Source organism: Pongo abelii, chromosome Y, assembly GCF_028885655.2.
Source record: "Pongo abelii isolate AG06213 chromosome Y, NHGRI_mPonAbe1-v2.0_pri, whole genome shotgun sequence".
NCBI classification, from domain to species: domain Eukaryota; kingdom Metazoa; phylum Chordata; class Mammalia; order Primates; family Hominidae; genus Pongo; species Pongo abelii.
In genome coordinates this window covers 15492716-15553663 of record NC_072009.2, presented here as the reverse complement: position 1 = coordinate 15553663, position 60948 = coordinate 15492716, and the positions used below count along the sequence as shown (strand labels likewise).

Below are 60948 nucleotides of genomic sequence, written 5' to 3'. Positions count from 1 at the left end.
ATGACAAATTTTTGATCCATAGCTTTTATTACACTTTCCATCTCACCAGGTGAATTTCAGATCCATGGTGAAGAAATACTTGCAGATCAAAGAAGTGATTACAGTGAGGCAAACACTCCATTTAATGGTTTGCTTCCTAGAGAATTCCTCTTAAGTTTTCTTAAAGTTCCTGGTAGTATTGTCTGATGATAGGCCTCTTAACCTAATCAAATCCTCCATTTCCTAGGTCCCTTTATATTGGACCCCTGGTGTTCCAATCTAAAAATTGCATGTTCAGTTTCTTTGTCAGTTTGGAGTCTTGCTCTCACCAGGGCAGAGTGCATTGGTGAGATGATGGCTCACTGCAGCCTCAAATTCCTGAGCACTTCTTCTGTTTTTCAGTCTCCTGAATTGCTGTGACTAGTGCAATTCTTCTGTTTCAGTCTCCTGAACTGCTGTGACTAGTGGCATGCACCACCACACCTATCCAATTGTATGCTTTTTTTGGTCTATAGTTTTGTAGAGACAGCATCTCACTACATTGTCATAGCTGACATTAAAGCCCTGGCTCAAGTAGTCCGTCTGCCTCAGCCTTCCACACTGGCTCCAGCGCGAGCCACTTTGCCTGGCCATACAGTTGCTGTGACTTTGGTAATGCTTACATGCAAGGCAGTCTTACTGGTTATGTGAGGATACTAAGAAGTACAAGAGCATTGCTCAGAAAAGCGGTCACTGGGCTTAAATACTATTTGAAATGGAAAGTAAGTCGTCAACGGTAGACACGGAAGAGTCCAAGATTTTTCAGTTAAGAGGATATCACAGCAACGCAGAGTTGTGAAACCCAAGGGGGCTGTATATTTATCATTAAGATTGTACAGGGAAGTTTACACCTTAACACAAGATCCTTAGTGCAGGATTTGAAATTATTTGAGGAGAGAATTTAGAGCTAAGCAACATGAAGTGAGCAGTAGGATAGAATAGAAGGAATACTCTTGAGAAAGAGAAGAGTAAGATTTTGGACTGAGCAGAAAAAAGGAAGACACAAAAGTCACAGTTCTCAGCCAAGAAGTTTAAGCAGAACAAATTAAAATTCTGACTCAAGCCTGCATCATAATATGGAGGAAATGGAAACCTTCCATTTTCAGTTTTACATTTCCTATTAGAGGACTGGTGAAGTTAGGTAATAATTGAGTTCACAATACACAGGCTAGCACATTTCCACTAAAAGATTAGCCAGTGAACACACTGGTGAAAGACTGACCTCCAAGAAATAGCACGGAGAACCTTTAACAGATGTTGTGTGTGTGTGTGTGTGTGTGTGTGTGTGTGTAAATTACATGGTCACTCACCTGGGATGATGTTTCCCTCTGTGTGTGTGTTGTGGGGTCACACACCTGGGATGATTGTGTGTGTGTGTGTGTGTGTGTGTTGGGGGTTCTCACACACCTGGGATGATGTTTCTGTGTGTGTGTGTGTGTGTTCTGCAGTCACACACATGAGGTGACATTTGTATGTGTGTGTCTCTGTTGTGAAGGGGTGATGTTTTGTATGTGTGTGTGTCGTGGGATCTCACGCACCTGGGACTGTGTTGCTGTGTGTGTGTGTGTGTGTGTGTGTGTGTGTGTGTGTGTTTTGGAAGGGTGATCCTTTGTGTGTATGTGTTGTGGGGTCTCACACCTGGGATGTTGCTGTGTGTGTGTGCTGTGGGGTCACACACCTGGGATGATGTTTCCATGTGTGTGTTTGTGTGTTGTGGGGTCACACACCTGACATGATGTTTCTGCATGCGTGTGTGTGTGTGTTGTGGGGTCACACCCCTGAGATGATGTTTCAGCGCGCGTGTGTGTGTGTGTGTGTGTGTGTGTGTGTGTTGTGGGGAGTGTTGTGTGTGTGGGTTTCAGGGTCTGCACACGTGTGTGATGCTATCTGGAAGTTCTGTTTTGTCCTCCGGTTCCTGGCCTTGTCCCCATCCCCATCGCAGACCAAGGGGGGCTGCGCTGCCACCCACCCTGCATTTTCCGGTCAACCGCAGCAGCAGAACTCCCAGAGGAGGCTGCCGGGCCCTGAGACTTTCTGGGCCGCCTTCTGTACTCCATACTTTCCTCTATGAAAATTTTGCTGTACAAGTCAGTGTCTTGATCCAATTGCTGTGTTGTTGTGATTTATACTTTCCATAATTCTCTCTGGTCAGGATTTTCAGATTTATGACCCGCATACGCTCTGCTGTCATGCATTCCAGAGAAGGCCGTCTGTGTCTGGCCTGCCTGCTGTCTGCTGGGAGTGCGCTGCTCTCTTGCACTGCTCTTCCCTGACCAGGGCCTGGGGTGCACCCCTGACATGGCATCCCCTCCTGCCTGGCTCCGCCTTTCTTGGGGGCGGCAAAATCTCACTCACAGCCCTGTATTCCTCCCTCACCTCCTCCCGAGGCAATGGATTGAGAGCTGTTACTGACGGACAGGGTGGGGGGCTGGGGGTGAAGCCTGCAGATCCCTCCTGCATGAAGACCCCATGGAAGTGGACAGCAGAGGGGTCCTATAGGCTCTGGTGGGGATGAAGCCCGCGTTTTAGAAGGAAAAGCCATGGGCAGCGTCTGATGGGCATCCGGGCACCGCCCTGGCTGTAGCAGCAGGTGGCCTGTGCTGGCCAGTCCTCTCCTCAGCTAGCCTGCAGGTGGCCAGGATGCTCTGAGCTTGGGCAGCCCCTACCCTCCCTCAGACCATGTTCCCTGGGGCCCACATGCAGAAACAAGAGCACACTGTGGAGGGGGGTCTGAGTCTTTATTCACAGGCCCCAGGGGATGGAGGCAGCAAGGACAGAGACGACGGGGATGGGATGGTGCTCCAGGATGGCCTCTCCACCCCCAGGATTGTCAGGGAGCCCCTACAAGACTGTGGGGGCTGGAGGATGTGGAGTCCCACGAGTGGTGGAGGGTCTCTGCCTCGAGGGGCCTCTCTGGCCTCTCTACTTCCAGCGCCCACCCACTTTTCCCTTGGCCCAGGAACCAACCTTCTTGCTGCTGCAAATGGGAAGCAAGTGGTCCTTGAGGTTCAGGGCCTCTGGCCGTGTCCCTCCTGCTCCCCCACACTGGGAGGACTGTCAGCCCGACGCCAGGGTGCTCTCAGGGCACACCCCCGGCTTCAGTCCAGGTAGTGCACACTCACCTGTGCCTGGCAGACAGAGGTCATTAGTGTGGTTAGGGGGCTGGCACGTGAGCCTGGGACACCCTCCCTCTGTCCTCCCTTCCTTGCCTGAGGTACCACTGCAGACAGAGCCCCGAGCTGGGAAAGACGATCTTTGCAGATAATGATAATCCTCCCAGGCCTCAAAAGAGCTCATGCCCCTCCAGGCGGTGGCCTCCGAGGTCTGGCAGTCCCAGGAGCCTGCCCCATTTGTCTGAGCCCTTCACATGGCCGTGAGTGAGGCAGAGCTGGGTGCCGGTGAGCCATGGAGGCAGGCAGGGGACAGGAGTGCACCAGCCTGCCAGGCGGGCCCCTTACAGACAGGCTGTTCAGCAGGACACATGGCTGGCAAAGGCTGTGCCTTCTCACGTGTTCCTGAGCACCCTCAGCACATGGACACAGGCAGGCGCCTGCCCACCATGTCAACTGCCTGCCATCAGAGGGACCTGCAAGGATCCCTGATGACACAACAGGGAAGCTCTGAGGTCACGTGCACCATGGAAGACACTGCCCTGGGTGCTGCAAGGAAGCCAGGGCCACAGGAGGAGGGAGAGGGATCCCAGAAAACATCAAAACCCCAAGTAGCCCCAAACACTGCAATCCTTGGGGAAATGGAACTGGCTGCACCGCTGGGCTCGGTGACAGGACCCCCAGAGTGGCATCACTGGAAGCACCTGGGTGCAGCCCCATGCAGGTGATCGAGTAGCTATGCCAAGGGATGCCACAGCCTGCAGGGACACGATTTTATGGAAGAGGCATCATCATCATCCTGAGGAGTCCATGATTTTGGCCAGTGTAACAGAGGGGCTGGTGATGAAGCCCTGGCTGCTTAATTTCCTGTCCTAGGTCCCTTGGAGGGTGGGACGCTCGAGGGATGACCCGGGGCCCAGGTTGGCCACACCAAAGGCCGCCGTTGCAGCCCCATCTGGAGGTTCCCTGGCTACCTTCTCCCTGCAGCCATTGCCAGACTCAGGGTGAGGGCATGATGGGCGAGTCCCACTGGGCACCCTCCTCCTGGCTTTGCTATCCCCTAGGGCTCCTCTGGGTGCAGGAGAGGAAGGAGGCTCCGGGTCCCTGGCCACAGGCCTGCACATGCTGTCCCAAGTGACCTGGCCAAATTAGTCTCAATTCTGTCCTACTGAGGCCAGCCACCACCAGCCGTTGTTAGGGATTGGCTACAGCAGCTGGTCCGGAGGGCCCCTGTGTGCAGCACGGAGCAAGGACGGCAGGGCTACTCACTGGTTCTGGGCCTGGTAGATGCCGCTCCTGAGCGTGGTGATCTGTGAAAAACACGAATGAGTCACTGTGGTGAGCCGAGGGCCAGGCCTGCGTGTGTTGGGCAAAGGCCCATCTCCACCGCAGGGTGGGTGGAGCTGCTGGGACACCACTAGGGCTCCTTGGCTCCCTTACTGCCTCCTGGCTCTTTGTGCAGGGGGACACTATCCTTTGGCCCTCTGGCTCGTGCCTGGACTTACTCTCACCGGCCTGTACCGGACTGGGCTGCCACACATGGAAGCCTGGACCTGGCCACTTACCGTTAGCCTGTGGCAGGATGTGGGGCCGGGGCCTTGGAGCATGGATGGGGAGAGGGTGCAGGTGAGGCCTGTGGACACCTCCTTACGAACTCTGGCTCCCTTCAGCCTTGTCTTTGGGGCAGAGGAAATGGTGAGGCTTTGTTAAATAAGCCCCAAAGGTAAGGCCAGGCGCCTGGTGTCCTCCTCCCGCCATGGACAAACAGGGACTTTGGTAGCCTGGGTAGCAGTCGCCAGGTCCTGCAGGGCTACACCCTGGCGCTGAGTCTGGCAACACCTACCCCTCACCTCAGTTTGTCTTCACTGAGGTGGTTGATCTTGAGCGGCTTGCATCTCTCAGTGAGAATCTTCAGTTTGCGGGCTGTCTGCTTCTCGCCTTTCTTCTGGTCAGCCTGTAGGGGACAGGCCCAAAGAGAGGGCTTGCATCTCTCAGTGAGAATCTTCTTCATTTCGAAGGCTGTCCGCTTCTTGTCCCTCTTCTGGTCAGCCTGTAGGGTGCAGGCCCAAAGAGAGGGGCCCAGTCTCTGGAGGTCACTGGGTGCAGCCCACACTGAAGGCTGCCACCATGCTCCTAGCAGCGGTATGCACCTTTGCCAGATAGCTGCTCTAGTTGGCTCCCATGGAAGACAGAGCCTTACTCTTCTTCAGATCGTCCTCTGCCCTCCTCGTGGTGTCCTCCTCCTCCCTTCTGGCCTTTTCCTCCAGTGGACACCCTGTCCCCAAGATGCTCAGGGATGGAGGGAGTGCTGTGCTTCCTGGGCAGTTTTTAGGGACCCATCCTGGGCTTAGAACTGTCTGGAAGGAAGCTCCAGGTCTTGGCCAGGACTCGTTCTCTTGCACGGGTTTCTGCAGGGTGTGGAGGCCTTAGTCACTGGCTCTGATCAGCTGCCAATGACAATGGGAAACCCAGGAGAAGGAAGGTCGCAGCACCCTGCATTTCTCTGGGCCTGGGTCTCGTTTGCTGATGAGGCACGGGTGGGGACGGTGCACTCCTCACCGCCAGTCTGCTCTGGCGTTCGCTCTCCTACTCTGCACGAGTCCTCTGCTGCTCTGCTCTCTCTGCACGGTGCTTCTGGTGTGGCCAGAAAAGGGGGTCTGCTGGGCCTTCTCCCCAACTGCTCCCATGGTTCCCCCCAGTCCCTGCTGCAACCTGAACTGCCCCACTGACAATTCTCTCCTTGAGAGCGATCAGCTTCTCTTCCTCCTTCTTCTGAGCCTCAAAGTGTCCATCAATGAGGGCCTGGAGCTCCATTAGGTCTTTGTTCTGACACTTCTTCTGGATGTCCTGTGGGCAGGGGCAGTGGGCATCAGCCCCACCCCTCTCTCCAACCTCTGCCCTGCCTGGCCTGCCTTGCAGCAAGAGGCCCCTTCCTTTGCTCCAGCAGAGAAGCCCTGTCTCCCTCGGCCACCATGAAAATGGCAAGTGGCAAGGAATGCTTTGCCTTCTTCACATTGCCATGGCTGCTATCCTCATAGGGGCCAAGGGTGACCTGATTTCAGAGCCACACGGCCGGGATGGTGCCCAGCCACAAGGTCCTCAGCATCACTGGGGTGGACTGGCTCAGACTTGGCTCTGTCATCAACCTCAGAGATTCCCTGAATGGACCTGTCAGAGAAAAGACTGCTGAGTGACAGAAATTCGTTGGATAAATAGATGGGAATGTGAACAGATGAACTCACGGATGGGTGGATGAATGATACAGGATGGACACAGATGAGTGAGTGGATGGATGGATGGATGATTGGAGAAATGGGGGATGGACAGGTGGATGGATAGGTGAATGGATACAACAGTGGGTGGATAGTTGGGTGAGTTTATGCATGGGTGATTGGGTGTGTGGATGGATCCATGAATGAGTGAGTGGATACGTGGCTGGTTGGGTGGATGGAAGTAAGGGTCCATGGATGGATGAATGGGTGGATGAGTGGGTGGGTGGGTGATTGCATAGGTGAGTGGATAACGGATGGATGAATGAGTTGAAGGGCGAATGGGTTGGTGGATGGGTCAGTGGATGGATGGATGGAGAGATCAATGGTTAGGGGGTTGCATGGGTGGGCAAGTTGGTAGGTGGATGGACGGATGAATGAGGGATAGATGGTTGGGTGGATGGATGGGTGGATGGGTGAGTGTATTGATGGGTAGGTGAATGGGAAGGTGCTTATGTGGGTGGGTGGATGGATGGATAGAAGGATAGATGGAGGAGAAGGGTAGAGAGATGTTTCTTTTTAGAGGGGTTTCTTCTGGTCCAGGAATAGGTTACGGTAGAATTGCCCAGACCCAGGGGTCCCTAGCTCTGAGTACTTGGGAGGAAGTGACCTCCTGAGGCCTGGCCTGGAGCCCAAAACCTGGGTGGTGGGGAAATTGTGGCCATGTTGACCAGAGTCCTATAAACTTACATGGAAGTCTCCTTTCTCCTTTTCTGGGATCTTAGGAGCTGTGAGTCTCAAGAGCAGACAGAGAGGCCGATGAGCAGAGACACGGGAAGCCAACCCAGAGGGTCAGCCTGGTGCCTTTCTCTGCCTGGCTCCTCCTGACCCTGGTGCCCTCCTGCTCTGGCCTCCAACTGAGGATGCCCTGCCTAACGGCAGGTTTGCCCCAGCTTTATGCTTCTGAGGTTTGTAGCCCACCATCCTGAGAGTGGCTTGAGCCTCGTCAAGAAGGCCTCACCTTCCAGCGCCCCTGTCTGCCTTTCAGCTTCTTTCCATTGCAAGTGTCGCTGCACCACAGATACCAGGGAGGGTACCTCTGTTTCCTTCTCAAACAGAAAAACAAAGGCAGCCAGGTCGTGTGAGAAGCCACGGTGCGGTGGCCTCCCTGGGCAAGAATGGCTGCTGCGAGCCTGGGCATTTCCCCAGCCCCTCTTTTTCTCCAGCCCCTCCTTTTCCCCAGCCCCTCTTTCATCTTCCTCTCTGGGGTCCAAAGGAAAGAGGAGTCGAGGCTGGGAAGGAAGCAATCTGAAGGGGAAATGAGGCCCCCTCTCCGGTTCAGTGTGCGATCCCCTCCTCTAACCAATATACTGCAGTTGCAGTAAAGAGTTAAAACAACACTTTTTTTTTTTTTCAACAATATCAATCAAAAACTGGAGCAGTAAAAGGTTTCCTAGGCTCAGAAGCAGCAGAAGGTGGCTCTAAGGGAAGGAAGGCCACATGATGCCACACAAATGAAAAACTTCTGTACGTGAAAAAAAAGAACAATATGTAGGCCAAAAAAAAAAAAAGACTCAAAATATATTTTCAGCAAATACAGAGAAGACTTATAACCTTAGGCAAGCTGATGACTAAGAAAACACAGAGACACCTCTACCATGAGGCAAATGAGCATCGGCCATAGCTACCAGTTCTCAGAGAAGAGACCACCCATCCACAAACAGAGGGAATCGTTGGCCCCGAGTGACTACTGGGGCTCAAAGCCAAACAACCACGAGGTGCCCTTTCTCATCCATCCGAGGCTGCGACATCAAAGCACATTTCTGTCCTTGGGTGAGGAGGGTGTGGGACACAGACCTGCTCACATCCCACGGTAGAAGACAGTGTTGGCCAGGCCTTGTGGGAAGCAATTTGGCAGTGGATGTCACAGACTTAAGATCATTCATCGTCTTTCACGCTGTAATTCCAGTTCTGGGAAATAACCCTAAAGATGGAAAATGCTTTCCAACCGGCGTTATTTATGATAGTAAAATATTGGGGAAAGCCTGCAATAGGGGAATGGTTAGGAAAATTATGGTTTGTCCATTGGTGGAATATCATGTGGCTATTCAAAGTATTTAAGAAGACAGTGTGAAAACTTGGAAAAATACTTATGAATAGTGCTAAATTTTTTAAAAAGCAGAATTCAAGGCTGTATAGACAGTATGATGTTTGAAAAACAGCGCCAAGTTGAAATCTTTTTTTCCCAGCCCTATGTATGGAAAAAAGGAAGAGATAAGGCTTTTTAGTTCCTTCTGCTCTTTTCCACAGTCGGGCTGGCTGGGTGGGAGAATTATAGGTGACTTTTCTTTTCTCCTTTGACTTTTATATATTTCCAAATGTTCCTTCATGAGGTGTTTTATTTTCTTAATGAATAAACAAACGTTTTCTCTAAAAGGAGAAAATATCTCGTGATCTGGCATTACTTTTCTTAAAATCACTGACAAATAAAACGCAAAGGATGGAAATAGGCCGGCTATACCCTTTAGATGCGCTCACTCTTCTTCTGAGACTCTGCAGTGCTCCCCAAGTGGGAGCCAACAGTGAGTGTGTGCTAAGATGCTCTAAGATTGCTCCTCGTGCAGAGAAAAACGACGGCAAAAGCACTCAAGAGATGAATCATATAGTGAGTGCTGTGGCTTCTGAGTACTGATCAAAAGCAGAAAATTCGCAAGAGCTGCATTAAAAAAACAAATCTACGAAGTGCTGACAAGCAGCTACGCTGAGGACGAGAGCCTCCAAATTTGCCCAAAAGGGGAACAGGGGCCCCTGCACAGCCAAAGCTATTTTAGACACGGTCAAGGTGTCATTCTGCAGTGAGTTTCTGGGGTGAGTCCCCCACCTTTCTCCCACTTCCTGACTCACTTTCCTGTCGATTTTCACATCTAGGGCTCTGGGAGTCCTCAAAGTATAGTGGGGCATGGTGCAGTCCACCGAAGGCCGTGGGGTGTTGTGGTGGCCCGACTCCCTGCACCCCGCCTTCCTTCCTCGACTCTCTCCCACCCCCGTCTCCTCCCTTCTTTGTCTGTAGCCTCCTCCTGCAGGAAGCCCTCCTTGTTTGCACCGCATCACCTTGGGCAAAATCACACCCTTCTGGGACTCCCAAGCCCATCTTCCAGGTGAGCCTCATCCCTCCCACCTTGCAGTCTGAGCATCCCTCCGAGCATCTCTCTGAGTGCAGGCTCCAGGCAGCGGGCCCTGGCCTGCTCCCCTACCTCCACCACGGAACACACTCAGCACCAGGTCTGCCAGGACCCCACACTCACTTGGGCCTTGGCCTCTCCTTTGGTCAGCACACCATCAGCGTGGGGAGAGGGAGAGAGAAAGCTCGCGTGAGACTCGGAGGCCGGGGGCCTTGGGATCCCCCTGCTGAAGGCGGCCCTCCTTTTCAGCTGGGTGTACCCCCACCCCCCAGAAATAAGACAGCCCAGTTTCTGCTCTAGGCCTCCAAAAGCCCCTTTGAAGGGCTTTGAAGGGGAAGAGCACAGGGCCTGGAGCCGGGAGGGAGGGTGAGGAAGAGGAAGGGAAGAAATAGGAGCTAGACAGGCAGAGTCTTTGAAGGCTGGGAAGGGAGGAGTGGGAGGAAAGAGGATAGGGGCTTGGAAAGAAGATGGGGAAGGAAGAGGCTCGGGAGAAAGGGGAGAGGGGGCGCACCTGCCGGGGCTCTGGCGCTGCCGGGTGGTCCTGCCACTTCCCCCTCTGCTGTGTGGCAGAAGCTCAGAGCCTTGGCATCTGCGAGGCCCTGACAGCCCGAACCCGGTGGCACCATGTGGAGCAGCAAGGCCTGGCCTTCCGAGGCCCAGGCGTCAGGGGAAGAGAAAGATGCCCTCGGCCCTCCGAGTCTGAACCAACGCCCTCCTCTGCAGTTGGCTGATGCCAGCAGGCCTGGGCCCGGGGGTGGGGGTAGGGATCCTGCCTTGCCAGTGCCCAGCCCGGGGCCCGGTGGCCCTCGAGTGTCCAGGCTGGCAGATCCCTCGGTTGCCTGGGAGCCCCCTGCACATCACAGAGAGCCTGCCAGCACTCTTGGTTTTGCCGGGGGCCCTGAGGTCCCCCGTTCCAGATACCTTGGTGGGTGCGTGTGCATGGGGAGTGAGCACTGGGATATCCTGAGCGCCAAAGTCTGGCCAAGGGCCCAGAAGGAATGGTGTGGTGAGGACGATGAATGGGATGCCGGCCCCGGCCTTGCTGACTTAGGGGTTTTGCTGGACGCAGCGCCTGGCTGAGGAGGAACCCCTCGGGGTGGGAAGGCCAGCCAGAAAGAAGGGCAGGATGTGGTGGGAGGCTGAGTGCCTGAGTGCTTGGGGGGAGCGACCACATAGCCAAGCAGCAAAGCTCTCCTGGCGGCCCTGCCTCCTCTGCTCCTGCGCCACTCTGCCTTGCTGTCTATCTGTCGGCCTCAGTGCTGCTTCCAGAGTGACCTGGCAGCCCTGTCACCCCCACAGGCCATCTCCTGGGCACCCTCTCCCTGCACAGCTGGAGCCCCATCCCCCGCCTAGCATGCACTTTCTTGTTCAGGGGACTCTCTGAGGCTGGAGTCATGCAATAGCTCAGTCCCAACAGGGAGGAGCCCCTCAGCCCCACAGGCTCATGAACGGCGGAAGCTGAGAAGCATTCCCCAGCTGGGGCCCCTGACTTGAATCTTCAGCTTTCCAACCTCCACCCAGGGGTTCTGCCAGCCCCACTGCCAGCGAGGCCAGGCCCACCCAGGGGGCGTCCTCGCACCGGGTGTGTCTGGCTCGGGCCCAGGCGCTGGGTGGGATGCTGGGACCTGACTGGGCCTTTGCACACATGGCCCACAGCTGTTTCGGGTCCCCAGCGTTCCCAGCTTGGGCCTCAGCCTGCCTTTCTGCTTCACTCCACTTGCCCCTCCACAATCCCTTCCACGTCACCCCTCCCTACCTTCCTGCTTCTGGCTTGCTAACCGGGGCAGGGTGGAGGCCTCTCGCCCTGAGCTCTTCCCACCCCACTCCGGTGGATCCAGAGAGTCCCAGTGGACCCCAGCACCGTCCTACCAAGGCCTGCTCTGCCTTAGACTCAAGGCTGGCCACCCCCACCTCCCATCTTCCTGTTGGCGGCCCAGGAACACCCTCCTTGTCCCCAAGCTACAGAATGAATCCTCTCTGCCTGGGAGACCCAGAGGAAGTCTGCATTCCATCGGCCAGCCCTTCCTAAGCCAGGGTCCTCACTCTGTCCCGAGCCCAGAGGCCAGATCGGGTTACGTTGTTGGTCCAAACTGCACAAGGGGTGGGCAAGAGGGAGGAAGCGAGAGAGGACAAAAGGGAGGACGGGGGCTCTGGCCTGGAGGCTGAGGAGCGCCGGCGTACCTTCTTGAACTTCCTCTGCAGACGCAGCATCATGGTAGGCAGAAAGGGCAGGAGGGAGGGAGAACCAGTGTGAGCGGTGGCAGCACACAGAGGAGGGGAGGGGAGGGTCGAGGTGATGGGGCAAGCAGGCCAGGCCGTGCGGGGTTACACGGCCCCTCTTGTTCCTTCTTGGGTCCTGCACCCCCCAGATGGCCACACCTGCGCCCACATGGCATTGAAGTCACGCAAGTACCTGGTACATGAACTTCATGGGACAAGGAGGCCACTGAACAAGAGGCAAAACCGTGGGTCAGAGGTCAAAGGAGAAGGGTCCCAGGTGAATGGAAAAGCGGCCCGTCACCACTGCAGCCCGAGGGTGGGGTGTGTGCGGGGAGCCAGCAGGACACGGTCAGAATTGGCCCAGGCACCAGCACGGCCCCAGTCCCATGTCCCCAAACCCTGCTCTCAGCATCCGGGAGAACCCTAGATGGGAAAACGGAGCCTCAGAGGGTGGCCAGGAGCTGTGGCTCTTGCCCTGGGTGGAGGAGGCTCGGCACTGGGGCTGGACCTTCCTTTGCTAGACCCCATCCCCTTTCTGTCCGGGGGTGCCCCCAGAAGGGGGTCCGTGCCTTTGGCCGGGGCGCCAAGGCCCATGCATGAGGTTCTAACCTGGCTGGGCAGCACCAGGGGCCCACAAGGGCAGGGCTGGTAGCCCTGGGAGGCAGAGCCACAGATGGGCTATGGGAGGTGTCCCCAGGACCCCCACTTCCTCCTGCCATCCCAAGAGCTGAGGGCCCACTCGTTCAGTCCCTGATGGGATTCTTTCCACCCTCCGAGGGTACTGGCAGCCCAGGGTGCTAATGACATCTCTGCCTGCTGATCTGGGCATGAGACCCCAGCCCTCTTATCTGCCCCCAGGCCGTGTGCACCACAAGGGTCTCACAGCAGAAGGCTGTGAGGGGGCCTGGCGACAGGGGGGTGGCAAGGGCATGTGCACAAGGGACCCGACAGTGGCTCTGCCCCCAGCTGCCTTCCCTCCCCCGACCCTGTACTGTCCCACGATGTGGCTGGGGTCCCGGCCAGGCCCAGGGCTCAATGCCACCACGGGTTCTCGGCTTCCCGCCCTGGGGTGGAAGCTGGGGTGGGCCTACTTCTGGCCATGAAGCGTCCCCTCTGGCCCATGCCTGCGGATGCCCTGGTGACAAAGAGCCTAGCCTACACCTGCCTGGGGAGTCCCTGGCCCTGCTACTTCCTGGGGGACTGCGTGGAAGGCGTCCCACCCTCGAGACTCCATGCTGTCTCTGGTCAAGCATTGGCCATGGTTAGTGGGTTACATTAGGTCCACTTGTGGGGACCCCTTGGCTGGCTGGTACCTCGTGGCTTCCCCACCCTCTCCCACACCCCCACACGGGCTCAAGCCAGGCCCTGGGCCCCTCTTGGGGACCAGAAGTCCTGTGTTCTCGTACCTTCCTCATGGATTTCTGCAGTGGATGAGAGCTGGGGGTTGCGGGTGGCAGGGGGAGATAGGAGAGGGTTAGACAGGGACACGTGGCAATTCTTAGAGGTGGCGTGGAGGTCAACGTCTTCTGGAGCAGGAACGCTGGGGAGGAGACATGGGGGCCAGGGCCTCGCATCCCACTTACCTTCCTCCTGGGCTTCCTCTGAGAGCTGGAGAAGCCTGGAGCAGGAGAAGGCAGGGATGGGGGAGAGAGGAAACAGAGACAGTGATTAGCGCATACTCGGGCCGCAAGGACAGGAGGCTGGCCGGCTGAGAGAAGAGGGCCTGGGCTCGCTTGGCTGCGGTAAAAGATGGGGGTCAGTCCTTCATCTCTGGTCAGCCCCGGTGAGCTGGGACTGCCACCAGAAGAGCTGTTCACTGTCAACTGGGCTGGGCCAGAAAGCCTGGGGTCATCGGAAAAGTACACGAGAGGGCTGGGAGAGCCATTCTGAAAGCACATAGACATAGACGGACATGGGGTGGACATCTGCCTAGAGGGTGAGGGGGTTCTAGTGGAGCCCAAACTGAGCCTCAGGTTGTAGCAGGCCTAAGGGTGGGTTTAGGAAGCCGGTAAGGGATGCTGAAGCAGCTATCCATTGAGACCTGCTTCTCACACACTGAACTTAGCCACCCAGGCCACTTAGGCGGCTTAAGGTTCCACAGCCCTGAAATGTGCGTGTTACAGTTCCCTGATGGGTATTTCTGTCTCAGCCCATGGATGGCCTGGGTTTGCTCACTGCAGTCTCTTTTCGGAGCTTTGGGTTGTCCATGTGTGTCCCAGCGCCAGCACCCACAGGACTCTCAGCCCCCAGCCCTGGCCTCCTCTCTGAGGCCCTAACTCCCTCAGGTAGTACTAGAGGGGATTGAGCTACAGCCCCTGGCTGATGATCCAGGGGACTGGGGAAAGTGTTCCATGACAGGTCAGGTCTTGCCTCAAAGCCCGTTCCCCAGAGGCCAAGGAACAACCCCCAAGCTCCTTTCACATGAGGCCCCACAGCGGCCCCACCTTAGCAAGGCTGCAGACCTGGGCATTCATGGTCAGCCAACCAGCTGAAGAACCTCAGTTAGGCAGATTCCTGCCTGTAGCTGGGGGCTTGACCTTCATGATCCCAGAACCCCTAGCCTGCAGTGGAATGAGTAACCCTGTATCCTCCAGGGAGAGGAGTCCCAAAGTCTTATGCCAGGTGTACCCTTCCGCATACCACCTCCTCTACCATGCCGGGAGGCGCTCCTTTAGGAGGACGCCGACACGATGCTCCTTCATGATCCCTTCCATGCAGAGATAAGTGTTGTGACAAGAGGAAAGCTTCATCCTGCCTCCGGTAGGTACCTGGGATGGCTGAATTCCGGTCACCTGCCTGGCTAAGAAGGAGAAAGAGGAGAGACTCAAAGGGACCTTTTCATCTAGATGGGCGGAGGTGGCCTGCTAGCTGGGGTGAAGCATGCTTTTCTTCTTCTCAGCTCTCCCCGTAGACACCTTGTGGTACCAAGGTGACACCAACCTGACTCGGAAACCCCACCCCTTCCCCAGACACAATGTCCACAGCCTGAGGTGAAGTTCCCTCAGGTAGCTAAGCAGGACGTCTTCACGCTTTGTGATCCGGGCCGAATTCTGGGTGTGCACCTTGGGTTTCTGGGATGAGCCTGCTAGAAACAGGCATGGGCAGCCGGAATGGTTTCATGGCTGGAATTGGCATGCAGACTCCCCTTCCTCCAGGGACTTTCCAAGAGAAAAGTGCCCTTCAACATTGTGCTGTGTGTGACGGGTCCTTGGCGCGGATATTCTCCCCACTTCCTGATGAGCTTGCCTACCCGTCCCTACCACGTGCTCTGATGGCACCCACAAACAACCTGCCTTCCTATCTACAGGAGCCTGACCTCGGTTTCCCTCCCGTTCTCCATCCTCTGTCTTCTGGCTGAGCCCCTGCGGCTCTGGCCTGGCCCCACCCCATCTTGCCTTGGGAAGCCTAACACCCAGCCCCAGCTGCCAGCCAGCCCGAATGGGCAGCTGCAAGGTTGAGGATCTGGCCCAGAAACTGGGCATGCGCTGGGGCCTGGGGTGTTCGTGTAGCCCAGCTCCAAGAGAAGGATGTCCAGAGAGTCCTTTGCCAGCTGGGGCCAGGGCCAGGCTGTTCCCTCTGATCCTCCTCCTGCCACTTGGCGTCGGCCTCCTCCCTGGCCACCACCTGGACCACCGCCATTATGTTGTCCACAACCAGCACCGCATCCTCCCTCAAGGCCGCCTCCTCCCTCTGCACCGCTGCCGCCCTCTCCTGCCTCAAGGCTGACCACGGGAGCCCTCCTCCGGAGCTCCCACAGACCACGGCCTACTCCTCCCTCCCCACACCTCCGCAACACCTGGCCTCTGGGGGCCGCTTCCCCGGAAGCCCGCGGGCGTCCCCTGCTGACAATCCTTTGCCACACCTACGTGGACACAGTGTTCCCGGGAAGCCCCACCGGGCCCGCAGCCCGCCTTACTCGCCGTGGGCCATGGGCCACTGCAGGGTCACCTGCGTGCAGGAATCTAGGAGCCATAGGCAGAAGTCCTGGTCTTGCAGAGCCCTGCCAGCGGGCATCGCGGCCGCGACTGCGCTTGCGGGAGCCTCTGGGTCAGTAAGGCAGTACACAACAGCGTCCACGAAGGCAATCGATGGGCATCCCTGGCTGCTGGCCTCCAGCGTACCCAGGGCACTGGATGAGAAGTCCTTCGGAATGCTCCTGGGAGAACAGCATCCTCAGGGAGGAAGCATGATACTGGGAGCCTGCATTTGCCTAGACCTGCGAGAGTCCCTGCAAGCGTTCTGTCCTCAAGAGCAGGGGAATTCTTGTACTTCTGTAAAAGAAGGCGACTTTCCTCCCACGCTCCCGCCCGGCCCCACCGTGCCTAAGCCGCCCAAGCCGCCGGCGCTGGTCCCTCTCTCTATACACTAGATCGGCAGTTCTCAGTAATATCTGCCTGGTCCGCCTAAGGAACAGAGATGTTTCATGTGTTCACTGTGGGTCAACGGCTTGCGACAGTCAGGATGCCAGTTAGGGTGTAGGACTTCCAAGCACCCACTTCCAAAGCGCACACTGCCGGCGCCCCCTGCTACAAGCTCTCGCGGCTTCTCGCGGAAGGCCTTCCCCGGGATGGTGGAGCTGCGGGCCACTGGATGCGGGAAACCCCGGAAGACGCCCTCCGCCCACGCACTGATCAGCCGCGGAGAGTGGCTGGCTGTTCCGGCACTTCCGGCGTGCTTGGCGCACGGTCCGGTTGTGGCATCTTAGGCCGCGGTCGGCCACCCGTTGTGCGGCAGCCAGATGCATGCGCCGTGAGGGCCCCGCGACCCAGAGGCCGTTTGTCCTACTCAAAAGCATCTTTATTTTCTGTTTCTCTGCTCAGGTTGGTCTCTCAGCAAAAATACAAAGACAGCGAGGTTTCTGGATGTTGTCTGTAAAAGCAGATGGGTTTTCAATGTGTCGGTGTTGAATTACGGGAGGACAAAGGAGGGAAAGAAATCGCTAGTGTTATTAAGAAACTAATTTTCATGAACTCGTTGTCTGTTTCTTGAGGAGTCTTCCTTTCACTGTCGGCCATGTCTGACCGGTGGGTAAGGTCGTGTGGGACAGCGAGCTAGGGCGCCATTGTTTTCGTGTGCACTTTCTATTATAGCGGTTTTTCTCTCGGTATGTGGTCATAATTTAAATATGCAGGCACTTTAATTTAACCACTGTGATGAAAAACTTGTCCTGTTAGTCAGCACGTGTCAAATTTCTGATTTGTCTGGCAGGAATGATCAACATTGGACATAAATTGCGTTACTTTAGTGTATGTAGAAGTCTGGGGCCATAAATAATCACAGTTTAAATTTGTGTCTGTAAAGCCTTGAAATGTCTCCCTCCTTGTAAGACACTATTGGAAATGTTTCCTGTATCTCTGGTATCGTAAATAATTTAAACCGAGTAAGTGAGTGTAATCGAGGTAAATGGCGATAGATAGCCTAAAACGGAAACGAAATAATCGCGCTTGAGTTACTTTATTAACCTGGCATGCAGACGTACTCTGGTAATCCGGGCAATTTGGGGAAGTCAAGATGGGAGGATGGCTTGTGGTCAGGAGATGGAGACCGGCCTGTGTAACATAATGAGCTCCGTTAATCTGTTGCCATTTTGGCACCAAGGACGGGCTTAGTGGAAGATGATTTTTCCCCAGACAAGGGGTGGGTAGGGGGAGAAGGCTGCGAGTTGGACACGTTGGGGTGGGTGGTGGGTGTCAGGGCCCCAACGGGCACCGGGTGTGGCGGGGCTTCGGGTCAGAGCGGTGTGACAGGGGGCAGGGACCGGGCAGGGGATCTGTGAGGAGGACAGGGTGTGGCAGCGGGAGGATAGGTGGGATGGTTTCTAGATGGAACTGTTCCACCTTAGGTTGTTCTCAGGCATTACGTTTTCGTAAGGAGAGCGCCACGTGGATTTTTCGCATGGGCAGTTCACAGTAGGGTTCCTGTGAGAATGCAATGCCTCTGCTGATCCCACAGGTGGCGGGGCTCAGGCAGTGCGAGTGGTTCACCACCTGTGCTGCGTCGGGATTACTAACAGGCCAGAGACAGGTACCCGTTGGAGGCCCGTGTTTGGGGATCCCTGATCTCTCGTATATTTCAAATCACTAAAAGTTTGTAAAATATTTAAAATATACTCCCCCAAGAAAGCATGTACTTTAATTAGGAGAATTTAATCATTTATCCAAATAGCAGTCTTGGCGTGGTGTTTCACCATTGAAATCCCATCGGTTTCATAGCCTCATGCAAGCAGATCACTTGAGCCCAGGAGTTCGAGACCAGCTTCGGCAACATGGGGAAAGCTGTTTCTATACACACACAGACACCCACACACATGCCCAGCTGAGATCGCCAGCCCCTGTACGCCCAGCTACTTGGGAAGCTGAGATGTGGCACGATCACTTGAAGCTGGTTGGAGGACGCTTCAGTCCTCCTCTCAGGAATATGAGAGAAGGAAGACAGTATTTATTAAATGCTATTAATGGACGTACACTTTGCCTAAAGGAAATTGAAGTCTCTGGAAAAAAAAAAAAAAGAAAACAAACACACAAACAAACAAAATCACATTGTACCTCCTAAATGTTTAGTTACCAAATCAAAGTATTTAAGTGCGGGCTTCCTGAGTATTGCAACTTTATAAAATCGCAATGGCTTTTGTTATCTAAGTTTTATAAAGGAGTTTTTGTGAGGTTTGTAGTAAAATGCAGCGTTTTCCCATGAAGTCAGTGCTGCTTTTGCTCTGTATGTTACACATTTTTCATATTTCGAGTAAGTAATACTAGGAAGATGTCAGCCTCTGTAAGGGTATTTCACTTGAGGTTTCAACACAGTATGTAATAAAATTTTATGTTTTGGGCTCTCTTATTGTTATCTAAATATAGATAAATTTTCATCCTTTACAGCTAAATGATGGAAGCGAATCAGCCTGGCAAGCTTTTCGTTGGTGGGCTAAGTAGAGAAGCCGATGAAAAGACGCTTAAAGCAGTATTTGGGGAACATGGTCGCGTGTCGGAAGGTAACTCTTGATGCCAACATATATTTCTGTATATTTTATATTTATTTTTTTACCAAAGTAGACATACACTGAAAATATTTCCTTGAATTCTTAAATTAAAATGATTTTTTTTGTTTGTTTTTAAACTGTTGTTTTGAAGTTTCTGTTTGATATTCGGATAATTCTCATGGCAGCAGCTGAAGGGTCTGTGGAAAGGGTCACCTACTACTTCAAAAGGAAAATGAGCAAAAGTAAATTATTTGTGCAGCTGGAGAGCAAAATGAAATATAATAGGCAGGTTATACGGGTGACTCAGTATTAAGAATCGTAGTAATGATGTGAAATGTAATTATTTTCTGATTTCATGTAACTCTAAGATGTGTGTTATTATGGTGAGTTAGTTATGTACATGTAAAATGTTTTCATGTATTTTAGTTGTTTGGAAGAAAGATCGAAAAAACAAGTGTAGAGGCTTCGCATTTATTACTTTTGAGAACCCTGCAGATGCTAGGAATGCTGCCAAAGATATGAATGGAAAGGTAAGGGTCCCTAGTGAATAATGTTTTAACTTTGTTTTTCAATTAGCAGTATTAGTAGGTCTTTCTAGTATTACTAAACTTTTGAAGATAGCAGAATGCCGTGTGAACTGAAATGCTTTAGCCATCCTCTTCTTTTTGCCTCATAGATGCAAGTGTTTTTGAAAGGATATAGAAATAAACGTTGTATGAATTACTCTATGGTAACCCAATTTCCATGTTTGTACTTCAATATGAGCGTAGGTAGATTTTCAGAAGCTTACAAAGAGGTTTAAAACTTAGAAAGAACCGTCAGGAATATGAGAGAAAGAAGTCAATATTTATGACATGCTATTAAGGGAGTTACGTCCGATTCCTGGAAAGACTTTTGTAGCGTAGACAAACCGTGGATATATACCTAGACACACTTACAAGAAAGAAGTCTTCCGTAAAGAGACACCTAGACAGACTCACTAGACGGAAACATTCTTGTCCATTCCCTGAAAATGTATTCTAGAGAAAGTATATTTAAAGAGGACCTTTTCACTGAAGGAAGTGTTAAGAAGTTGAACATAGAAAATAATATGAGAACATTGAATTTGGATAACAGAGCAACTAACTGACATTTTTGTCCCATCGTTGCCCTTTTCTCCTAAGCACATTTTTAGTCTGTCACCAGAGTGATTTATGTAACACGCATACCTAATTCCTGATTTTCCCAGTGTGTTGTTGGACTTGTTTTGATCCAATCCATGGATTCTTGTCCTATTGAGACTTAAATTCCAGGGATTGTGTGTTTACTACGGCTTTAAACTTTTCTGTAATACTGTTAACTACCGAATTCCTTTGTGTTGCAGTCAAGATCATTCCATCCTGGACGCTTTGGAGCTTTTTGTGTTTTATAACATTATCACAATCTGATTGTAGTTTCTGTTACCCTTTGTGCTATCTCGAGTATGCTTTCTTGGACTTGGTGAGCGTTACCATTCTCTGTAAATGTCTACGAAATAATAATTTATTCTTCAAAAACAACTTAGATTTTAGAGTTTCTTCCTCATCGTATATACTAGGTATTTTGTACTCCCTGTACCATGTATTAATCTCTCGATCGTTAAATTGTCTTTAGTGCATATTTAAACTTTCCTAGTTGCTTTCATTTCTGTTATATCTAGCAGACTTCCTGGTACACAGCAGACAGTACATTTTTATTCACTCTTATACTTCTGTGTTTGAAGGTGTGGTAGAACACGAGAGCTGCTTTCTCTTCATGGCATGGTGTCAGGACTGGAGATAATTTTGACTTTTGTATAGTAATCTATGATAATTTTTTCCGCTAGTTTTCAAGCAGAAGAAGAGGTAGTTTTTGTAGCTGTGATTTCTAAATCACTTCATCTCCCATATTTTATTGTATAAAAATAAATATAAGTGTTATATGCACATAACTATTAAGAACGGAAATAAGGAGGTACTTAGAGTTTTCAGGACGAATGAGGAGTTTAAGAAATTTTGGCTGACCTTGGAATACTGGGAAGCGAGCAGCCATGTGCAAATCTGGGGAAAATATTTTTGGCCCAGAAGTAGCAAAAGAAGTCTCAAGGTAGGAACAACTGGCTACGTGGCTGCAAGAGATCTTGGAAAGTATCTAAGATCTTCCCCCAACTACCAAAAGCCATGTGATTTTGAAATAGAGTTCTTAGCTAAACTGTTTTGAAACATTGCTTTGGCCTATAGAAAAGATTAAATTGAAGAAAGTTATCGTGAATTTAATTAGGACATTTAAGCATTTCTGAGAAACAGCATGCAGTACTCTACTACGAGTTGTTTTACAGGGACACGTCTAAGGCCAAATAAGAAATTAGTAAGGCAGAAGACATGAAGGAGACCAACCCTATATCACATTTAAGGAAACAGAAGTAGAGTAAATACAGAATTGTAAATTATACTGGGACCTTGTATGTGAGTATGAGCACAATAAACAGGAAACAATTCAAAATGAATAATGTAACTAATGCCTTTGAATAAATAACCTTACTTTTTAAAATGACACATTCTTTTATATACACTTGAAACACTGAGGCTTTTAAATAAGTGACGTGGATGCAAAGGTGAAGTAAATTATGTATTGTAAAGAACATGTGCCACATTGTCTGGCAGAATGTGTGATGGGTTAATTTTTTGAGGTGTTATTTTTTAATATTGGAGGCCTTTCAAGGAAACTGAATAATAGAATTTCTGTTTATCCCTTCATGGAAGGCATGTGCTCAGCAAATGTCTCAAATTTCACATTGTGAAGGACGCGATCATTTCAGGAAAAAAAAAAAAAAATTAAAAAAAAAAAGAAAAATGTTTGTCTTTGGTGAAAACGTGTAGAACTGAAATAGAGTTGATGTAAAACATCTGTAAAATGTGTTTAGGTTAACTGTGACAGTTTTCTCGATTGTATACTTTATTCTTTCAGTATTTGTATGGAAAAGCAATAAAAGTAGAAGAAGCCAATAAACCATCCTTTCAACGTGGTGGTACGCGGAGAACACCACCTCCTTCAAGACACAGAAGCCCTTCGGGAAGTCTGAGGTCTACAAGAAGAAGCAGTGGAGGAAGAAGAGGGTGGCATCACTCACGTGGAGGACACTTGGGTAATGTTTTACAATATAAAGATGGAACCATAGGACTGAAAGACAGTGTTGGAAGATGTAGAAATTTCTCAATTTTATTTACTTCCCAGGAAAAGTAAATTCTTGTTGATAAGCAAAATCATTTGTAAGTGCTAAAGACGTATTATAGGAAAGATTGAACTAATATCTAAAAGTTGTTTTAAAATCTTAATTACTTTGCACGGAAATAACATAAATTTCAACTGAACTGAGTTTATGAATGATGATTGTGTGTACTCCACAGGTTTTCTGCAGAACTCATTCACATTCGTAATACTTTAGAGTTTCTCTCTTTGGGGCCCCGTAGTTCGTAGATGTTGCATTGTCAAAATACAGTGAAATCTTGAAAACCTTCCAGAAGGACAGTAGAAACTCAGTATTTTAGGATTGCTTGCACAACATTTATTTTTCTGTGTATACACGTGCACACATGGATGCAAATATTTTGATATGGATAATTTGCATAGTGGGCTGCCATAAAGCATTTTCCACTTAAGGAATGTAGAACGTTAATTAGTCAAAAGAGTCTGTGACTCAGGAAATATCTAAGTTTAAGTCTTTCTTAGGCTTCAAAATCCTACTCTGACACTTCTTTTAAATAAAACCTTTTGACTATTGCAGGCATAATGAATATCGTGACCCCAAAGACAGAGGAAAGCAGATATTTCCAAATAGTACTTTAACTGGTTCATGCTTTAGTGATACCAGTAAAAATGTTGAAATGTAGCTCAACGTACTTTCTATTATTTTATCAACACCGCAGGGACCTCCCGTGGTACACCACATGAGGGAGGGCCTCTGATGACTTAGGGTGGAAGGAGTCACCACGGTTATAACAATACATGAGATAGACATGGCAGAAGTCTGGAGAGTTACTCAAGGAGCCGTGGTGATTTCTGTTCCCGTGATGGTGAGCACGGTGGAAGAAAGGAACAGATAGGGTGCACCATCCTCCTTGTGAAGCACATTGTAGCTCAAGTTACAGGGCTTCTAGAGGTGGTGGTAGGGAAAGCTGATGTGAAGGAGGAGACTAAAGCAGATCTTTAAAATAATAGTTCTTGCATACCAATTCTTTCTCACATATCGAAAATTAAAATGTTGTTTCAGCATTATTAGCTGAGTACCAGTAAAAGAAATAGGTTGGTTTGTGGGGAGAGGTAGATACTGTCTTATTCCATGAATTTTTTGAGGTATACTGATGAAAATGAATTTTTTCAAAGTAATTTCATAATTTTGAATGCTATTTGAAAACTGTCTGTTAAGATGTAATGTCTGTAATTCAGTTTTGTTTTGTTTTTTTTTTTTTGAGACGGAGTCGCGCTCTGTCGCCCAGGCTGGAGTGCAGTGGTGCGATCCTGGCTCACTGCAAACTCCACCTCCTGGGTTCATGCCATTCTCCTGCCTCAGCCTCCCGAGTAGCTGGGACTACAGGCCTCCACCACGACACCAGGCTAATCTTTTTGTGTTTTTAATTGAGACGGGGTTTCCCCGTGTTTGCCAGGATGGTCTGGATCTCCAGACCTCGTGATCCGCCCGCCTCGCCCTCCCAAAGTGCTGAGATTACAGGCGTAAGCCACCGCACCTGGCTGTAACTCAGTATTTTAGGATTGATTCAACTATATTTGTTTTTCTGTCTATACATGTGCAAGCATCTAAGCAAATCTATTTTATTTTTCATTTCATATGGAGAACTTGCGCATTGGCCTGCCATATAGCATCTGCCGTTTAAGGAATGTAGAACTCTAATTTCTTCAAAGAGTCTGTGACTCAGGAAAAGTCTAAAGATCACATATAAATCATATTTATATATGTGTGTATATATACACACATATATTTATATGTGTGTATATATACACATATAATTATATGTGTGTGTATATACACATATATTTGTATGTGTGTGTATATATACATATATTTATATGTGTGTGTATATATACATATATTTATATATGTGTATATATATACACACACACATATATAAATTTTTTCATTATTTATTATGCAATTCTTAAAGATTATTAAAATTGAGCATAGCCCAAGCTGAAAATTACTATTACATAAGGGAAGTTTAAGAATCTAAATTATGTTAACAAGTTTTAGAGATCATGTACTTTTCTAAGGTGTCACCTTTTGATTCTGTAATTATCTGAGTTCCTTTGAGTGGAATTTGGTTTAATTTTATGATATGTTTTCACGAAGCTTTCTTCATACCAGAATGATATGAGCAGCCATTTATTACTGATCTCCTAATATGTTTTTCTTGATCTAGATTATATTTAGATATTTGAATGATAGATTTCTGCTCTCTCTTCACTCTCCACTTATCCCACATCTCTCTCTCACACCAATATATGAAATGATTCCTGATTATTTTTGTAGATTTTCTAAATGGACTTTTATTGCTTGAATTAAACTAATTTCATATAGAAATACTAAAGGTTATTAGTTTAGATAATTGTGCAATTTTACAATTACAATCTGCAGGAAAGATTTATACACATCTAATATTTAGCCATTTAAAAAACAGCGACGTTTCTCAACTAAAAAGATTTTGTATGAAATACAGGTGATGGTGGATACACTCTTGATCTCCACATGAGTTCTTCTAGGGGAACGTTTGGAGTTAAAAGAGTTCCATCTTCAAGAATTGGAAGTCCTCCTCCTAAAAAATCTGCTCCTTCAACTGTGGCAAGAAGCAATAGTGGGATAGGAGGCCAAGGTAAATGCTACCTGAGAGCCAGACCGTAGTTTTTGTATGACTGAAAATGAGCTATTTACCTGAATGCTTAATTTAAGATTGAGTAACACATTAGAATTGACACATACATGGACATACTTATTGATTGATAGCTTTTATTTTAGTTTGAATCTCGCTAGGTGAATTTCAGATTTATGGTGAAGAAATACTTGACCTTTTAACTGCAGATCAAAGAAGCGATTACAAAGAGGCAAACGTTCCATTTAATGCTTTGTTTGCTAGAGAATTCCTCTTAATTTTTCTCAAAGTTCCCAGCAGTATTCTTTGATGGGAGGCTTCTTAGTCTAATGAATCCTTGCATATCCTAGATCCCTTTCTATTTGACCCCTGGTGTTCCAATCTAAAAATTGTGTGTTCAGTTTCTTTGTCAGGTTAGAGTCTTGCTGTCACCAGGCCAGGCTGCAGTGGTGAGATGATGGCTTGCTACAGCCTCAAATTCCGGAGCTCATGCAGTCCTCCTGTTTCAGCCTCCTGAGTTGCTGTGACTCATGGCATGCACCACCACACCTATCCAATTTTTCTTTCCCTATTTTTGTAGAGACAGGATCTCACTACATTGTCATAGCTGACACTAAAGCCCTGGGCTCAAGCAGTCCACCTGCTTTAGCCTTCCACAGTGGCTCGAGGCGTGAGCCACTGGGCCTGGCCAGACAGTTTCTGTGACCTCGGTAATGCTTGTGTGCAAGGTGTTCTTGCTGGTTCTTTGAGGATACTACAAGAGCATTTAGCAGAAAAGCAGTCACTGGGCTTTAATACTGTTTAACAAGATAAGTAAGGATTGAAATGTAGACATGAAGGAGTCCAACATTTTTCAGCTAAGTTGATATCACAGAAATGCAGAGTCGTGAAGTTCAGGGGCTGTACATTTATCATTAAGATTGTACGGGGATGTTTAAACCTTAACGCGAGATCCTTAGTGCAGGATTTGAAATTATTTGAGGAGAGAATTTAGAACTAAGCAACACAAGGTGAGCAGTAGGATTGAATAGAAGTAATAATCTTGAGAAGGAGGAGAAGGGTAAGATTTCAGATGGAACAGAAGAAAGCACGATAAAAAAGTCACCGTTCTCAGCAAAGAAGTTTAAGCAGAGCAAATTAAAATTCTTACTAAGGCATGCATCATAATATGGAGGAAATGGAAACCTTCTGTTTTCAATTTTACATTTCGTATTAGAGGATTGGTGAAGTTAGGTAGTAATTGAGTTCACAATACTTAAGCTAGCACATTTCCACTTAAAGATTAGCCAGTGAACACATCATAGGTGAGAGACTGACCTGTCAGAAATAGCACGTGAAGCCTGTATTAAAGGAAAAACTGTTCTATTTTGAATGAGGCACAATGATGTAATGACTCTTTTACCAGTATTTCTTATTCCATGTAAAATAAATCTTAGCCATCGTTAGAAAAGCTGGAGGAGCATATTTTAATTTGTCCTCATTTAAGATAGAGCCAACCACTTGGAGATAAAGAAGAACTTTTGTGTACAGATTTCACATTCAGTAGTTCATGGGTTGCACTACTTGTGTGTGTGTGTGAGACAGATTGAACAAGATGGGTAAATGTACTTTCTTTGGCTGAGATAGGACACCATATGCAAACTTTAAAATCAGTGTAAATTTTGACGGTTTTATGCATTTTCCCTGTGTCATTAATAGTCATCAGTAATTCACATGAAAAGGAAGATAACAACTAACTAGTTATTTCCAGTTAAAAATGAACTGTTAACCTGAGAATTAATGTTTAGCTTAAACTGTGTTTAAGAGGAACTGGCCTTTTAGGAGCCAAGAGATTATACAAAGCTGTAAGCTATGCTGAAGGTGTCATGAATGTCTGGTAAATCAGGGAAAGAGAAGGAGAGTCATGGGAGAAATAATTTTTAAAGTTGTTTTAGAGTAGAAAAGATAGTTCTTCAAATTTTCTGTACTTTACGTAATATGTCATCATGTTAAATTAAAGGTCCCATTTCACGTGGAAGAGAGAACTATGCAGGTCCTTCACGCAGAGAGCCATCCTCCTCCCGGAGAAAGAACAGTACCTCAACAAGAGATGATGCTTATGCAACTAAAGATAGGTAAAGGAAAATTGAAAAAATAGTTGGTTTTTTGTTGTGGTGATGAAATGCACATACCAAAATTAAACATCTTTGGGTTAACAATTAAATGGCATTAAATGCATTCTGTGTTGTGTAACAACCACCTCTATTTAGTAAAAAAAAAAAAAAAAAAAAAAAAAAAAACATTTTCATGACTCCGGACTACAGCTCCACTATCAGTTAAGCAGTCCCTTTCCTTTTCTCCCTTCCCGCTGCCACCAGGAAACATCAATCTGTGTTCTGTTTATGAACTTACCTGTTGTGGGCATTTCCTTGTAATGGGCTCAAACACTACACGACTTTTTTGTCTGTCTCTTTTCTTTCTGCTGGATGTCCTGAAGGTTCGTTTACGTCATCGCACTTCACTCCTTACACAGGCTGTTAACCCATTATTTTGTTTGGGTTGTTTCCACCGCAGTATTTCTAGGCACAAATATTAGCTTGAGTACACTTACTCAATTCTGGCTATGTATGTGTGGAGTTGCTTGATCATATGATAATTATGTTTGTTTTCTTCAGGACCCACCACATGTCTCCATAGTAGCTGCCTCATTTTCCATTCCAGCAAGCACTGTATCAGGGTTCCAGTTTACCTACATCCTCTGAAAGACTTGATATTTCCAGCTTGTTACAATTTATAGGCATTCCAGTATGTGGGAAGTATGGTATCACATTTTGGCTTAGAAATGCATTTTCTGAATCCCTAATAAGGAGTATCAGTTCCCCGTACTTTTTGGGTATTTGAATATATTGTACTTGAAGAAATGTCTGTTTAGATGTCTGGCCTTTTTTTTTTTTTTTTTTTTTTAAAGTTGTAAACAGGTTATGTTTTGGATACTAGAAGTTGATCATTTAAAATTTGTTTCTTTAAAACTTATGCAAGCATAAATCATCGAAGTTCCCGAGACACCAGGTGTTATGCTCCGCCACGTAAAGACTGTGCATGGCGTGATTATGGTCGTTCTCTCCGTGATGAACATTCTTCTAGACGATATGGGTACTATAACATTTTCTTGTTTTCTCCAATATACGTCTTAAATTGTTCATTCTGACACTAACGAAGAGGTTTTTTGTTTTGTTTTGTTTTGTTTTTTGTTTAATAGTGATCATGACGGCCATGGTAGAGATGATTCAGAACGTCCAAGTGGAAGTTCCTACAGACATGCATGTCAGAGTTATAGTAAGCGTCCAGGTATGTTTTGTAAATTATACAATTATATTTAGTAGAGCAGATCATTGCTGTAACAAAATTTTAGGGAAAATTACAAAGGAAAACCATAACATGTTTAAATGTTGGGAAAGGTTAACAGTGTAAAGCCTAGGGATCTATAGGAAGGTTAGAACTTCAATTCATTTACAGAAAACGTGACTCAACCTTTATTTTAGAATAGACTTTCTTAAGCTTCAAAATACTACACTGACACTTCTTTTAAATAAAACATTTTGACTATTGCAGTCACAATTAATATCCTGTCAAGAGAGGCAGAGGAAAGCAGGTATTTCCAAATAGAACTTTAACTGATTCGTGGTTTAGTGATACCAGTAAAAATGTTTCAATGTAGTTCAACATAAGTGCTATTATTTTATCAACCCTGCAGGGACCTCTCGTGGTGTACCACCTGCACCAGGTCCTCGGATGACTTTCAGTGGAAGCAGTCGCCGTGATTATAACAATACACGAGATAGATATGACAGAAGCCGGGAGAGTTACTCAAGGAGCCATCGTGATTCCTATTCCAGTGGTCGTGAGCACAGTGGCAGAAAAGAACAAACCTATCCACCTTCAGTGGATAGGGTGCACCGTGATCCTCGTGAAGAATATGGGAGCTCAAGTTACAGGGCTTCTAGAAAAGGTGTTGGGGGAAGCCGATCTGAAAAAGGAGACTGAAGCAGATATTTAAAATAAGAGTTCTTCCGTGGGTATCGAAAATTACAATGTTGTTTCTGTATTATTACCTGAGTACCACTACTAGAAATAAGTTAGTTTTGTAGGGAGAGGTAGCTATTAACTTCCTCCATGAATTTTTTGAGCTGAAAAGGAATCTTTATCAAAGTAATTTCATTATTTTTAATACCATTTGAAAGCTATCTGTTTAGGTGTAATGTGTGTAGTAAAATTTTCAGAATAAATCTATACATGGAATGCAAAGTGCCTGATTTTATTGCTACACGTGCTCAAAAGCAAATTCAATAGCAGAGTAAACTGTGTTGTTTGTAAAAACTTGCGTTTGTTGGTTTGCACATAAAAACATACAAAAGTAGGCGCAATTGCAGTCTTCCTTGGAAGCTGCACAAGTTTCCTAATTAGGCTGCGTTTCTTTTAAAAAACTTACCAGCTTCAGCTGTGCAAGGTGGCTCACGCCCATAATCTCTTCTCTTTGGGGGACCTAGGTGGACAAATCACAAATTCAAGTTTCAGAAGCCCTCAGAAGCTGTCTGCCTCACCCTGAAACGTTTGTCCTTCAGAGGAATAGTAAAGGTCAAAAAGTAATAGATACTGTTGAAACTAGAGTTTAAAACATCCAGAACATTCTTCTTGAAGCATTCTGTGACTGAAGCGGGACAGTGGTAATGGAAACATATTTTCCACTGAAATCAAACTGAACCTGCTAAGTTTCCTAGGTACTTAGCTTAATGAAATTAAATGGTCCTAGTTTACATAGTGAAAAATGAGTGTTTAGTTTTGGGAGGTACTCACATTAATATTGTCTTCAAATATTTGACAATGAATGTTGTAAGCAATGTTTTAGCAATATATTCTTACAAATAGGAATAATCTAGGAGGGTTGGGAATTTATCAATTTTTTTTTTTTTTTTTTTTTTTTGAGATAGAGTCTGGCTTTATCACCTAAGCCATGGTGCAGTGACTGGACCTTGGCTCACTGCAACTTCCACCTTCTGGGTTCAAGCTATTCTCTTTTCTCAGCATCCCGAGTAACTGGCATTACAGGTGTGTGCCACCACAGCTAGCTGAAATTTTGTATTTTTAATACAGACAGCATTTGACTGTGTTGGCCAGGCTTCTCTAAAAGTCCTGATCCACCCTCTTCTGCCTCTCAAAGTGCTTGGATTACAAGCATGAGCCATCACGCTGAGCCTATCAGATATCATTGAAGGTATGAATAGGAATACCTTAAACCTTATGCTTTTTGTAAAGTGAAGTGTATAAAACAACAGCAAAAAATTTCAGATAGGGGATGGCTTAAAGATTTAATAAATTATCTAATGATAAATACATAAAGAATAGGAGCCAAACAGGTAAACCATTTAGCTTTCCTGAACAGGCAGTGTACAGAATGGAATATACAAAGTTCCATAAGTTTTATAGTCTGTAATTCTTCAAGTAGCAAAATAATCTGCGAAGAGGAAGCATCTTCATGAGAAAACGTTGACAGAATCATCAATTTTTAAAGGGAAAGGCTGCAAATAATTTTAAAGAGGAAGTTACCAACTTTGATTTTCAAGTGAGTTATTTATCTCATGAAGTTATGTTTTCCTTCACCTTTAATGTAGGACCGTGAGGATTAAATGAAAAGATGAAACTCCCTAGTATCTTCACAGTGGCCTCATAAGAAATAGTGTCTTTCAAGATGTGATGGTGAAGGTCTTTACTCCCCGCATTTAGGGAGGCTGAGGTGGGCATATCTCTTTAGCTCAGGAGTTTGAGACAAGCCTTGGCAACATGCAGCAGTCTTGTCCCTATAAAATAGACAAAAAATTGCTGGATGTGGTAGTGCATCAGTGCAGTCCCCTTCCCTCAGAACTGAGGAGGGAGGATCGTTTGTGGCCATGAGGACAAGGCTGCAGTGAGCATGTTTGCTCCACTGCATTTTTGCCTGGGTGACAAAGTGAGACCCTGTCAAAAAATAAAAATAAATAAAAGTGTCTATGATACTCTGACCCTGGGAACTTTTAACCCAAATTATCTTCTTGAGCCATTCTGTCATAATGACTTAAAGGAATGGGGAACAGAAGCACAACCTGTAAGATACAATTTATCAACCCTGGAATAGGGGCTGTGTTTCAGCAAGTTAGAGTAAATGGTGAAAAGCCTTCATATAACAAGAGCTAAAGACTTCTTCCTTAATTTTCATAGGAAAAGTGTACTTTTTAATGAATAATAGGATACATTTTACGATCTGTGTCTGCTAGGATTGCTATGAGAAAATACCTAGACTTGGTGGTTTATAACAAACATTTCTTATAATCTTAGAGCCTGAGATGCCCAAGATGAAGGCATCAGCAAATACAGTGTTCTGGCAAGGGCCCACTTTGTGGATTTTAAACAGCCGTCTTGCTGAGTCTACACATGGTAGAAGGGGCTTGGGACCTCTTGGGTTGCTTACAGGAGGGTACTAATATCATTTATGAGGGTGCTGTCTTCCTGACCTCATCAGTTCTAATCAAAGGCCCTGTTCCCCATCCAGAGGGCAGCCAATTGACATTTCTCTATGTTGAGCTTAATGTATATTTTAGATGGTGGAGTGAGGATGGCAGTGAAGACTGAATGAATTCCCTGGTTTGCAGTTTTTAGTGTCTCTGGTGTTGCCATCAGTTATTAGAGGCATGAAGATGATTTTTTAAAATGTTCATACATAGTCATCTGGCTTCAGGTTACAAGTTTTGGGGATAATTGGGCAGTTTTAGTTGTCAGTGATGCTAAATCATGAAAGGGGGACACAAAGTTGAAGTTTGAGTTTGGGGAGTTGTAGCTATGTATTGAATAAAAGAAGAATTGAAAATGGAGACTAATAAAATTTGTAAGACATCTCATGTGGATGTTCTGTAGTTTTCCACTGAAATATAATTCTCTCTGCAGTTACTTCTCCTGACTCTTATTCACAAAATAAGTCTGGTCTTACTAGTTTTGTCATTATTTATCTAAATGCAGTAAGAATGGTCATTGACCACCGAGGCCTTTATTTATTTATTTCTTCATGTATTCACTATTCCTTTCTAAATTAGAAACAGTGTCTGACTCATTTCAGCCTCCACCTCCTGGGCTCAAGTGGTCCTCCCACCTCAGCCTCCGAAGTAACTGAGACCACAGGCACACACCATCATACCTGGCTAATTTTGTATTTCTGTTTGTTTGTTTGTTTGGGGATATTGTCTTGCACCATGTTGCCTAGGCTAGATGTGAACTCCTGGGCTCAAGTGTTCCTCCCACCTTGACCTGTGGGAGTGCTGGTATTACGGGTGAGAGCCACCATGCCTGGCCACAGAGGCCTTTCCAGTTTGCTTTGTGAGAACCAAGTGTCTTTTTTTTTTTTTTTTTTTTTTTTTTTTTTTTTTTTCGCGACGGAGTCTTCCTCTGTCTCCAGGCTGGAGTGCAGTAGCTCAGTCTCAGCTTACTGCAAGCTCTGCCTTCCAGGTTCACGCCATTCTCCTGCCTCAGCCTCCTGAGTAGCTGGGACTACAGGTTCCCCCTACCACGGCTGGCAAAGTTGTTTTTTTTTTTTTTCTACTTTTAGTAGAGACGGGGTTTCACCATGCTAGCCAGGATGGTCTCAATCTCCTGACCTCGTGATCCACTCACCTCGGCCTCCAAAAGTGCTGGGATTACAGGCGTGAGCCACCACACCGGGCCTGTGACCTTTCTATAATTAGGCTCAGCTTATATTTTCTAAAGCCTTGAGACTAGATGCTAAGCCAGGAACTTCCCACCAGGCTTTTCTACGAGAACCTGTAGATTGGGTTGAATTCGTCTCCTCTCAGAGTCCCCAAATATCGTGAGGTTCCAGAACTTGCCCAGAAGTGACCTGTTTTTCTCATCTCTTGGGCTAGGAACTCTGTAACCGATTATGAGGCCGCTTTTCCCAAGAGGGCTTTATAAGTATTGTCCCCACAGTCAACTTTAGTTTTTAATGCTGCCTTGTTATGTCTGATTCTATGGAAATCATTCTTAAATGTGTTTGATATTTCAGACGAGGCTTGGCAATAAAACCAGTTCCCAAGAACATTCAGTTCAAAAAAGGACACTTTTGTACTGAACAGAAGAAATGCCTCTATTGTCATAAAAATATTTATAAAATATTAAACGTCCAGTGAATGTAATGCAGCTCAATTAGTGAATTAGTACATCCAAGAAGAATCCCAATGTATTCTCCTTTTTAAGGTTTTTTGTTTGTGTGTTTGTTTGTTTGTTTATTCTTTTCACTGGCAGAGTCACCCTCTTTCGCCCAGGCTGGAGTGCGGTGGTGAGATCTCAACTCAGTGCAACCCCTGCTTCCTGGGATAAAGGAATTGTCCTGCCTCAGCCTTCTGCATAGCTGGGATTGCAGGTGTGCGCCACCATTCCTGGCTGACTTTTGTATTTCTAGGAGGGATGGAGTTTTGCCATATTGCCCAGGCTGGTGTGGTCTCAAACTCCTGAATTCAGAGGATCCACCTGCCTTGGCCTCCCAAAGTGCAGGGATTACAGGCATGAGCTACCATGCCTGGCCCACAAATGTATCCCTGCACTTAATAATAACAGCAATTCGTAACATGTGGCTGTGTGCAATAAACCATTTTAAACTAATCTCATTTACTAAATATTTGCATGAATCATGTGAACTTGGCCTTCTATTTCTGGGATTTTTAAGAGTATGTAATTCACAATAGTGCTTACTTATCTCTAAGCCAATTAATATGGCACCCTTTTAAGTGATATTCAAAATTAACAGGGTAATCACATCCAGAGGTAGTAATATATCACACACACATAATGTATATGCAAAAAGTATAGATAGCGGAAAACAGAGTTTACAGCTCTCCTCAAATGTAGCCATGAATTAAGCAATAGGGTAATAGAAATCTCACTGGTTTATATCCATTTGATATTTAATCTAAACTGTGCTTTGGCAAAATGAGACAAGGTTACCTATTCCATAGGAGGTCTAATACTTTGCGTCCGTATTGGTAAAGAAGAATTTTCTGAGAATATTTTGCCATAGGATTGAATCTAGTGAGTCAGAGGACTACATTTTACTTATAATATACATCCAGTGACAGTCTGAATACCTCCAAAAGCTGGGCAATTAAAATGCTCAATCTCTTCTAATTAGCTATTTTTCTTTCCGCTTCAGTCAGATAATTTTTTGGAGGGTGGGGAAGATCGTTGAGTCCCTGAAGAGCCTCTGATTTAGAGAGCCTAAATTTCTTGTGACTATAGTGGGCTGAGAGGCTGAAATAGAAAAAGCCTTGTTTAGTGGATAGAAGGATGGACAATGAGAGGTTTAAAGTAGGATATGTCAAAGAATTCAAGGGAGCTGAATAGTAGATAGAAGATAGTAAGAGGACAAGCAAGGAACACGAGTAATAGGAAGGAAGACGTCAAAACGCACCAGTGTAGTGAGATGTTAAGTTTCTCAAAGATCATTGAAGTTCCAAAGTATCCTTACAAAAGCATCCCAACAACAAGGATGTCTATTTAGCAAAGCCTAAATTCACCAGGGTTCAAGAAGATGGGTTTTAGTTGACTAAGAGAGTCTCATGGCAGAGGCAAGTATCCAAATAAAGAACAAAGAGGTGTCAGACAGCTTTAATTGAGATAAAGAGAGAGAGATATAGAGATAGAGACAGAAATAGAGATAGAGATACCTACCGATACAGACAGAGACACAGACGGAGAGATAGAGATAGACATAGATAAAGACGTAGACTTGACAAAGACATAGACGTAGACATAGACATAGACATAGACATAGACATAGACATAGACATAGACGACATAGACATAGACCTTGACGTGGACATAGACATACACAGTCATAGACATAGTGATATAGAGAGAGAATCTTCCATAAAGACCAGGCAAATGGGAAAAATCCCCTTAAGGAAAATTGGTCTCCAACATAGGGACTCATTAAATAATGTCCACTGAGGAAATATGCTAGAAAGAAGGGAACCAAACACATGGTGTTGCCCCACTACTTGGATTGCTGGATCATATGATGGGTGGTTCTGCTTGTAGACTTCTTAGGACTCTCCATACTTAAATTGACATAAAGCTCTGTGTGAGGCCTGCACTAATTTACATTCTCACCAAAAGGGTGCACGTATATCCTTTACTCTGCATCCTCACCAGAAATGCATTTCTTTTGCCTTTTGGATAAGAGCCGTTCTGACTGAAGTGAGATGACATTTCACCGTGGGTTTGATTTGCATTTGCCTGATGGATTAGGGATGATGAGCACTTTGTAGTATGTGTGCTGGGCAACTGTATGTCTTACTAAAATAAATGAGTATTCACGTCATTAGCCCATTCATTTTCATGCTATTTAGTCATTTGAGTCGTGTATGTACTGTAAATATTCACTTATTGTAAGATGTATGGTGATCCAATAACTTCTCCCATCCTGTAGGATGTGTCCTCTTTCTGTTTAGTTTCCTGTGGCGTTCTGAAGCATCTTAGTTTGATATAACCCCATTCTCTATTTGTGATGTTCTTTACTGTGCTTTTGCAGTCACTTTGAAATCATCATTACAAACACTTGTCATGGAGCTTCTTCCTTCTTATTTCTTCTGGTATTTTTATCGTTGCATTCCTGACATTGGAGACTGGTGGGAGATTATCTACTCTTTTATTTTTTACATATTTATTCATTTATTTTTGAGACAGAGTTTTGCTCTTATTGTTCTAGCAGGACTTCAGTGGCGAGATCTTGGTGCCCTGCAACCTCGCCTGCCGGGTTGAAGAAATTCTCCTGCCTCAGCCTCCCGAGGAGCTGGGATTACCGTCACCTGCGGTCATGCCTGGCTTCTTTTTGGTATTTTTAGTAGCGACAGAGTTTTACCATGATAGGCAGCCTAGTCTCGAACTCCTGACCTCAGATGATCCGCCCACCTTGGCCTACCACAGGGCTGGAATCTCACACGTGAGCCACTACACATGGCCAAAATAATCTAATTTTAAAATCCTTTACGTAGATATTCAGATTCTTCCTCACCTTGTTTATGGAAGAAACTCGATTTTGCGTTGTGCGTTCTTGCTTCCTTGGAAAAAGGTCACGAGAAGCAAAAGCAGTGACTTAGTTCTGCTCCCCTATTGTTTTTCTTTAGCTCATCTGTCTTCTTTTCCTCCAGTGCTGTGCTATTTTGGTAAGTAAAACTTTGCAGAGTATTGTGAAGTGAGGTAGTGTGATGCCTCCAGCTTTGTGCTTTCTACTGGATTGCTCTGGCTCTGCAGCATCTTCTTCAATTTCATAGGAAATTTAGGATTTTCAGTTTGCTTTTGTATGAGGAACGGTTGTTGATATTTTTAAAGGGTTTGCGTAGACTCTGTAGGTCACTTAGGTGGTACTGATGCAAATGTCGTTTAATCCTTGTGGCTGGGTGCACATGCTTAGGGACAAGTGACACTGGGTATTCACATCAGTGCTTAGGAGGGCCGTAACGTGCAGACAGCTTCCATCCCTGGACACACACAGATTGTCCCCTGACATTTGGACATCTCTTCAATTCCCTCCCTTCTGTGAGCTTAGTATGGTCACCCAGATTCCCTGTGCAGTGGCCTGACTTGTCTGCGTTGCCATGGCAGGGTGAGTGAGGATTGCAGCGGGGAGAAAACATGTTAAGAAAGCCTGGGGTCATTGTAAAAGTATATGACTGGCCTGGGAGAGCCATTCTGAAAGCACACAGACATAGAAGAGCCTGGGTTGGACATCAGCATAGAGGGTGAGAGGGCCCTAGTTGAACCCAAAGTAAGCCTCAGGTTGTAGCAGGCCTCAGGGCAAGAAAGGAAGCCTTTAAGGCATGATGAAGCAGCTATCCACTGACACTTGCTTATGCCTCTAAGGTGGCTGAAGGTTCCACAGTCCTGTCATGTGGACGTTACCGTTCCCTGATGGGCATTTCTGCCTCAGCCCGTGGATGGCCTGGGTTTGCTCACTGGAGTCTCTTCCCTGAGCTTTGCGTTGTCCAGGAGTGTCCCAGCTCCAGCACCCACAGGCCTCTCAGCTCCCAGCCCTGGCCTCCCCTCTGTTCCCTATCTGAGGCCCTAACTCCCTCAGGTAGTGCTACAGGGGATTGAGCTACAGGCCCTGGGGGGACTGGGGAAAGGGTTCCAGGCCAGGTCAGTTCTTGCCTCAAAGCCAGTTCCCCAGAGGCCAAGGAATAACGCCCAAGCTCCTTTCATGTGAGGCCCCACAGCGGCCCCACCTTTGCAAGGCTGCCAGACCATGAGTAGTCACGGTCAGCCAACCAGCTGAAGAACTCAGTTAGGCGGTGTCCTGCCTGTAGCTGGGGGCTTGACCTTCATGATCCCAGAACCCCTAGACTGCAGTGGAAGGAGAAACCCTGCATCCTAGAGGGAGAGGAGTCCCAAAGGCTCGTGGCAGACATACCACCTTCCCTACCTTGCTGGGAGGCATTCCTTTAGGAGGACGCCAACGCGATGCTCCTTAACGATCACTTCAACGTAGGAGTAAGTGTTGTGACAAGAGGAGATCTTCATCCTGCCCTGGTACCTGGGATGGCTGAGTTCCTCCACCTGCCTGGCTAAGAAGGAGAAAGAGGAGAAACTCAAAGGGACCATTTCATCTAGATGGGCTGAGGTGGCCTGCTAGCTGGGGTGAAGCATGCTTTTCTTCTTCTCAGCTCTCCTGCTGAGACACCCCGAGGTACCAGGGTGGTGGTACCTCAGAAACCCGACCCCTTCCCCAGACCCAGTCTCCACGGCCTGACATGCAATTCCATCATGTAGCTAAGCAGGACTTCTTCATGCTCTGTGATCCGGGCCGACTTCTGGGCGTGCAACTTGGGTTTCTGGGGTGAGCCTGCTAGAAACAGACATGGGGAGTGAGGATGGTTTCATGGTTGGCATCCGCATGCAGACTCCCCTTCCTCCAGGGACCTTCCAAGAGAAAAATGCCCTTCGACATTGTGCTGTGTGCGAAGGGTCCTTGGTGCCATTATTCTCCATGGTTAGTGATGTTCTTGGCTACCCGTACCTACCACGTGCGCTCATGGCACCCGCAAACAAGCTGCCCTCCTATCTACAAGAGCCTGGACTTGGTTTCTCCTCTGTCCTCCATCCCCTGTCTTCTGGCTGACCCCCTATGGTTCCAGCGCGGCCTCACTCCATCTTGCCTTGGGAAGCCTAACACCCAGCCCCAGCTGCCAGCCGTACCGAATGGGCAGCTGCAAGGTTTAGGATCTGGTCCAGAAACCAGGGATGCCCTGGGGCCTGGGGTGTTCACATAGCCAACCTCCAAGAGATGGATGTCTAGAGAGTCTGTTGCCGGCTGGGGCCAAGGCCATGCTGTGGCCTCTGGTCCTTCTGCCACTTCTCATTGGCCTCCTCCCCGGCCACCAGCTTGACCATCGCCATTATGTTGTCCACCACCAGCACTGCATCGTCCCCCAAGGCTGCCTCTTTGTTTTGCACCCCGGGTGCCCTCCCCTGCCTCAGGGCTGAACGGGGCGCCCTCCTCCGGAGCTCCCGCATACCATGACCTACTCCTCCCACCCCACACCATCGCAACTCCTGGCCTCTGGGGGCTGCTCCCATGGAGGTCCGTGGGCGTCCCCTGATGACAATCCTTTGCCACACCTACGTTGACCCAGGTTTCCTGGGAAGCCCCGCCATGCCCGTGGCCTGCTGCACTGTCTGCGGGACCCTGGGCCACAGCACGGTCTGCTGCATACAGAAGTCTAAGAGCCATAGGCCAAAGTCCAGGTCTTGCAGAGCCCTCCCAGCAAGCATCGTAGGCACCTCTGTGCTTCCAGGAGCCTTGGGGGCGGCAAGGCAGTGCACAGCAGTGTCCACACTTGCCATCCATGGGCGTCCCTGGCTGCTGGCCTCCGGTGTTTCCAGGGCACTGGACAAGAGGTCCTTCAGGATGCTCCTGGGAGTTCAGCATGGTATCATGCTCAGGGAGGAACCATGGTACTGGGAGACTCTATTTGCCTAGACCTGCGAGAGTCCCCGCAGAGGTCTTGGCCTGAGGAGCTGGGGAATTCCACTGTACAAGGTGACTTTCCCGCCACACTCCTGCCCAGGTCCACTGCACCCAAGACGCCCAAGCAACCAGCGCTGGTCCCTCTCTCTCTCCTCTAGATCGGCAATTTTCAGTACCATCTGCCTGGCCTGCCTAAGGAAGGGAGATGTTTCATGTGTTCACTGTGGGACAATGGTTTGCAACTGTCAGGATGCCAGTTAGGGTGTAGGACTTCCAAGCACCCAATTCCAAAGCGCACGCTGCCGGCGCCGCCTGGTACAAGCTCTGATCTGATGCCTTCTCACAGGAGTCTTTCCCCAGGAGGGTGGAACAGCAGGCCACCAGGATGCGGACGCGGGGAGCCCCAGAAGATGCCCACTGCCCTCGCACGATCAGCCTCGGAGAGAGGGTGGATTTTCCAGCACTTTCGGCATCCTTTAGGTATAGTATGGCTGTGGCCCCCTACTCCGCAGTCGGCCAGCCGTGGTCCCCAAGCCAGATGCATGCGCCGTGAGGGCCCCGTGACCCAGAGGCTGTTTGTCCTACTCTAAAGCACCTTTATTTTCTATTTCTCTGTCAGGTTGTTCTCTTTGCAAAAATACAGAGACAGCAAGGTTTTTGGGTGTTGTCTACAAAACAGGATGGGTTTGTAATGTGTCTGTGTTGAATTATGGGAGGAGCCTATAGAGAAAGAAATAGCTAGTGACATTAAGAAACTTTTTTGTAAACTCATTGTCTGTTTCTTGAGGATTCTTCCTTTTACTGTTGGCCATATGTGACGGGTGGGCAAATTGTGGGACAACGAGTTATGGCGCCATCGTTTTCATGTGCACTTTTTATTAAGGTGGTTTTCCTTTGTGAATGTGGCCATAATTTAAATAGACAGGCAATCTACTTATCCACTGTGATTAAAAACTTGTCCTTTTAGTCAGCATTTGTCAAATTGCTGGTTTGCTTGACAGAAATTGTGGATTTTTGACGTAAATTGCATTCCGTTAGTGTACGTAGAAGTCTGGGACCATAAATAATCACAGTTCAAATTTGCCCCTGTAAAGCCTTGAATTGTCTCCCTCCTTATATGACAGTATTTGAAACGTGTTTCCTGTATCTCTGGTATCGTAAATGATTTAAACCGAATAAGTGAGTGTAATCAAGATAAACGGCGATAGACACCCTAAAACGGAAGCAAAATATACGTGCTTAAGTTATTTTATTAACCTGGCACACTGACTTACTCTTGTAATCCTGACATTTTGGGAGGTGAAGGTGGGAGGATGGCTTGAGGTCAGGAGATGGGGACCAGCCTGTGTAACATAATGAGCTCATTTAATCTGTTGCCATTTTGGCACCAAGGACTTGTTTAGTGGAAGATGATTTTTCCCCAGACAAGGGGTGGGTAGGGGGAGAAGGCTGCGAGTTGGACACGCTGGGGAGGGTGTGGGCATCAGGGTTCCAGTGCGCACAGCGTGTGGTGGGGCTGCGGGTCACAGCAGTGTGATGGGGGCAGGAATTGGGCAGGGGATCTGTGAGGAGCACAGGGTGTGGCAGCGGGAGGATAGGTAGGATGGTTTCCAGATGAAACTGTTCCACCTTAGGTCATCCTCAGACATTACATTTCCATAAGGAGATCGCCACCTAGACTTGTTGCATGCGCAGTTCACGGTAGGGTTCCTGTGAGAATACAACGCCTCCGCTAATCCCACAGGTGGCGGGGCTCAGGCAGTGCCAGTGGTTCACCACCTGTTCTGCATCCAGGTTGCTAAAAGGCCAGAGACAGGTACCCGTTGGAGGCCAGTGTTCGGGGATCCCTGATCTCTCGTATATTTCAAATCACTGAAAGTTTGTAAAATAGTTGAAATATTCTCCGCAAGAAAGCATGTACATTGATTAGGTAAATTTAATCATTTATCAAAATACCAGGCTTGGCGTGGTGTTTCACCCTTGAAATCCCATCGATTTTATAGTCCCATGCCAGCGGTTCATTGGAGCCCAGGAGGTTGAGACCAGCTTCGGCAACATGGGGAAACCTGTGTCTATTACAATATGCACACACACACACACACTCTCACACACTCACACACACACACACTCAGCTAAGGTAGCGAGAGCCTGTATTCCAGGCTACTTGGGAAGCTGAGACGTGGCATGATCACTTGAGGCTGGGCGGAGGACGCTTCAGCGGGCAGTGCACTTTGGCTGAAGGAAATTGAAGTCTCTAGGTGGGAAAAAAGAAAAAAAAAGAAAACAAACAAAATCACATTGTACCTTCTAAATGCATAATTTTCAAATTAAAGTATTTAAATGGGCTTCCTGTGTATTGCAACTTTAGAAAATCACAAGGCTTTTGTTGTCTAATTTGCACAAACAAGTTTGTGAGGTTCATAGTAAAATGCCGCACTTGTCCATGAAGTCAGTGCTTCTTTTGCTCCGTATGTTATCATCAGAGTGGTTTATGTAACATGCATACGTAATTACACAGTTTTCATATTTCAAGGAAGAAATACTAAGGAGATGTCAGCCTCTGTAAAGGTATTTCACTTGAGTTTTCAACACTCTATGTAATAAAATTTTATCTTTTGGGCTTCCTTATCGTTATCTAAATGTAGATAATTTTTTACCATTTACAGCAAAATGATGGAAGCGGATCAGCCTGGCAAGCTGTTTGTTTGTGGTCTAAGTAGAGAGGCCAATGAAAGGACACTTAAGGCAGTACTTGGGAAACAGGGTCCCTTGTCGGAAGGTAACTCTTAACACCAACATACATTTTCGTATATTCTGTATATGTTTTTTACCCCAGTAAACACATACTCAATATATTTGCTTGAATACATACATTCAAAGTGATTTTTTGTGTGTGCGTTTAAATTGCTGGTTTGAAGTTTCAATCTGATACTTGAAAAATTCTCGTGGCCTGCAGGTGAAGTGTCTGTGCTAAGAGTCACCTACTACTGCAAAAGGAAAACAAGAAAAAGTCCATTATTTGTGCAGGTAGCAAACAAAATGAAATAAAATATGCAGACTGTATGGGTGACTTAGTATTAAGAATCTTAAGAATCACACTAATGATGTAAAATGCATTTTTTTTTTTTGGTTTGATGTAACTTTCAGATGGTTTTTCAGATGGTTAGTACTATAGTGATTCCGTTATATAAATGTAAAATGTTTTCATATATTTTAGTTCCTTTGAAGAAAGATCGAACCCACAAGTGCAGAGGCTTCACATTTATTAACTGTGAGAACCCTGCAGATACTAAGAATTCTGCCAAAGATACGAATGGAAAGCTAAGGGTCCCTAGTGAATAATATCCTAACTCTATCTTTCAATTAACAGTATTACTAGGTCTTTTTAGTATGACTGAACTTTTGAAGATAGCAGAATGCCATATGAACCGAAATGCTTTAGCCACCCTCTTCCTTTTGCTGTATAACTGCAGGTGTAGTTGAAAGGACATAGGAATAAACATTATATAAATTAGTATATGGTAATCCTGTTTCCATGTTTGTATTTCAACAGGAGTGTCAACAGGTTTTCAAAGCTTACAAAGAGCTTTAAAACTTGGAAGAAACCCTCAGGAAAATGAGAGAAATAAGTCAATCTTTATTAAATGCTAGTAAGGGAATTATTTCCAATTTACAGAAATAATTCTGTAGCATACACACACTGTGGATAGACACTGACTTACAAGAAGAAATGTTCTGCGGAAGACACCTAGACAGAATCACAAGGTGGTAACATTCTTTCCCACTCTCTGAAAATATATTCTAGAGAAAGTATATTTAATGAAGACATTTTCATTTAAGGAAGTGTTAGGAAATTGAAAACAGAAAATAATATGAGGACATTGAAGTTGGATAACAGAACAAGGAACCGGCATTTTTGCCCCATTGTTGCCCTTTTCTCCTAAGAACGTCTTTAGTCATCAGAGTGGTTTATGTAACATGCGTACGTAATTACTGCTTTTCCCAGTGTGTCCGATAACTTGTTTTGATACTATCAATGGTCCCTTGTCCTACTGAGTCTTAACATTCAAGGGACTGTTTGTTTATTACAGCTTTAAACTTTTCTGTAATACTATTAACTACGGAATTCCTTTACGTTGCTGTCAAGATCATTCCATTCTGGACCCTTAGGAGCTTTTTATGTTTTATAACGTTATCACAAACTGATTGTAGTTTCTGTTACCCCTCACGCCATCTTGAATATGCCTTCTTGAACTTCATGAGCATTACTGTTCTCTGTAAATGTCCCAGAAATAACAATTGATCCTTCAAACACAACCTAGAACTTATAGTTTCTTCCTCATTCAATATAAGAGGTATTTTGTATTCCCTGTACCATGCATAACGTATCTCTTGATTGTTAAATTGCCTTTAGTACATATTTAAATTTTCATAGTTGCTTTTATTTCTGTTACATGTAGCACAATTCCAGGTACACAGCAGACAGTACATTTTTATTCATTCTTACGCTTCTGCATCTGAAGGTGTGGTAGAACTTGAAAGTTACCTTTGGTTCACGGCATGGAGTCAGGACTGGAGGTAATTTTGATCTATGTATAGTAATCTATGATAATTTTTTCCACTAGTTTTCAAGCAGAATACAGGTAATTTGTGTAGATGTGATTTCTAAATTACTACATCTCACAAAGTTTATTGTATGAATATATATATATATATATGTATATGTTATATGTACCTAAGTATTAAGAATGGACATAAAGGTGGTACTTAGACTTTTCAAGGGGAATGAATAGTTTAAGAAATTTTGACTAACCTCAAAATACTAGGAAGCAAGCACCCATATGCAGATCTGGGGAAAATGGTTTAGGACCAGAAATAACAAAAGAAGTCTCAAGGTAGGGAAAATCGGCTAAGAGGCTGAAAGAGATCTTGGAAGGGATTTAAGATCTTCCACCAAGTAACAAAAGCCATGTAAATTTTAAATAGAGTTATGAGCTGAACTGTTTTTAAACATTACTTTGGCCTATAGAAAAGATTAAACTGAAGGAAGTTACTGTGATTTTAATTAGGACTTTCAAGCATTTCTGAGAAATGGCATGCAGTACTCACTAAGAGTTGTTTTTTAGGGACATGCTAAGGCCACATGAGAAGTAAGTAAGGCAGACGAGATCGGGCGCATTCAGGGTGGTATGGCCATAGTTCAACATACACAAATCAATAAACATTATGCAGCATATAAGCAGAACCAATGACAAAAACCACATGATTATCTCAACAGATGCAGAAAAAGCCTTTGACAAAATTCTACAACCCTTCACACTAAAAACTCTCAATAAATTAGGTACTGATGGGACGTATCTCAAAATATTAAGAGCTATCTATGACAAACCCACAGCCAATATCATACTGAATGGGCAAAAACTGGAAGTATTCCCTGTGAAAACTGGCACAAGACAGGGATGCCCTCTCTCACCACTCCTATTCAACATAGTGTTGGAAGTTCCGGCCAGGGCAATCAGGCAGGAGAAGGAAATAAAGGGTATTCAATTAGGAAAAGAGGAAGTCAAATTGTCCCTCTTTGCAGATGACATGATTGTATATCTAGAAAACCCCATTGTCTCAGCCCAAAATCTCCCTAAGCTGATAGGCAACTTCAGCAAAGTCTCAGGATACAAAATCAATGTGCAAAAATCACAAGCATTCTTATACACCAATAACAGACAAACAGAGAGCCAAATCACGAGTGAACTGCCATTCACAATTGCTTCAAAGAGAATGAAATACCTAGGAATCAACTTACAAGGGATGTGAAGGACCTCTTCAAGGAGAAATACAAACAACTGCTCAATGAAATAAAGGAAGATACAAACAAATGGAAGAACCTTCCATGCTCATGGGTAGGAAGAATCAATATTGTGAAAATGGCCATACAGCCCAAGGTAATTTATAGATTCAATGCCATCCCCACCAAGCTACCGATGACTTTCTTCACAAAATTGGAAAAAAATTACTTTAAAGTTCACATGGAACCAAAAAACAGCCCGCATTGCCAAGACAATACTAAGTCAAAAGAACAAAGCTGGAACCATCAAGCTACCTGACTTCAAACTATACCACAAGGCTACAGTAACCAAAACAGCACGGTACTGGTACCAAAACAGAGATATAGACCAATGGAACAGAACAGAGCCCTCAGAAATAATGCCACATATCTACAACTATGTGATCTTTGACAAACCTGACAAAAACAAGCAATGGGGAAAGGATTCCCTACGTAATAAATGGTGCTGGGAAAACTGGCTAGCCATATGTAGAAAGCTGAAACTGGATCCCTTCCTTAAACCTTACACAAAAACTAATTCAAGATGGATTAAAGACTTCCATGTTAGACCTAAAACCATAGAAACCCAGAATAAAACCTAGGCAATACTATTCAGGACATAGGCGTGGGCAAGGACTTCATGTCTAAAACACCGAAAGCGATGGCAACAAAAGCCAAAATTGACAAATGGGATCTAACTAAACTAAAGAGCTTCTGCACAGCAAGAGAAACTACCATCAGAATGAACAGGCAACCTACAGAATTGGAGAAAATTTTTGTAATCTACTCATTTGACAAAGGGCTAATATCCAGAATATACAATGAACTCAAACAAATTTACGAGAAAAAAACAAACATTCCCATCATCAAGTGGGTGAAGGATATGAACAGACACTTCTCAAAAGAAGACATTTATGCAGCCAAAAGACACATGAAAAAATGCTCATCATCACTGGCCATCAGAGAAATGCAAATCAAAACCACAATGAGATACCATCTCACACCAGTTAGAATGGTGATCATTAAAAAGTCAGGAAACAACAGGTGCTGGAGAGGATGTGGAGAAATAGGAACACTTTTACACTGTTGGTGGGACTGAAAACTAGTTCAACCATTGTGGAAGTCAGTGTGGCAATTCCTCAGGGATCTAGAACTAGAAATACCATTTGACCCAGCCAACCCATTACTGGGTATATACCCAAAGGATTATAAATCATGCTGCTATAAAGACAGGTGCACACGTATGTTTATGGCGGCACTATTCACAATAGCAAACACTGGGAACCAACCCAAATGTCCGAGAATGATAGACTGGATTAAGAAAATATGGCACATATACACCATGGAATATTATGCAGCCACAAAAAATGATGAGTTCATGTCCTTTGTAGGGACATGGAAGAAGCTGGAAACCATCATTCTCAGCAAACTATGGCAAGGACAAAAAACCAAACACCGCATGTTCTCACTCATAGGTGGGAATTGAACAATGAGAACACGTGGACACAGGAAGGGCAACATCACACACCGGGGCCTGCTGTGGGTGGGGGGGAGGGGAGAGGGATAGCGTTAGGAGATATAGCTAATGTAAATGACGAGTTAGTGGCTGCAGCACACCAACATGACACTTGTATACATATGTAACAAACCTGCACGTTGTGCACATGTACCGTAAAACTTAAAGTATAATTTAAAAAAATAGGGAAAAAAAGAAATGAGTAAGGCAGAAAAATGAATGAGACCAACGAAGGATCACATTTAAGGAAACAGAAGTAGAGTAAATATAGAATTTTAAATCATATATATATTGTACGTATTTTAAATCATAAGTATAGAATTTTAAATCACACATACATCGTACGTATCTATAAGCAAAATAAACAAGAAATAATACAAAATCGATAATGTGACTAATCATTTTGACTAAATAACCTCCCCTCAATTTTTTTTTTCTTTTCTTTTCTCTTCTTTCTTTCTTTTATTTTTTTTTTTGAGAGGGGATCTCCCTCTCGCCCAGGCTGGAATGCAGTGGCGTGATCTTGGCTCACTGAAAGCTTTGTCTCCCAGGTTCACGCCATTCTCCTGCCTCAGCCTTCCCTAGCAGTGGGACTACAGGCACCCGCAATCACGCCCCGTTACTTTTTCTTTTCTTTAGTAGAAATGGGGTTTAACTGTGTTAGCCAGGAAGATCTCGATCTCCTGACCTCATGATCCGCCTGCCTCAGCCTTCCAAAGTGCTGGGATTAGAGGCCTGAGCCACCACGCCCACACAATAACCTTACTTTTCTATTGAGACGTTCTTTCATATACACCTGAGACACTGAAGTTTTTAAATAAGTGATGTGGATGCAAAGATGAAGTAAATTATGTATTGTAAGGCGCAGATGTGCTACATTGTCTTACAGAATTTATGATAGGTTAATTTTTCTTGAGGTGTTATTTTTTAATACTGGAGGCCTTTCAAGTAATTTGAATAATAGAATATGTGTGAATTTCTTCAAGGAAGGCATGTACTCAGTAAATGTCTCAAGTTTCACCTTGTGAACGATGTGGTCATTTCAGGAAAAAAAAATAGAAAAAAGTGTATTTCAAAGAAAACATCTAGAACTGAAACACAGTTGTTGAAAAAATGTTTGTAAAATATGTTTAGGTTAAATGTAACAATTCTATTGATAGTATACCTAGTACTTTTAGTTTTGGTATGGAAAAGTAATACAAGTAGAACAAGGCAACAAACCATCTTTTCAAAGTGGTGGTATGCGGAGAACACCACCTCCTTCAAGACACATAAGCCCTTTAGGAAGTCTCAGATTGAAAAGAGAAAGTAGTGGAGGAACAAGAGGATGGCATCCCTCAGGTGGAGGACACTGGGATAATATTTTAACATATAAAGATGAAACCATACGAATGAAAGACAGTGTTTGAAGATGTAGAAATTTCTGAATTATATTGACTTCCTATGAAAAGTAAAAATTCTTGTTAATGAGCAAAATGATTAGCAAGCACTAAAGAAGTATTATAAGAATGATTGAACTTATATCTAAAAATTGTTTTCAAATTTGAATTACTTTGCATAGAAATAATGCAAATTTCAAACTGAATTGAGTTTATGATTGCTGATTTTCTGTACTCAACAGGATTTCTGCAGAACTCATTCCCACTCATAATACTTTAGAGTTTCTTACTTTGGGGCCCCCAAGTTCATAAAAGTTACACTGTCAAAATACGCCGAAATCATGACAACCTTCCAAAAGAACATTCGTAACTCAGTATTTTGGAATCGATTTCACAATATTTGTTTTCCTGTGAATATACGTGCATACACATACACAAATCTATTCCTTTTTCACTTTGACGTGGAGAAGATGCACATTGGCCTGCCGTGCAGAATCTTTCATTTCAGGAATGTAGAACTTTAATTTCTCCAAAGAGTCTGTGACTCAGGAAAAGTCTAAAAACCACTGCTTCACAAATAAGTTTGTAGTTCCTCACTGGAAGATGAGTCACTGAAAATGGTTTTTATGAGAGATTAACTTGATAGGAATGAGGGGTCAATTTTTACTTAAAAAAAAAAAGCGAATCATGCATTAAAACTATACCTATTGGTTGCATTGTATTGTCTATTAACCAACCTTCAAAAACCTAACGTGTCATTTGGAGTTTGAACAACTAGATGTGTAATTCATTGGAGATGTTTTCTCGGGTTGAAGTTGCAGTGTATGTTCCATTCTAAGAGAGAGCTTTGTGTCCTTTTTAGTCTCAACTGATCTTGAAGGTGAAGTTTAATAATACTCTGCCATGTACGAGAATGTCCCTGTTGATATCTGTGACACCACAAGGGAACTGGAATATTTCTACATTTTTTGTAGACATATAAAACATTTTTCGTTATTTAAAATGCAATTCTTAAAGATTATCAAAATGAACATAGCCACGCTGAAAATTACTATCTCATAAAGGAACTGTAGGAATTCTAAATTCTGTTAACACATTTTACAGCTAATCTATTTTTCTGAGGTGTCACTTTTTGATTCTGTAACTATTTGATTTCCTTTGAGTGGAATTTGGTTTAACATTCTGATGTTCTGAAGAAGCTTTCTTCATACCATAATGATATGAGCAGCCATTTATCATTGATCTCCTAATAGGTTTTTCTTGATCTAGATTATAATTAGATATTTAACTGATAGATTTCTGCTTCCCATCTCTCACACACCAATGTGTAATGATTCCTGATGATTTTTGTAGATTTTCTAAACAGAATTTTATTGCTTGAATTACACTAATTTCATACACAAATGCTAAGTTTTATTTAGAGAAATGTGCAATTTTAAGATTACAATATGTAGGAAAGATTTGCAGACATCTAAAATTTAGCCATTTAAGAAACAGTGATATTTCTCAACTGAAAAGATTTTGTTTGAAATACAGATGAGGGCGGACACACTCTTGATCTCAACATGAGTTCTTCTAAGGGAACATTTGGGGTTAAAAGAGGTCCATCTTCAAGAATTCGGAGTCCTCCTCCTAAAAAATCTGCTCCTTCCACTATGGCAAGAAGAAATGGTGGGATGGGAGGTCAAGGTAAATGCTACCTGAGAGGCAGCCCGTAGGTTTTGTATGACTGAAAATGAGCTATTTACCCGAATGCTTAACTTTAAGATTGAGAAACATATTAGAATTGTCACATACATGACAAATTTTTGATCCATAGCTTTTATTACACTTTCCATCTCACCAGGTGAATTTCAGATCCATGGTGAAGAAATACTTGCAGATCAAAGAAGTGATTACAGTGAGGCAAACACTCCATTTAATGGTTTGCTTCCTAGAGAATTCCTCTTAAGTTTTCTTAAAGTTCCTGGTAGTATTGTCTGATGATAGGCCTCTTAACCTAATCAAATCCTCCATTTCCTAGGTCCCTTTATATTGGACCCCTGGTGTTCCAATCTAAAAATTGCATGTTCAGTTTCTTTGTCAGTTTGGAGTCTTGCTCTCACCAGGGCAGAGTGCATTGGTGAGATGATGGCTCACTGCAGCCTCAAATTCCTGAGCACTTCTTCTGTTTTTCAGTCTCCTGAATTGCTGTGACTAGTGCAATTCTTCTGTTTCAGTCTCCTGAACTGCTGTGACTAGTGGCATGCACCACCACACCTATCCAATTGTATGCTTTTTTTGGTCTATAGTTTTGTAGAGACAGCATCTCACTACATTGTCATAGCTGACATTAAAGCCCTGGCTCAAGTAGTCCGTCTGCCTCAGCCTTCCACACTGGCTCCAGCGCGAGCCACTTTGCCTGGCCATACAGTTGCTGTGACTTTGGTAATGCTTACATGCAAGGCAGTCTTACTGGTTATGTGAGGATACTAAGAAGTACAAGAGCATTGCTCAGAAAAGCGGTCACTGGGCTTAAATACTATTTGAAATGGAAAGTAAGTCGTCAACGGTAGACACGGAAGAGTCCAAGATTTTTCAGTTAAGAGGATATCACAGCAACGCAGAGTTGTGAAACCCAAGGGGGCTGTATATTTATCATTAAGATTGTACAGGGAAGTTTACACCTTAACACAAGATCCTTAGTGCAGGATTTGAAATTATTTGAGGAGAGAATTTAGAGCTAAGCAACATGAAGTGAGCAGTAGGATAGAATAGAAGGAATACTCTTGAGAAAGAGAAGAGTAAGATTTTGGACTGAGCAGAAAAAAGGAAGACACAAAAGTCACAGTTCTCAGCCAAGAAGTTTAAGCAGAACAAATTAAAATTCTGACTCAAGCCTGCATCATAATATGGAGGAAATGGAAACCTTCCATTTTCAGTTTTACATTTCCTATTAGAGGACTGGTGAAGTTAGGTAATAATTGAGTTCACAATACACAGGCTAGCACATTTCCACTAAAAGATTAGCCAGTGAACACACTGGTGAAAGACTGACCTCCAAGAAATAGCACGGAGAACCTTTAACAGATGTTGTGTGTGTGTGTGTGTGTGTGTGTGTGTGTGTGTGTGTGTAAATTACATGGTCACTCACCTGGGATGATGTTTCCCTCTGTGTGTGTGTTGTGGGGTCACACACCTGGGATGATTGTGTGTGTGTGTGTGTGTGTGTGTTGGGGGTTCTCACACACCTGGGATGATGTTTCTGTGTGTGTGTGTGTGTGTGTGTTCTGCAGTCACACACATGAGGTGACATTTGTATGTGTGTGTCTCTGTTGTGAAGGGGTGATGTTTTGTATGTGTGTGTGTCGTGGGATCTCACGCACCTGGGACTGTGTTGCTGTGTGTGTGTGTGTGTGTGTGTGTGTGTGTGTGTGTTTTGGAAGGGTGATCCTTTGTGTGTATGTGTTGTGGGGTCTCACACCTGGGATGTTGCTGTGTGTGTGTGCTGTGGGGTCACACACCTGGGATGATGTTTCCATGTGTGTGTTTGTGTGTTGTGGGGTCACACACCTGACATGATGTTTCTGCATGCGTGTGTGTGTGTGTTGTGGGGTCACACCCCTGAGATGATGTTTCAGCGCGCGTGTGTGTGTGTGTGTGTGTGTGTGTGTTGTGGGGAGTGTTGTGTGTGTGGGTTTCAGGGTCTGCACACGTGTGTGATGCTATCTGGAAGTTCTGTTTTGTCCTCCGGTTCCTGGCCTTGTCCCCATCCCCATCGCAGACCAAGGGGGGCTGCGCTGCCACCCACCCTGCATTTTCCGGTCAACCGCAGCAGCAGAACTCCCAGAGGAGGCTGCCGGGCCCTGAGACTTTCTGGGCCGCCTTCTGTACTCCATACTTTCCTCTATGAAAATTTTGCTGTACAAGTCAGTGTCTTGATCCAATTGCTGTGTTGTTGTGATTTATACTTTCCATAATTCTCTCTGGTCAGGATTTTCAGATTTATGACCTGCATACGCTCTGCTGTCATGCATTCCAGAGAAGGCCGTCTGTGTCTGGCCTGCCTGCTGTCTGCTGGGAGTGCGCTGCTCTCTTGCACTGCTCTTCCCTGACCAGGGCCTGGGGTGCACCCCTGACATGGCATCCCCTCCTGCCTGGCTCCGCCTTTCTTGGGGGCGGCAAAATCTCCCTCACAGCCCTGTATTCCTCCCTCACCTCCTCCCGAGGCAATGGATTGAGAGCTGTTACTGACGGACAGGGTGGGGGGCTGGGGGTGAAGCCTGCAGATCCCTCCTGCATGAAGACCCCATGGAAGTGGACAGCAGAGGGGTCCTATAGGCTCTGGTGGGGATGAAGCCCGCGTTTTAGAAGGAAAAGCCATGGGCAGCGTCTGATGGGCATCCGGGCACCGCCCTGGCTGTAGCAGCAGGTGGCCTGTGCTGGCCAGTCCTCTCCTCAGCTAGCCTGCAGGTGGCCAGGATGCTCTGAGCTTGGGCAGCCCCTACCCTCCCTCAGACCATGTTCCCTGGGGCCCACATGCAGAAACAAGAGCACACTGTGGAGGGGGGTCTGAGTCTTTATTCACAGGCCCCAGGGGATGGAGGCAGCAAGGACAGAGACGACGGGGATGGGATGGTGCTCCAGGATGGCCTCTCCACCCCCAGGATTGTCAGGGAGCCCCTACAAGACTGTGGGGGCTGGAGGATGTGGAGTCCCACGAGTGGTGGAGGGTCTCTGCCTCGAGGGGCCTCTCTGGCCTCTCTACTTCCAGCGCCCACCCACTTTTCCCTTGGCCCAGGAACCAACCTTCTTGCTGCTGCAAATGGGAAGCAAGTGGTCCTTGAGGTTCAGGGCCTCTGGCCGTGTCCCTCCTGCTCCCCCACACTGGGAGGACTGTCAGCCCGACGCCAGGGTGCTCTCAGGGCACACCCCCGGCTTCAGTCCAGGTAGTGCACACTCACCTGTGCCTGGCAGACAGAGGTCATTAGTGTGGTTAGGGGGCTGGCACGTGAGCCTGGGACACCCTCCCTCTGTCCTCCCTTCCTTGCCTGAGGTACCACTGCAGACAGAGCCCCGAGCTGGGAAAGACGATCTTTGCAGATAATGATAATCCTCCCAGGCCTCAAAAGAGCTCATGCCCCTCCAGGCGGTGGCCTCCGAGGTCTGGCAGTCCCAGGAGCCTGCCCCATTTGTCTGAGCCCTTCACATGGCCGTGAGTGAGGCAGAGCTGGGTGCCGGTGAGCCATGGAGGCAGGCAGGGGACAGGAGTGCACCAGCCTGCCAGGCGGGCCCCTTACAGACAGGCTGTTCAGCAGGACACATGGCTGGCAAAGGCTGTGCCTTCTCACGTGTTCCTGAGCACCCTCAGCACATGGACACAGGCAGGCGCCTGCCCACCATGTCAACTGCCTGCCATCAGAGGGACCTGCAAGGATCCCTGATGACACAACAGGGAAGCTCTGAGGTCACGTGCACCATGGAAGACACTGCCCTGGGTGCTGCAAGGAAGCCAGGGCCACAGGAGGAGGGAGAGGGATCCCAGAAAACATCAAAACCCCAAGTAGCCCCAAACACTGCAATCCTTGGGGAAATGGAACTGGCTGCACCGCTGGGCTCGGTGACAGGACCCCCAGAGTGGCATCACTGGAAGCACCTGGGTGCAGCCCCATGCAGGTGATCGAGTAGCTATGCCAAGGGATGCCACAGCCTGCAGGGACACGATTTTATGGAAGAGGCATCATCATCATCCTGAGGAGTCCATGATTTTGGCCAGTGTAACAGAGGGGCTGGTGATGAAGCCCTGGCTGCTTAATTTCCTGTCCTAGGTCCCTTGGAGGGTGGGACGCTCGAGGGATGACCCGGGGCCCAGGTTGGCCACACCAAAGGCCGCCGTTGCAGCCCCATCTGGAGGTTCCCTGGCTACCTTCTCCCTGCAGCCATTGCCAGACTCAGGGTGAGGGCATGATGGGCGAGTCCCACTGGGCACCCTCCTCCTGGCTTTGCTATCCCCTAGGGCTCCTCTGGGTGCAGGAGAGGAAGGAGGCTCCGGGTCCCTGGCCACAGGCCTGCACATGCTGTCCCAAGTGACCTGGCCAAATTAGTCTCAATTCTGTCCTACTGAGGCCAGCCACCACCAGCCGTTGTTAGGGATTGGCTACAGCAGCTGGTCCGGAGGGCCCCTGTGTGCAGCACGGAGCAAGGACGGCAGGGCTACTCACTGGTTCTGGGCCTGGTAGATGCCGCTCCTGAGCGTGGTGATCTGTGAAAAACACGAATGAGTCACTGTGGTGAGCCGAGGGCCAGGCCTGCGTGTGTTGGGCAAAGGCCCATCTCCACCGCAGGGTGGGTGGAGCTGCTGGGACACCACTAGGGCTCCTTGGCTCCCTTACTGCCTCCTGGCTCTTTGTGCAGGGGGACACTATCCTTTGGCCCTCTGGCTCGTGCCTGGACTTACTCTCACCGGCCTGTACCGGACTGGGCTGCCACACATGGAAGCCTGGACCTGGCCACTTACCGTTAGCCTGTGGCAGGATGTGGGGCCGGGGCCTTGGAGCATGGATGGGGAGAGGGTGCAGGTGAGGCCTGTGGACACCTCCTTACGAACTCTGGCTCCCTTCAGCCTTGTCTTTGGGGCAGAGGAAATGGTGAGGCTTTGTTAAATAAGCCCCAAAGGTAAGGCCAGGCGCCTGGTGTCCTCCTCCCGCCATGGACAAACAGGGACTTTGGTAGCCTGGGTAGCAGTCGCCAGGTCCTGCAGGGCTACACCCTGGCGCTGAGTCTGGCAACACCTACCCCTCACCTCAGTTTGTCTTCACTGAGGTGGTTGATCTTGAGCGGCTTGCATCTCTCAGTGAGAATCTTCAGTTTGCGGGCTGTCTGCTTCTCGCCTTTCTTCTGGTCAGCCTGTAGGGGACAGGCCCAAAGAGAGGGCTTGCATCTCTCAGTGAGAATCTTCTTCATTTCGAAGGCTGTCCGCTTCTTGTCCCTCTTCTGGTCAGCCTGTAGGGTGCAGGCCCAAAGAGAGGGGCCCAGTCTCTGGAGGTCACTGGGTGCAGCCCACACTGAAGGCTGCCACCATGCTCCTAGCAGCGGTATGCACCTTTGCCAGATAGCTGCTCTAGTTGGCTCCCATGGAAGACAGAGCCTTACTCTTCTTCAGATCGTCCTCTGCCCTCCTCGTGGTGTCCTCCTCCTCCCTTCTGGCCTTTTCCTCCAGTGGACACCCTGTCCCCAAGATGCTCAGGGATGGAGGGAGTGCTGTGCTTCCTGGGCAGTTTTTAGGGACCCATCCTGGGCTTAGAACTGTCTGGAAGGAAGCTCCAGGTCTTGGCCAGGACTCGTTCTCTTGCACGGGTTTCTGCAGGGTGTGGAGGCCTTAGTCACTGGCTCTGATCAGCTGCCAATGACAATGGGAAACCCAGGAGAAGGAAGGTCGCAGCACCCTGCATTTCTCTGGGCCTGGGTCTCGTTTGCTGATGAGGCACGGGTGGGGACGGTGCACTCCTCACCGCCAGTCTGCTCTGGCGTTCGCTCTCCTACTCTGCACGAGTCCTCTGCTGCTCTGCTCTCTCTGCACGGTGCTTCTGGTGTGGCCAGAAAAGGGGGTCTGCTGGGCCTTCTCCCCAACTGCTCCCATGGTTCCCCCCAGTCCCTGCTGCAACCTGAACTGCCCCACTGACAATTCTCTCCTTGAGAGCGATCAGCTTCTCTTCCTCCTTCTTCTGAGCCTCAAAGTGTCCATCAATGAGGGCCTGGAGCTCCATTAGGTCTTTGTTCTGACACTTCTTCTGGATGTCCTGTGGGCAGGGGCAGTGGGCATCAGCCCCACCCCTCTCTCCAACCTCTGCCCTGCCTGGCCTGCCTTGCAGCAAGAGGCCCCTTCCTTTGCTCCAGCAGAGAAGCCCTGTCTCCCTCGGCCACCATGAAAATGGCAAGTGGCAAGGAATGCTTTGCCTTCTTCACATTGCCATGGCTGCTATCCTCATAGGGGCCAAGGGTGACCTGATTTCAGAGCCACACGGCCGGGATGGTGCCCAGCCACAAGGTCCTCAGCATCACTGGGGTGGACTGGCTCAGACTTGGCTCTGTCATCAACCTCAGAGATTCCCTGAATGGACCTGTCAGAGAAAAGACTGCTGAGTGACAGAAATTCGTTGGATAAATAGATGGGAATGTGAACAGATGAACTCACGGATGGGTGGATGAATGATACAGGATGGACACAGATGAGTGAGTGGATGGATGGATGGATGATTGGAGAAATGGGGGATGGACAGGTGGATGGATAGGTGAATGGATACAACAGTGGGTGGATAGTTGGGTGAGTTTATGCATGGGTGATTGGGTGTGTGGATGGATCCATGAATGAGTGAGTGGATACGTGGCTGGTTGGGTGGATGGAAGTAAGGGTCCATGGATGGATGAATGGGTGGATGAGTGGGTGGGTGGGTGATTGCATAGGTGAGTGGATAACGGATGGATGAATGAGTTGAAGGGCGAATGGGTTGGTGGATGGGTCAGTGGATGGATGGATGGAGAGATCAATGGTTAGGGGGTTGCATGGGTGGGCAAGTTGGTAGGTGGATGGACGGATGAATGAGGGATAGATGGTTGGGTGGATGGATGGGTGGATGGGTGAGTGTATTGATGGGTAGGTGAATGGGAAGGTGCTTATGTGGGTGGGTGGATGGATGGATAGAAGGATAGATGGAGGAGAAGGGTAGAGAGATGTTTCTTTTTAGAGGGGTTTCTTCTGGTCCAGGAATAGGTTACGGTAGAATTGCCCAGACCCAGGGGTCCCTAGCTCTGAGTACTTGGGAGGAAGTGACCTCCTGAGGCCTGGCCTGGAGCCCAAAACCTGGGTGGTGGGGAAATTGTGGCCATGTTGACCAGAGTCCTATAAACTTACATGGAAGTCTCCTTTCTCCTTTTCTGGGATCTTAGGAGCTGTGAGTCTCAAGAGCAGACAGAGAGGCCGATGAGCAGAGACACGGGAAGCCAACCCAGAGGGTCAGCCTGGTGCCTTTCTCTGCCTGGCTCCTCCTGACCCTGGTGCCCTCCTGCTCTGGCCTCCAACTGAGGATGCCCTGCCTAACGGCAGGTTTGCCCCAGCTTTATGCTTCTGAGGTTTGTAGCCCACCATCCTGAGAGTGGCTTGAGCCTCGTCAAGAAGGCCTCACCTTCCAGCGCCCCTGTCTGCCTTTCAGCTTCTTTCCATTGCAAGTGTCGCTGCACCACAGATACCAGGGAGGGTACCTCTGTTTCCTTCTCAAACAGAAAAACAAAGGCAGCCAGGTCGTGTGAGAAGCCACGGTGCGGTGGCCTCCCTGGGCAAGAATGGCTGCTGCGAGCCTGGGCATTTCCCCAGCCCCTCTTTTTCTCCAGCCCCTCCTTTTCCCAAGCCCCTCTTTCATCTTCCTCTCTGGGGTCCAAAGGAAAGAGGAGTCGAGGCTGGGAAGGAAGCAATCTGAAGGGGAAATGAGGCCCCCTCTCCGGTTCAGTGTGCGATCCCCTCCTCTAACCAATATACTGCAGTTGCAGTAAAGAGTTAAAACAACACTTTTTTTTTTTTTTAACAATATCAATCAAAAACTGGAGCAGTAAAAGGTTTCCTAGGCTCAGAAGCAGCAGAAGGTGGCTCTAAGGGAAGGAAGGCCACATGATGCCACACAAATGAAAAACTTCTGTACGTGAAAAAAAAGAACAATATGTAGGCCAAAAAAAAAAAAAGACTCAAAATATATTTTCAGCAAATACAGAGAAGACTTATAACCTTAGGCAAGCTGATGACTAAGAAAACACAGAGACACCTCTACCATGAGGCAAATGAGCATCGGCCATAGCTACCAGTTCTCAGAGAAGAGACCACCCATCCACAAACAGAGGGAATCGTTGGCCCCGAGTGACTACTGGGGCTCAAAGCCAAACAACCACGAGGTGCCCTTTCTCATCCATCCGAGGCTGCGACATCAAAGCACATTTCTGTCCTTGGGTGAGGAGGGTGTGGGACACAGACCTGCTCACATCCCACGGTAGAAGACAGTGTTGGCCAGGCCTTGTGGGAAGCAATTTGGCAGTGGATGTCACAGACTTAAGATCATTCATCGTCTTTCACGCTGTAATTCCAGTTCTGGGAAATAACCCTAAAGATGGAAAATGCTTTCCAACCGGCGTTATTTATGATAGTAAAATATTGGGGAAAGCCTGCAATAGGGGAATGGTTAGGAAAATTATGGTTTGTCCATTGGTGGAATATCATGTGGCTATTCAAAGTATTTAAGAAGACAGTGTGAAAACTTGGAAAAATACTTATGAATAGTGCTAAATTTTTTAAAAAGCAGAATTCAAGGCTGTATAGACAGTATGATGTTTGAAAAACAGCGCCAAGTTGAAATCTTTTTTTCCCAGCCCTATGTATGGAAGAAAGGAAGAGATAAGGCTTTTTAGTTCCTTCTGCTCTTTTCCACAGTCGGGCTGGCTGGGTGGGAGAATTATAGGTGACTTTTCTTTTCTCCTTTGACTTTTATATATTTCCAAATGTTCCTTCATGAGGTGTTTTATTTTCTTAATGAATAAACAAACGTTTTCTCTAAAAGGAGAAAATATCTCGTGATCTGGCATTACTTTTCTTAAAATCACTGACAAATAAAACGCAAAGGATGGAAATAGGCCGGCTATACCCTTTAGATGCGCTCACTCTTCTTCTGAGACTCTGCAGTGCTCCCCAAGTGGGAGCCAACAGTGAGTGTGTGCTAAGATGCTCTAAGATTGCTCCTCGTGCAGAGAAAAACGACGGCAAAAGCACTCAAGAGATGAATCATATAGTGAGTGCTGTGGCTTCTGAGTACTGATCAAAAGCAGAAAATTCGCAAGAGCTGCATTAAAAAAACAAATCTACGAAGTGCTGACAAGCAGCTACGCTGAGGACGAGAGCCTCCAAATTTGCCCAAAAGGGGAACAGGGGCCCCTGCACAGCCAAAGCTATTTTAGACACGGTCAAGGTGTCATTCTGCAGTGAGTTTCTGGGGTGAGTCCCCCACCTTTCTCCCACTTCCTGACTCACTTTCCTGTCGATTTTCACATCTAGGGCTCTGGGAGTCCTCAAAGTATAGTGGGGCATGGTGCAGTCCACCGAAGGCCGTGGGGTGTTGTGGTGGCCCGACTCCCTGCACCCCGCCTTCCTTCCTCGACTCTCTCCCACCCCCGTCTCCTCCCTTCTTTGTCTGTAGCCTCCTCCTGCAGGAAGCCCTCCTTGTTTGCACCGCATCACCTTGGGCAAAATCACACCCTTCTGGGACTCCCAAGCCCATCTTCCAGGTGAGCCTCATCCCTCCCACCTTGCAGTCTGAGCATCCCTCCGAGCATCTCTCTGAGTGCAGGCTCCAGGCAGCGGGCCCTGGCCTGCTCCCCTACCTCCACCACGGAACACACTCAGCACCAGGTCTGCCAGGACCCCACACTCACTTGGGCCTTGGCCTCTCCTTTGGTCAGCACACCATCAGCGTGGGGAGAGGGAGAGAGAAAGCTCGCGTGACACTCGGAGGCCGGGGGCCTTGGGATCCCCCTGCTGAAGGCGGCCCTCCTTTTCAGCTGGGTGTACCCCCACCCCCCAGAAATAAGACAGCCCAGTTTCTGCTCTAGGCCTCCAAAAGCCCCTTTGAAGGGCTTTGAAGGGGAAGAGCACAGGGCCTGGAGCCGGGAGGGAGGGTGAGGAAGAGGAAGGGAAGAAATAGGAGCTAGACAGGCAGAGTCTTTGAAGGCTGGGAAGGGAGGAGTGGGAGGAAAGAGGATAGGGGCTTGGAAAGAAGATGGGGAAGGAAGAGGCTCGGGAGAAAGGGGAGAGGGGGCGCACCTGCCGGGGCTCTGGCGCTGCCGGGTGGTCCTGCCACTTCCCCCTCTGCTGTGTGGCAGAAGCTCAGAGCCTTGGCATCTGCGAGGCCCTGACAGCCCGAACCCGGTGGCACCATGTGGAGCAGCAAGGCCTGGCCTTCCGAGGCCCAGGCGTCAGGGGAAGAGAAAGATGCCCTCGGCCCTCCGAGTCTGAACCAACGCCCTCCTCTGCAGTTGGCTGATGCCAGCAGGCCTGGGCCCGGGGGTGGGGGTAGGGATCCTGCCTTGCCAGTGCCCAGCCCGGGGCCCGGTGGCCCTCGAGTGTCCAGGCTGGCAGATCCCTCGGTTGCCTGGGAGCCCCCTGCACATCACAGAGAGCCTGCCAGCACTCTTGGTTTTGCCGGGGGCCCTGAGGTCCCCCGTTCCAGATACCTTGGTGGGTGCGTGTGCATGGGGAGTGAGCACTGGGATATCCTGAGCGCCAAAGTCTGGCCAAGGGCCCAGAAGGAATGGTGTGGTGAGGACGATGAATGGGATGCCGGCCCCGGCCTTGCTGACTTAGGGGTTTTGCTGGACGCAGCGCCTGGCTGAGGAGGAACCCCGCGGGGTGGGAAGGCCAGCCAGAAAGAAGGGCAGGATGTGGTGGGAGGCTGAGTGCCTGAGTGCTTGGGGGGAGCGACCACATAGCCAAGCAGCAAAGCTCTCCTGGCGGCCCTGCCTCCTCTGCTCCTGCGCCACTCTGCCTTGCTGTCTATCTGTCGGCCTCAGTGCTGCTTCCAGAGTGACCTGGCAGCCCTGTCACCCCCACAGGCCATCTCCTGGGCACCCTCTCCCTGCACAGCTGGAGCCCCATCCCCCGCCTAGCATGCACTTTCTTGTCCAGGGGACTCTCTGAGGCTGGAGTCATGCAATAGCTCAGTCCCAACAGGGAGGAGCCCCTCAGCCCCACAGGCTCATGAACGGCGGAAGCTGAGAAGCATTCCCCAGCTGGGGCCCCTGACTTGAATCTTCAGCTTTCCAACCTCCACCCAGGGGTTCTGCCAGCCCCACTGCCAGCGAGGCCAGGCCCACCCAGGGGGCGTCCTCACACCGGGTGTGTCTGGCTCGGGCCCAGGCGCTGGGTGGGATGCTGGGACCTGACTGGGCCTTTGCACACATGGCCCACAGCTGTTTCGGGTCCCCAGCGTTCCCAGCTTGGGCCTCAGCCTGCCTTTCTGCTTCACTCCACTTGCCCCTCCACAATCCCTTCCACGTCACCCCTCCCTACCTTCCTGCTTCTGGCTTGCTAACCGGGGCAGGGTGGAGGCCTCTCGTCCTGAGCTCTTCCCACCCCACTCCGGTGGATCCAGAGAGTCCCAGTGGACCCCAGCACCATCCTACCAAGGCCTGCTCTGCCTTAGACTCAAGGCTGGCCACCCCCACCTCCCATCTTCCTGTTGGCGGCCCAGGAACACCCTCCTTGTCCCCAAGCTACAGAATGAATCCTCTCTGCCTGGGAGACCCAGAGGAAGTCTGCATTCCATCGGCCAGCCCTTCCTAAGCCAGGGTCCTCACTCTGTCCCGAGCCCAGAGGCCAGATCGGGTTACGTTGTTGGTCCAAACTGCACAAGGGGTGGGCAAGAGGGAGGAAGCGAGAGAGGACAAAAGGGAGGACGGGGGCTCTGGCCTGGAGGCTGAGGAGCGCCGGCGTACCTTCTTGAACTTCCTCTGCAGACGCAGCATCATGGTAGGCAGAAAGGGCAGGAGGGAGGGAGAACCAGTGTGAGCGGTGGCAGCACACAGAGGAGGGGAGGGGAGGGTCGAGGTG

The 60948-nt window shown here is 47.5% G+C and overlaps 3 pseudogenes; 1 reads left to right on the top strand and 2 right to left on the bottom strand.

Moving 5' to 3' along the window:
* Positions 1-4744: 4744 nt before the first annotated feature.
* LOC129053209 (troponin T, fast skeletal muscle-like) lies at positions 4745-15378 on the bottom strand (annotated as a pseudogene).
* Positions 15379-18612: 3234 nt separating this feature from the next.
* Positions 18613-28900, top strand: LOC129053434 (RNA-binding motif protein, Y chromosome, family 1 member B-like; annotated as a pseudogene).
* Positions 28901-53877: 24977 nt separating this feature from the next.
* The window catches only part of LOC129053208 (troponin T, fast skeletal muscle-like), a 10634-nt pseudogene continuing 3563 nt past the window's right edge, over positions 53878-60948 (bottom strand).